This window comes from Vidua macroura, chromosome Z, assembly GCF_024509145.1.
Source record: "Vidua macroura isolate BioBank_ID:100142 chromosome Z, ASM2450914v1, whole genome shotgun sequence".
In the NCBI taxonomy this organism is placed as follows: Eukaryota; Metazoa; Chordata; class Aves; order Passeriformes; family Viduidae; genus Vidua; species Vidua macroura.
The window spans coordinates 11372046-11444134 of NC_071611.1; the positions used below are offsets into that span (position 1 = coordinate 11372046).

General features: G+C 37.1%; 1 protein-coding gene across 8 annotated transcripts; it reads right to left on the reverse strand.

Moving 5' to 3' along the window:
* Positions 1-2242: 2242 nt before the first annotated feature.
* On the reverse strand, positions 2243-56047 carry ERCC6L2 (ERCC excision repair 6 like 2). 8 transcript variants are annotated; one of them, XR_008441345.1, is made up of 20 exons: positions 55835-56047; positions 52917-53341; positions 48563-48682; positions 46937-47130; positions 43781-43942; positions 42400-42607; positions 40849-40989; positions 39195-39308; positions 37645-37764; positions 31490-31561; positions 30173-30318; positions 25165-25260; positions 23696-23795; positions 22576-22728; positions 21845-21925; positions 19387-20539; positions 18535-18689; positions 15569-15699; positions 5655-5824; positions 5210-5292 (listed from the first exon to the last, which is right to left on the reverse strand). XR_008441345.1 is itself a non-coding variant. In XM_054003575.1 (19 exons), exons 1-19 carry the CDS (start codon positions 55854-55856, stop codon positions 2566-2568), a joined length of 4584 nt encoding a protein of 1527 aa, XP_053859550.1. In that variant the 5' UTR covers positions 55857-56047; the 3' UTR covers positions 2243-2565. The 8 variants fall into 8 exon arrangements, 4 of the variants coding, with proteins under 4 accessions (XP_053859550.1, XP_053859553.1, XP_053859551.1 ...); XR_008441342.1 differs by having other exon boundaries at positions 15569-15705; XM_054003575.1 differs by lacking the exons at positions 5655-5824; positions 15569-15699 and adding an exon at positions 2243-3499 and having other exon boundaries at positions 5105-5292.
* Positions 56048-72089: the final 16042 nt, after the last annotated feature.

A 72089-nucleotide genomic window follows, 5' to 3' on the forward strand; every position in this document is an offset into this window, starting at 1 on the left:
ATTCTATTTGCCATCTGTGTGGCAGTTGTCTTGTGTTAAGTGGGCAGTTTTTCCTTATCTCTTCCACAGTCAATCCTCCCTCCGGGGAGACATCTGCTGATAATGGGCCATTGAATGTCACTGTGTGACTGATAAGAACTGTAACATCCCACTGAGAGATGCTCCACCCAGCGGGAGGAGCCAAGCATTCCTACCTGCATATAGTCTTGAGATTCTGGCCCACCAGCAGAGCTTTTTCTGTGCTGCATTTTCCCAGAGGAACAACTGCCTGTTCCACTGCCTCTTCAGAGGAAGACTACACCCTTTTTTTCTACAGGATCACTGCTCCAACAGAACCACACCTGACACTCCAGAAGGACTGCAGCCACAATTCCAACTGGACTGCTACCAACACCCTGTCCAACAGGGTGTCAGGTTGTATTCTGACTCTGTCAGTGTTGTTTTGGTTTACTGCATTGTTTTTCTTTTTATTTTCTTCCCTAATAAAGAACTGTTATTCCTACTCCCATATTTTTGCCTGAGAGCCCCCCTTAATTTCAATTTCATAATAATTCAGAGGGAAGGGGTTTACATTTTTCCATTTCAGGGGAGGCTCCTGCCTTCTTTAGCAGACACCTGTCTTTCCAAAGCTAGACATTACTTCAATTATCTTTGGCGCAATTTAAGCCACTTAATTCCTCTTTTTGCTCTACACACAAAGGGGTTATTCCCTTCCTCTTTTTTAACGTATTTGATGACCACAGTTTTTATTCCACCAAACTTTCTCTTTCTGACCTAAAAAGCAGTTTGCCTGTCTAAGCATAAGAACACTAACCTGTAAAGAAAATCAATACTGATGCCACGAGCAAAAGGCCTTAATTTATCTCGTATTTATTAACATCAGTGAGGGTGTAGATATTACCTAGCTTAGGCTGACTTCCTTTAGCTGTACATAATTCCAATGTACCAATGAAAAAGAGCTTACAGCTTCTTCTTTTACCTTCTTAGTTCATACTTCTTCTTGAAAAGTTGTTCTAAAAGCTGACCATTATACCATTTGGTAAAGTGGTAACAGCATATATTCAGAGTCAGAAAAAGTTAGGGAACATACTACTCTTAGTTATGTTAGCTAGCTGTAAAACCCAAAGCTTTTATTTCTTAACATTTATGTTAAATACTCAGCTCCTAGTTCAGGTAGTTGTCAGGTCACAATCAGTATTTTAGATGATTTCCACTTATTATAATATGTGCACAATGGTTACCAGAGAGTGTAGTCTACAACAGCTTCCCATGACCTAAAATAGAAGCTGCTCCAGATCAAATATAAGCTTATTTTCCAGTCTTATTTGTAGTCTTCCGAACTACAAAAACTACTACCATTCACAGACTGTTGCTGTGCAGGTTCAGTGTCCAGGGTTTTAAAATTTTGTAAATTTAACCTTCACATAAAACGATTTATACAGTATATTCAATGTAAATGCATATACTAATGCTTACAAAAATCATAAATTAGGGTTAAGGCTTCCAGAGCAACATGAAACCCTGGTCTCTTCTAGTTATGTGTTACAAGGTACTCTTCACGTGGTCCTGTAGCACTGAAAAATGTGACAGACTACTTGGTAAATGAGATATGACACTGAGTATCTTACTGAGTATTCTATGTGAAGAATAGTTTTCATCGGAAAGTTTTATTACATCCAGTATTCCACATGTAAGATAATAAATAACCTGTCAAGATGTTGAAATTCCTTATCACATATACACTGTACTGCTTATTTCCGATACATACACTACTGCGCTGCATATTCTCTGACAAAAACATGACAGAAGTCCATAGAAAAAGGGAGATGAAAGTGTAATGAGATGAAATTTGACACCTAACATAATTTAATGTTTTTTAATTTGAGAAAGATCAAATAAAAAAAGCCTGGTGGTTCTTCACATCAACCAAGCTGAGAAACTCACTTTTATAGGATACTATGAAGATTTCAAAGGTCCACAGCTTCAGAGACTGAGCAAATTCATGGAGGATGGGAATCCATCAAACGCTACTAGACACAAAGATATCATCCCTGTCTCAGGAAGTCCTACAGTCTATAGCACCTCAGAAAATAAATGCAGTATCATTGTCAAATCCTGTTTTTTCTAAATTGTGTTGAGATGACTGCTGGAGTCCAAATTTAAGTAAAGGGAAAAAATTGCTTAGTACTTCTGTTGAGCCTAGGAATATAATCAGAATTAAAGAAAGTAGAGTGCACTCAGAAAATTCTAAAAAAATTTAATATAAAATCATTATATATCATAGGTTACAACATATAGTACATATGCATGACTATGCATGTACTACACACTACATATGTAAATGCATACATATTCACTTGTAAATAATTACAAGTAAATAATTACTTGTAAAATGTAATTCTGTATTACTATAAATATGAATACATAATTTTACCTTTAATTTCATGGAATTACCATATATTGTGGCATAATGCTGTCAAAGTTCAAATACAATAGTTATACTGCAAGTTACATAGAAAACTTTTATTTTACTACATTACAATATTTAGCAGTGGATGATTCATCTCAATCATCTGCACTGTATTTTTTCCACAAAAAAGTTTCATTTTTTTTCCAAAGAGAACTTTCACACACTTCTCTCTCTTCTGTCACTGAGGAATGAGGAGCTCTTTCACAAAGCTTCTCTATGACTGCTATGTCTGTGAGCTTTCTGAGGCTGTCCTCATTCTGTTCATTCAGCATATCCCAGAAATCTTTTGATCTCCCCTTCAATTTTTCTGCTTGTCTTGAAGAGAATCTCCTTGGTGATCCTGTAGACCCATTTCCATCATTTCTGAAGATTTCATCAAGAATAGACGTATCTCCAAGTAAGTCCACAAAAGAATTTTTCTTCCAATTCTGAGCTTTTCTCTCTCCATTTTCCGACTGAGACATGGATCTTTCCTTTGGCAGCTGTGTTTTTCCTGACTCTTGCTGTCCTTCACAACTTTTTATAGGCAGCACCTCAATTATTTCTGATTTACTGCTTAATGAGCCAGATGCCATAAAATCCTTGAATGCCTGACTGTTTCTTCTTTGGATATGTTGAGTAGCAACAGCGGGTGATTGTTTATATTTTGCATCAACAAACATATCTTGCAAGTAGGAGTCCTTGTGAAGCTGTTCTGTTTCTTTTTTATGGCTCTCCTGGGTCTGTGTTTCTGTAGTTCCACTCAGAAGTAGTCCTTTAGCTGATGAAGGTCTAGACTCAGATCTCCCAAAATTAACAATGGATTTTCTTTTTCTGGAGTGTGTTGTACCCAGTACTCTTTCCTCACAGTTACGTGAAGCTTCTGCTGGTATTTCAAGTGAGAAGAAAGACTCCATCTCTGGATGCTTGGAAACATAGAATTCCTTCAACAGCTTCTGCCTGGTTTCTGATGTAGCTTTTGCAATATGTTCTGCAAGGTCCTTCACTGATCCCATATTAAAGTGAGATACCATTTCCTCAAATTGTCTCCTGTAATTATCAAGAAGGAAAAATGTGTTATGCTAACACCCTTAACAAGGAGGTGGGAAAAATGGGGAGGAAATAGTTGTTCTAAGTCCTTTTAAAGAAGACTTGCTAAACAAAAATTTGATAAATGCATGCACAGGAGAAACTGTCCACATCATCCTACCCAGTGAATTATGGAATATTTGTTTCTGCTAAGAAGCCAAGCTCTAATTAAAGTAGATCACTCTAGTTGACTTAGCCCTAGTCTGAGGTCAGGGAACCTTACTGGAAGGCTGGAAAGGTAGTTTTACAATCCCATGTTGGAGAAAAGATATGAAATATGTCGCCTTTCCTGTTATGAGGGCTCCAAAAGGCAGTAAGATTTAACCCTGTTTGCTTCAAATACCACTTGACTGGCTAGCTCCAATCACTTGGCTGTGGTGACTGCAGACAGCTTCCCACTCTGCCCTACAGTTACAACAAACTGAGGCACGTAATCAACATAATTCACTCCGTGGCACATCCACATGTACTACAAAGTCTAACTGCATGCCAGGTGCTAATAGATAACCTGCTCAATGCTCAAGAGTAAACTGTTTAAGCTTTTTGCTAGCTATGGCTTTAGGATCTTGGAATAACAGCCTTAGTCACTTCACTACCTTTGAAAACTTCAATAATTTTTTCATAACTTATTATGATTTTGAACATTTTCAGAATGAAGGGTTCTCCTTTACCTACTATTATACCACTGAAAATTATAAACACTTATTTATAAATAAATACTTATAATTTTCAGTGTCTATAATAGTAAAAAAAACCTGACAATTATTGGCACTTTAACAATAACATATGGACAACTGAAGCCAGCTAGCAGATATGACAGCTTCTGAATGCTTACAGGCATTACCTAGATACCAACTTTCACATAGTAATTTACTTGTCTCAAGGCAAATTGAAAATATATACCAAATACCTGTTCTGTAGGTTTGCTTAGCTAGCTACAGCTTTCCACTTTCTATTTCCACAAACCACCGGGCTATTTTCATTGAACTTCTATCTACATAACAACGGAAATTAATATTCATAACAGCAATCATTTGGAAAAACAGAAAACAAGGAAACAAAAAATTATTATCCCTCCAAAAATAACGGGGGGGGGGACAAAGCATTAAAAGAAATATCAAAAAATACTGAGGCCCATGCTAAAAAAGAAACATGAAGCTCAGTTTTTTAAAAAGCCATTAAATGCAAGTGATGAGATCTGGGCAAAATCAGTAGGCAGAAGCTAATGTTACAAAATGCCTCTTTTCTATACAATTTAAACACTGTTTTGTAGTAACCCATGATACACGTAATATGAACACTCATGGTGATGACATTTGCAGAATTATGTAATATATGACCATTGAATCAACACGTTCAAGTAATCTGTGGATTCAATTAATTTTATTAATCAATTACAGCACTCACAGAGTAGTGTGAATCAAAGTTTCCCACTAATTCCATTCTTGCCATAGAAAATAACAGTATTGCCTGAGATAGGGTTGAAACAAAGACAAATGCAACTACTCAAAAGGAAGTCTGTTTCAACCTTAGAATTTTACTTCCAACTCACCAAAACAGTCTCACCTGCGTATTCCTTTGGGTGTCCTTCCAATCATGAAGGTGGTTGAACCTACTCTGTGTATTTTTTTGCTTCTCTGGGTCACAGGATGTGTAACATAGAGATGACGTTGCTTACTGTTCTTCGACGTTTCTTGCCTTTCCTTAACAACTTTCTTCTCTGAAGTATTGTCTTCTGGAACTTCATAATTTTTCTAGTAAAATGAGACATTGAAATCATTAGAACAGCTGTGCCTGTGATGTAACAATGCACCCAACTGCACCCAACTCTTTCTCTTGTAAGTAGCATTACTAGACTGAACACTAGGATTGGTATTTAGAGCTAAAATGCAGACTTCCCTGCTCAGTCACAAAATTCCAGTGACACTGAAGGGAAGTCTTGGTTCTCTGACATCTTGCACAAAAATATGATCCTATTTAAACTTGAGTTATTTTTCTGAAATTCTCACAAATTCTCACCAAAACCTCCCCTTTGCCAAAACATAGCTGGTTAGTGATATCCTCAGTCTCCCTACAAACACTACTTTAGAGATTAAATCACAAATTGCATTCACACCTTGTCATCTGCTGTTCAAAATTTGGTTTCAGATCTACCCTGTTTCTTCTCAATGTTTTTCTACTTGATCCATGACCATTTCCTTTATTTTCATAGGCTGTTCACAGTGTTCTTGAGCTTTAGAAACTCACATGTGTTCTCACTCCACTACTTTGGTAAGTAACCTCACACTAGCATAGAGAGAGAGAGATGTTAATATTACAGAACCTACAGGCATAAATTTTCATTGTAAGACAAATCTATAGCTCCAAAGACCAGAATTTTACTACACTATTATGGTACTCTACACAACACTGAAACTCCACCCCAATTAAGAAATAAACCCTATTTTCCCAGTAATAGTATAATAGTAGAAACAAAATTAAGATTGAATTAGTAGATGTTACCTACAGCATAAATAAGTTCTCTTGCTCATTCTTTATACATTTGTTAACTTTTTTACTTGGAAAATATATTTTCAAAGAATAAAGCAACCATAGTTTTAAAAGATATTTATTTTTATGGATTTTTTGCATGAAAAATACAGTATTCTGATCTATGATAAGACAGCCTATTTTTCACACTGTTAGGAAATCAGGGCTGTATAATTTAATTCAAAAAACTAAAAACTGAATAGAAGACAAACCATGTAAATGTCTGTCTTAAAGTTATGTTAAAACCCCCATAAATGTGCATCAATCTACCTCTCATTAAACAAGACTGAAGTATATAAGGCAGTAATACTCTGGTTTACACATCTGTTCAAACACAAGAAGATTTTCAATATCTTTGGGAAAAAAGCCAAATGTTGTAAACACACTGAAAGTCATAAAATTGCTTGTCTTTGCAAAGAACCACATTTAATGTTGGAAGTATTATTAATTGCATATAAATGCACAAAAGGCAATATTTAATTCTGGAAGCATAAAATTTTAGGTACACTGCACCACCCAAAAGAACAATATCAAAATACCATCAAATACATACAAAGAGCATGTCTCCTTCTACTTAAATAAGTTGTTTAAAGGTGGCGTTTTTTTAACACAAGGCAAAAAAAATTACTGTAAAAAAAGTTACTGCAAGAACTGCAGGAGCATATTCCAGTGAAAGTCTGCAGCCATTATGAGTTACTCCTGAAAAACTTCCCAGCTCCCCAGAGCAAAGGCAATTGGTTACATGATACCCAGTTAGGCTGAAACACAACAACTGACTCTGCTGAACAGGCAAAAGTTTTAGAAAGCCCGACACCCAGCTCCTAAATCCAGGAACTTATTTTTTTAAAAAAATTAAAATTTTAAAAATAAACCTAAAACACTTAGCTTTTTCAGATGTCTCCATGTTTGTTAAAGGTAAAATCTGCTGCTTAATACTCAGAATGACACAATGGATGACAGGGTATATGTATAAGTAAGATTTCAAAAATGAGATGAAAATATTCTAACTTTCTATTAGCATTACTATCAAAAAGTGAAAACTTCAGTCAATATTCCAGTACTGTCAATATTCTACATTATTTTGCTTTCTTTTGAATTTGACTTCCTGTATTGTCCTCCTAAATTCATTCATTTCATGGCCAGTATCTTTTCAATTATCTTTCAATATTTGCCCTCTGAATCACTGATCTCATAATGAAAATTTCTCTTCAACAGCTTTCTGTATTTTTCTGTTCTTCAAGCCCTTTCACTGACAAATTACTGTGTCCACACTCCTTGCTTCTACATGAAATGCCATGTTGACTGTACAGTGCTGGTCATATTCACACGAATTATCACACTTATTACATGCATAAGACAATCTCACAAAGCAAGACTGAAATCAAGACAACTTGATGCAGCTGGAAGCCTCTGACTCTTGTTCTTCTACAGACACTAGCACATTTAATCTGTTTGTACTACTGAATGTCACACTCTGTATGATATTCAGTATCTTGTATTTGGATATTGCATGACGGAATAATAAAGGAAAAAAAATCCTTCTGTATGCTGTATGTTAAAAGAATATTGACAGAGAGAATGACAGCAATCAGGAAAGTCTTTACCAAACATTTAAATACATTAAACACAATATGCCTTTGCAGTGCATGTTATAAAATTTCTACGGATCAAAGTGGAAAATTTCACTTAAACTTGACCAATACTTGTTTGTCATCTGACAAATTATGTTTATCTATATTGAATTATCTCTAACCCCACTATACATTTATGTTTTCACAAATGTGAGGGGGAGGGGCAGAAGGGTGCAGCAAAATAATTATATTGACATCAAAGATAAAAAAATTTGACTGAACTACTGAATGCTGTATTTTTAATACTTTATTAAACTTTGTGCAGTTCCATTATGTCAAGAAAACCTTCACAGCAAGTTCAGAAGAAATGCACACTTTATTTACTTTTAGAGGCATACATCGAAGACAAAGACCATGCAAGTGGTTTAGTAGAAGGCAGTGTTTCTTAACTAAGAAAATTAAATGAGAAAAAGTTACACTCCAGAAATATCTAACTAAATGCAAAGAAAAAGTTAATGAACGTACAATAAAATGAAATTATGAAGTGCTATTGTGAACTATGGAAAACCCCACAAAATTGTAGCCAGTCCTTCCTGTCTTATTATCCTTGTTTTCTTCTCCTACTCCCCCTTGATCTACTACACTTAAGACACTTTTTATATATTGCAATGGGAAAGATGACAGATCAAGTAGTTGTTCAGGAAATTGTTTCTAAAGTACTCAGAAAACCTAGGGATTCTTAATACAACAGAAAAATACTTCAAAGAAAACATATATTAATCCCTTTCATGTTCCATTGAGTCTGTGATGGTTTCGATCCTGTCTTCTTTTGTTATGTAATTCTCTTACTCTTGAAAGTATATATTGAGTTTTGGATACCAATGATAGTTTTGATTTCTTTGAATTATATATTACCTAATGCAGCAATCAAGAGTGTAGCAAAAATGCTAGACTATCCGCATATTAAGTGTCACAAAACCCATTTAAGGGTAACACTCTTCAAGAAGAATGAGCACAGGCATCAAGCAAAAATTTAAGTGCTACAATGCAGCTGTAATACCTACTTCAAGTTTCCATCTTGAATCTACAACTCTTGGATCTGTTAGCTCCGTATGGCAATCTGTCTCCTGCTGCCTAGTTACAGCAGTTACTTAAAAACAGTATACACCTACCAAATCCAATTTTGGTTTATCTTTGACAATACAAAAATTCAGTATCTGTCCTTCTTGTAACAGGCATAAACAGGCAGCTCTATACTCTGGAGCAATGAATGCTACTCCACGTATATGCATCACCAGACATGACTGAGATGACTGGACACCTTAAGCCAGTAACTTCCTTTTCTTTAGTCCCTTCAAGCAAGGCAAAGGACAACAATGTTTCACTTTTTTAAATACAGCAATATGAAAAGGTATGGGAGAGTAAGTGGGCAGAAGCTGGGAGTAAGATTAAGTAGAGAAAAAAGAGAAACAGAGATACTTATTTTTTAAACTGTCTCTTGTCTGTGGCAATTTGTTAAGAAACCAGACTTGGAGGATAATGAACGTCCTTCAGAAGCCTGAATCTGAAAATGTTTGCATAATTATTCTTCAGCCATAGTTGCACTATGTCCAAGCACCTTCCCCTCTTTTAGAGCCTCATTACCCAAAGAATCCCTACAGTAACTATTTTGCAGGATACCAACTTCCAGTCATCAGTAATCCCTCTGACTTGCCCCCAATGTTACAAGACTTTTCTCCTTAGGTGTGCATGAAACCACTGCTGTCAGATATCCAGGATACGTATAATTGCAGTTTCATTGCTTAAATTTCTATAATAAACAAGAATAGCCTTCTAAAATGTCTAGCTGTCTTGCAGTCACCCAAAACCAGGAAAGAAACAGTAAATTCAGTATGACTAACCTCTTAAAATACATCTTACAACAAATAACAAACCATTATGCCATATCTTAATTTATATTTTCCTATTTCCCTCAAAACTTGAGAAAACACATGACTTTCCCAATACATTGTAAGTTGAAGTTGGTTTTGGATGATTGCTATTAATTTGATACTGTATTCCAGTGTCTTTATCTACATAAACTACAATTCTAAATTATTTCAACTAATCTTTTTCTCCTTTGCAGTTTTTCCTTGTGTTTTTTTGGTCTGGTTTGGAGGTTTTTGTTGGTTTAGGTCTTTTTTTTCCCCTGGCAGTTTTTCTGATTATATATATTAATTATTATGACTCTTCTATATGCTTTTCTTGAACATATGCTATTACTACATATTATTTTTATTTTACCAATGTTTCTCTGCTGTCGGGACATAAATGAAGTACCAAGAAATGTCTGATACCTGACTGTCCATTCTTGGTCTTGTTTCCTTCTTTCTTCTACACAGACTGATGGAGTAGTTTGAGTTGAAAGGGACCTTTTAAAGACAATCTTGTACATGTACATGTCACATAATTTCTTCCTAAATTATTCTGTATGTCAAGGAAGATAAATTGTAGTAGTGTCTACATAAAATTTCATGCAGTTTCTTTAAAAATGAGGTCCACATGTTGAAGATAAAAAACACAATCAGCAAAAAAAAAATCTGTATCTACTTTCACAAGATTGTTACATAAACTAGAATTACTTTTCTACTTGCCAAGAACACACTAGTGAACAAACTGTACTTCAGAGACTTATGGTGAGTTATAAATTCCAGTTTAAAATTAGTCTGAATCTTATAGTATTTCAGAATTATTTTTGATGTGGACATTAGTTTTTCCTTCGAATTTAGCTTTCTTAATGGAAAAGCAGTCTCTGAATGAATGCATCTGCTGTTGTAACAAAATAAGGTTGTTGACTGAGAATTACAAGTAATGTATAGTCAACAGTCAATACCTTAATTGTCTTAGAAAATAAAGCTAACCTAGCTTAAAATTTTAGAATACTTTAGGATAACTACATTTATATTAAGCTTTCTCAGTTAAACAAAATATGTTGGCTACAATTAGAAGTGTATCTAATATTTGAATGTATCCCAGCAGAGTAACAGCAGAAATATTTTTCAAGTTATAAAAACTGTTAGAATTTATTATAGATCCAAATTACTCCTCCAAAACATGTTGCCAACACCAAGAGACCAGTAGAATTAAAGCTGATAAAATTACACAAATTTTAGAGTAATACACAGTCATTTCTCCATGTATGTTTCAGGTAGCTTTACTGCATAATCAAACTGTAATCTTTTGCTTGGTACTGGAGAATTGACTACTATATCAATTGAGAACAGATTCTCTATTTCATATTTACTTGAGTCTGTTTCTTCTACAATCAGGCAACAGGGCAAGAACCTTTCATTAGGAGCAATCTTAAGTTTTTGAACCTTTACCTAAATTAACTCCTATAAGACATATAACTGTCTTTCACCAAAAAGCTGACCTTGAATCAATATAGTTATTATTGTTGAGAATGAGAGGAGATAGTCAGCCTGTCTCAGAATTCCAAGCTTAAGGTAATTGCTTATTCCAGCAGAAGCTGTGGACTTGCACCCATCTTCCTTCACCCTCTCATCCTTCCATCAAAGAGTAGCAAAACTAAAGGCCATGCACATACATCATAAAAAAAACTTCACTACAAGCTTCAAAGAATGCCACATATTAACTCACTGTATTATAAAAACACAACCAAAAGCAGAATAGTGGAATGGTTAATTCCTTTGCAAACTGACCCAGTAAACTCAATAAAGCAGCATTACAGGCCAATCATTTGGGAACAATTACTTTAAAGCTGAATATTTCTCCATCCTAGAAGAGCAAGGACAAAGGCATGTTATCTCCCAAAAGCCTACTCTTTGTAAACAACTATCTAAACTAACTTGTTGAATCTGAAAGCTGTACAAACACACTGCAATCAGAGTTCCTACAACTGATAGAAAGTCTTTGTTTAAATAATCTACAAAATGCCAGTGTAATACAAATAAGATAGAGTTCTTAATGACACAACTTTTGTATTTACAGTATTCTCAACAGTACTTAAATCTGCATTGGAGATACAAAGGGCATGTTTTTTCCTAGTCTGACAGCATGCTTAGTTTTCTCATTTACACCACATTGCAATAACATAAAGAGGGGTTTACCATTAATCCAGGTTTTACTACAAAGCATCTCGTTATTTCTCTGTCAAACACTGGCAATAGTGCCAAATGTCTGTCATCCAATCCAGGGGATTAAGGCTTCCTTTATAGTGCAATTCTTGTACAAATTTATAAAAATACAGATAAAGTTTCTTAGAGCTGGCCACAGTCTGTATTTTGGCCTGAATTCATGCTGCAGAGGTTGAATATGACAGCTGGCAGGAAGCTGAGGGGAGAATACATCCTCCCCCTTTTCAGTCACCACACTTCTATTGCCATAGTGATTAATCCTCAATTGAATGGCTGTCTTTGTACATTTCTTTTCAGTAAAACTTTAAGTAAACTTAAGTTGAAAACATGCAGTTGACAGAAAAAAGACTTCACATATTCAGGTACAGTACAAGTTCTTGTGACTAATACTTTTCCAAATATTAGTAAGTGCAAACTCGCTCTAACATGGGACATCATCAGTTTTTCAAATTAGTATATCCTGTTCCCATCTTCCATCTTTTTTGTGAAATCTCCAAGCCTTCTCCAAAGACTTCCCCATGCTCACACAATACCCCCCTCCACACCCCGGATTCCTACTGAAGAAATACTACACAAATTCACCTGTATAAGAACTAGAGAGAGCTTATCCCAGACTTCCATTCTATGCAAAACATTTAACGTAAGCTGTTTTTGCCAATTAACACAGAAATTAATTAGGAAATTCATTAGGAAATGCAGCCATTTCATTCAGAATAGAGTAGAAACATTAGAAGAAGATATTTAAATCTTGTCTCTGAGAAGTTTCTCTTTCTTATGGTAGCTAAGAAGTTTCACAAATAGAAGTTTCAGTGCAAGTTACCAAAAACCCAAGGACGTAAAAAGCTTCTGCACTGAAATCAGGTTACTTTGGAACCTGGAGCCCACCAAGAAAATAAAACCTCTAAAAATACTTAGTAGATGACTAAGGCCTTATAGAGTTTGTGAACACTTCTTTTCTTTCCTCAAAATTAATGTCAGAATAATTTTGAGCAAAGTATCACATGAATTACTCAAGACTTCTCTCTCTCTGAAAGGCTGAAGTAAATGTAGGTCTGCTCTGAAAATTACAGTCTGGCTTTGCAAGGCCACCATGTACAATCTACAAAGTTCATTCCACACGTTTGCTTTAAGAAGCTTTTGTTTTCCATATGATTCTTTCTGTGGTTACACAAGATAGTCCTTTTTGGTTTTCATCTATGTTCCTAACATACAGTGATGTGATAATAGACAGCAATCTTCAATTTGTTTAATGAAAACACAATGTTTAAAAAGTCTGTTTGCACAAGACTTGAATTTCAACTCAAGCACAGAACACAGAGTGTTCAATGTCATCAAAATAGACTAAACCAAACAAAATAATCCCAGAAAAAAACAAGTTATTTATTTCATTTCTTCCTCCTTCACACTTGTATATAATAGACTGGAAAACCCTTCCTATGAATAATCTTCAGTGAAGCAGCACACCAAGTGTGTTTTGTTGTCATGTAACAGCTCTTAGTAATCTTTACTGGAGTGGCCATGTGCCACAATGAATGACATGCATTTTCTACCTCAAGGTGTTTACTATAGCCTCATGTGATTCTCCCTGCATCATGGCATCACAAATAGAAACGAAACTCATGCCTTAGCACTCATGACTTCTTAGCACAGATTATGAGTAGCATGAGATCTCAAACTGCACAGAAACACACCTGTCTACTTTCTGTGACACTTAGGTTCTAGGACATGCAAACAAAGTTTATAACTATAAAGGAAGATGAGGTACTATTAACCTATTATACAGTGTAATCCATATCTCCAAATTTTCTTCAGAAACAGCTGTCTGCGACACTTCTGCATGGAACATAAATCCCCGACTTAATTTTGGTTACTGAGACTCTAAACACCTCCAAGTATTGAGTTCCAAGTATTTCAGTTCCTTCTGCATAAGCAGCAGTATCAGAAACAAAACACTTTGAAGGAGGATTGTCATACTGCTTTGTGTTGCATCAAAAGAAGTGTGGGCACAGGTCAAGGCAGGTGATTCTGTCCCTTTGCTCTTCATGCAGAGAAATATCACGAAATTGAGCAGAGGGATGGAACACCTCTCCTATCAGGAAAGGCTGAGAGACTTGGGGTTATTTAGCCTGGAGAAAAGAAGACTCTAGAGAGAACTTACCAAGACCCTTCAGTACTTAACGGGTCTATAAGAAAGATGGAAAAAGACTTTTTAGCAGAGCCTGGTTTTGATCTGGATAAGACATAAGGAAGAAGGCTTTAAGACTGTAAAATACTGCAGCTGGTTGTCCAGAGAGCCAGTGGATGCCCCATCCCTGGAAACATTCAAAGTCAGGTTGGATATGGCTCCAAGCAACCTTATCCAGTTGAAGATGTCCCTGCTGATTGCAGGGAGTTTGAACTAATTGAATTTTAAGGGTCATACTCTATAGGTCTTATGTATTTCCTTCTCAAAATCTGCATCAATCTTATACTGACAGTCATGGGCCATGGTCAGAATACAGATAATCTTCACACAAAGGATAATTACATTTAATACAGGAACTATTGGTATTAGAATATTTTTATTATAATTCTATTTCTAAGCATTCTGCATTTAAGAGATATCATGCCATGTCTGTCAAAAAATCCAGTAAATCTTAGTCTTTAAAGTACTTCGCTCATTATACTTGCAAAATAAACTACAAATGAATCTCCACTGCTGTAGATAACTATTTATGAAAACCATTCTGTAACAACTTGACAATGTCTTTCTTCACTGAGAATGCTGCTTCAATTCACCTAACAGCTAGAGCATCTTCTTCTATTCTTATGCAATCTCATGGACTTCTATGAAAAAAGAAACATGATAAAATACCTTTCCACATATGTTTGCTACTACTATTGTCATACACAGACTTTCTGTTATTCAGGTGCTAGACAGGATTTATTTTGACTAATGATATTCAATCAGATTACGGTTTATTCTCTTGCTTGTACAATTAATGCATAGTTTACACTGTTACATTTATTACTTCTGGATTTTATCTCACCTTTCACAGCTACTAAGTTGTGAGACAGCTATCATGATGTCTTGGGTTTTTTTTTCTTGATGGCATACTTTATATTCTGGTTGTTGCTACCAAACTGTGCTTTTCAGAGTCATGCAGTACTTATACAGACCAAACAAGCACTCAGTACCATAAATGTGAACATTCTAGCTAAACTGGTCAGTGGGGAAAATTCCGTTAAAAACCATATGTAGACAATATGACTACACTCCCCACCAGCTCTAGGGAAAAGTGTAAAAGGCTTTGCAGACTTGAATCCAGGACTGTTATAGAACCTGGAAAACAAAGAAAGCGAGAACAAAAAACAGCAGCGAGATTTATTTCTCATAAAAAGAATCAAAGTTTTGTCTCTTTAAGCCTTTAAAGGTACAGAGCAATAGGAGATTAAAATAATATATTTTAGCAATAGGAGATTAAAATAACAGCTACCTGTTCAGAGAAAAGGTAGCTAGGATGTACAAATACTAGGCCAGGTAAAATTAAGGAGAGACTGATAATAGACATATTACTGGATAAAAAAATTAGCTTAATTGAAGCCTACAGTTTAAAATGTTAAGAGAGACTTGACTAAGAACTACACTAGTGCCAACTGTGCAGATTTAACACTGGCCTTCTAAACTCAAGGAAAGAAATTATCACCAAGCTGAAATTTGAGGTAAGAAAAGGTGTTGAAGTCTTTCACTTTTTTTATAACCAATTTGAATACAAGCTTGTTAGTTACTCATGTTCTTAGGATGTTCTACATACCTTCAGTTATTTTCTGTGGAACAAGACTTGCTGCCTCCCATCCGTTCTAACTTGGATCTTCTTCCCATGCAACCTCTCTCACTTTCAAAGACCTCACAGGTTTTGCAGCCTGCTCCAGCTTTAAGCAGTTACTACAACTTAAGCAACTACATTAGTCTCCATGACTCAACAATAAATGAAGCACTAATAAACCTAATTTATACTTTCAGCTACAGGTAGGCAACCAGGAAGAAGACATTGTTTTATAGTGCTTTCTATCAACTTATTTTTTCTGTTACTTGCACTCACATAATTTCCAAAAATTGGCTACTGAAACTGAAGACCTTAACCCAGATTCTAAAAATTCAAGAGAAGTAGTGAACCCAAAATGTGATTAGATGGCTAGTCAATAGCAAGAAGACAACATGTCATTGTTCTTGCAATGGGTTTTCCTTATTAATTGCTTTAGCTTATTATAACATTGTTTATTATCCCTGTCATTCCAGATTTCTATGAAACATAAAACAAAAATGTCACTCTTCCACCAAGAATTGTAGGAATTTGTATTTCCCATCTCATACAATTCAACAGAATACTTCTAGTTTTTCAAAATTCTTGAACCCCTTTCACAGAGATGTTAGTCGTTCCTTGGAAAATGTACTTAAAATTTATTACATCAGAAATGTATTATTATAGACTGCTTACTGAGTGAAATTGTAAAGCAGGAAGACAGAGCTGGCATAGGTAAAATGAACACACATGACACAAATGAGCACAAAGGACATCATACTTTTTGGTCCTGAGCAGACTCGTCTGTGAAATTAAAATAAACTTTCTTGATTGCTTCTACTTAGAAATAAAACAATTAGGTTAGCTGTGCTAAGAAGGGACATAAATATTATCAGAACATAAATATTATTCAGATGCCTTCATGATGCTATCACATAAAGCTTCAGCCTAACTGTAAAAAAAAGCTTCTAATTAAGAATCTAATATCATTGATACCCACAGCCAACAGAAAGAGCTACACAACATTTTTCAGAAACTATTAGACCAATGACACTTGAAATCTTCATTAATAAGGAATTTCAAATATTTTCACAAAACTTTGTTTTTCCTTCAATAACTCAGTTTCCAATTAACATTCCAACATTCAAAACTGTAATTTTATTTACTTAAAACAAGTATGGAAATTTAAATGACTCAGCTGTATTTTTAATATAACACATGATGATACTTTAATCTACTGAAAAACATTTTTATTAAGTAGCATTATTTGTGATAAAACAGGTAGATGCTCAGAAAGTGAATGCCCTAACTTCAACTGATGGCAAATAAGTGAAAAATGATCAGCAAAGCCTGATGGCCAGAAGCACAACAGTGACCATGTTTTTTTCACAGAATGTCTTCTAAGGAAATACAAAGTAATGAAGAAAGAAAAACAGTAGCATTAAATTCTAAGTAGAGGACCTTTCAAAGTTGTCTACAAAGCTCTCTTTTAAGCAGACCACATAAAGCTCAAAATTCCACATTTAAGAATAGGAAGTCATCTGTATTTTGTTTCTACATTAGTGCCTTTACATAAATGAGTAACAGGAAGTGAAAAAAGAGGCAGCCTTCTCCATAATTTTTGAGTTCTTCTTGTTACTTAGATCTCCAAGAGAAGTGATACTACTGCTGCTTCTGAGTGAAAAGTGCGTACCTTAAAAAACTTCACAAGTTAATCAAGGTAAGTTAATTTGCAATACTTGCAGTGACGTAACTCTACATAATAAGCTTTAAGTTACATGAGCACCACAAACTAGTTTTGAACAGAGGTGGACCAACAGACATTTAGTCAAAATGCTCTCTTAAAAGTTTTCTTTCATTTTTATTTGGTTTTAATAACGTTGTTAGCCATTGCCAATTGAGAAGTACCTTCCTCCCGTACTCTTGAGTATTTTTGACCAGCTTTTCTGCTAATAAGGAACATTCTAATGCAAATGTGTTAGAATTGAAAAGGCCTTACTTTTACTGATTCGCCTGGTTTGATCTTCCCAGTGTAAAAATTCTTGGTAACTCTGCTAATGGCTTAATTAAATACAGTATAACAACAGCACTGGAAGAAACTCTTCTAGCCACTGAGGATGTTCAACACCCCAGAACAACACAGTCGTATGTCTACAATTTCTGTAAGGTTAGCTAATGTGTCTGTAAAGACTAAGCTGCACATTCATCAGTGACTTATTCTGTGCTTGTGGTTTATCTTAAAAATCAGTCTAGGAAATTGCAAATGTTTATTACAAAGCAAGCAACCAAATACCCAGATAATCAGAGCAGATTAAAAACATTATGTACTAAGAATAAAAAATATGAAAGATGTATCTGAATTTATTCCAGATTTGTGTGTATACTAAATGCAATTAAACAAGCTACAGGACCAACAAAAAACATTAAACATATCCGTTGCTGCAAATAAGAATTCCCAATAAACTCTACTTCTATGTTTAAGACATTAAAGATAGACAGTTTGACTTAATTATAGCAACTGCTTATGCTCACCTCCCCAAGAGAGTCTGCAAACTGATGTATGTTCAAATTCCTATGCTACAGTGTGTCCAGAATATACTCTGGCAACTGGATTTTTGTTAACCGAATCCAGGACAAACTGAAGATTTTTCAAGGCTCAAATCAGAAAAACATGGCACAGAATTTGATTTCAAAAACCCTATCTTTAATCTTAACATTTCTTCCACAGAAAAATCCCACAGAGGGTGCTGTGCTGTTTAATTCCCAACTCTTTCAAAGCTGGATAATGTAAAAGCCACCCCCAAAAAAATCAAAGTAATTTATTAGACTTCCAACTGAGCATTCTCTTCCTCTCATCCTCAGTGTCTTTGATCATTCATGGTGGCCAGTAATAGAAAAACAAGTTTTTTAGAGCTTTTTACGATGAAAAATGAGGATAAATAACAGTTAAAATGACATTTCCAAAAATATCTCTTTACCTTGGCACTACAGACAGCTACATTAGCAGGGAGCTGGGAAAACTGCTTCAACTCAAATACGTCGTGCACTGCCCATCGGCTCAAGTGATTTTCAGCCTTGCTGGATCCAACCACATTCTGATTCGAATGAATATATGCCACTTCTTGAACACCATCTGATACGTTATAAGAAAAATACAAGGATGTTAATTATACCAAAACTCTGAAGGTACACATTTGCACTGAAGGATACTGTAATTTAAAAAAAATTCTATTGAAGTTATAAAATTCATTACGATTTCATTCAGCACCAAGTTACTCAGTTCTATGAAATTAACAACAATCATTAGACTTATTTGGATTTATCCAGATAGTTTAATACTACTTCAATTTCAGTGTGGTTTTTTTCAGATGGACAAAGACGTTTCAAAGCATCTGTGGCTTAACAGCTGCAACGTCAATGGTTAAAATTAAGTCTTTAGGAATCAAGACTTCTACATGGTGTTTAAAACGCCCATATCACTTTTTTTTCTGTACATTTTATTTAACAGCCCTGTCAAGACTCATAAGATTTTACAGTTCAAATATTTAGGTTGTGAATTTTTAATAAATCTTCAATCTCAGCATATTTCAAGAGATGGTAAGAGTTTAAGCAAGAATTACAAAGCAGCCTGTCAGCCTATAAGACATAAAAGTAAGACTAATAAAGAGAAAGATACAGAAAGATATTACTGAATAATAACTTAGCAGAACATACTAGATCCTATGACAGAAAATAATGTACAGCAACAAGAACTTAAAACCTGCTGAGAATAGTAAATTAGACATATGACTTCAGTTGAAATAAAATTAACAAATTAACTTAATAGTTACCTAAATATTTGTCCATTGATTCAATATTTTTCACTTGATGCTCAAATACAGTTTTACTTCCAGAAGTTCTATGCATAGCATAATTGCTAGACTTCATTTGTGCAACAGAGGTATCTTGAATAGGACACAGCATTTTAGACCCAAACTGAATTCTGCTGCTCTGTTGTTTACTCCTATAGCTTTGCTTTCTGGCATGAATTTTCTCAAATGGAAAGTTATCTTCAGAGGATGAGAATTCATCTATATTCTGAGAACCACTTTCCTTTCCTTTTCTGTAGGGCTTCCTTACTTGTGGCAGAGATTCTTTCCACTTTGGAAAACTCCGAGTTCCTAGCTTTCTTGATTCAGAATTATGGGGAAGTTCAATATCATCAGATTCATCACTTACGTCACTCGCTCCTTCTAAATCTATGTCATTCTTGACATCTTCAACAGACATGGTGAAATTTGACTCAGTACTGTGGAATCCAAATTGTCTACTGTTTCCCTTAAACACAAACCCAGCTTTTTCTTTTGCTAACTCTTCACAATTTTCAGATGTTGACCTATGTATTTCATCTTCTTTAGTAAGCACTGGTTGCTGGCATACTTGAACTTGGGTAGGAAAGATGACATCATCATCTGCTTCAGAACTACTTTCAGTTTCCATGACTATGTCACATTGCTTTAAAATGCTGTGATCCTCATTTTTTCTGTCCCCTTCCTCCTCAGAGCCTGATAAACCAAGCCACTCTGTTCTATGCGTAACTTGTTTATCACTTCCATTTGGAGACAGAACAGCTTTCCCATGCTCCAAAACAGGCACACTGGTTTGACATTTCTGAAAACCACCATGCTTGCTATTTACATTTTTTCTTATAGTGTGATCATCAGAACTTGAATGATGAGAGTTGTAATTATGATCCCCTTCTTTGGTAGTCTCAATTTCCCTCTGCAACAACTTAGAGAATCCACACTGCATTAAGGAAAGCTGTCCCTTTGTTACCACAAAACTATTTTCATTGCATGGCTTCCTTCTGTCAGACTTTTTCACAGAACTCTCCAGAACATCATCATCATCACTCAAATCATCCCAAAAATCAGTTTCTTCTCTTTTTAATTGTGCCTGAATGCTTCGAGGATCTCCATCTTCTTGACAGTCTGGTTGTTCATACTAAAAAAAAAAAGAAAATACTGCAAAGTTATCTAAGATTTATAGTATACACAACATGCCTAATTCCAAAGCATGGAAGTCCAAAAAAAGTGCGCTTTCACTGTTACTCAAGCAAAAAATATGCAAAATAGTATTATAAAATGCAAAATAATTTATAATGAGAAATTATTGAAGTCTCTGGCAGAATTTCTTTAGCAGAAAAACACTGAAAATAACCAATAGTATTATGTATTTGAGACCATCTATGCTGTACACTGCTAAAACAACTTATACCTTCCCAATCCACATCCATATTTTTCAAGTTTATACTAATCTCACTGCTACTTTTCATCTTTCAAGGGTGCTTTGGAAGGTGACTTCATGATTCAGACCTTAATATTGTGTGTAATGACATTCATAACAAAAATAAATCTCTGTGCAGTGGTTTACTTCCTTGTATATGAGTGCTAACATTCCACTCTAAAATTCATCGAGGCCTACTGTAATCAAACAAAATTATGCCCAGGCAATCTTAAAACATTTTAAAGATACTAAAGTCCAGAACACCAGTCCAAAACTGCATACTACTGAGGTAAGAATTATGACAGCCTGTAAATGGAAGAACAGTAAATACCAAAATGCTGTACTCAGAGACATTTTAAAATTAATATATTAATCCTGATATCATTCTGCTCATCAAAAAGCATTTAACATAAGCTTAAAAAGTTGTTGTTTGTCAGCAAGTCATATGTGAGATCATGACCATCCAGTTATGTATTATGAATATCAGATCAATGTAAGGGCACATGAAATACTGACATATACTCACACAAATCTCCAACAGGCATAAGAGATAGTGGCTAATTTGTAGTATTACTGAGTGCAATCTAATCTAATGATAACCTTACTCAAAGTACCTGAACATGGCGCTCAGTCAAAACATTCCTACAAACGCAATGTTCCTATTAAAACTGACCTTTGTTGGGGAAAAAAAAAAAATCTTATTCCAGAAGGAAATAATTAGATAATTATATACATAAAAAATAAAAAAGACAGTATTGAACAGACCACTGGTTCGGTGGGAATCACTCTGATTGTCTGACTACAACAACTAAATAACCCAGGTCTTCTAGAGTCCCACAAAACCTGAAGCTTTCGATCATCTAAACCCCCTGTACTCCTTTCCACAACTCCTTAAACAAAATCTTCTTAACAACAGGGTAAAAGTATTATCAGCCTCTTGATATATTGCCCACATTTGCCACTGCAATACTGGGAACTAAAGGCATGTCATGCTCTGGTGTACAGTCCACAAAGACATCTCACCTTTTCTGAGCTGCATGAACGATTCTCTTCCTTCAGCCATGTAGTTGCTGTCATGACTCCTGCTTCTACCCGTCCTTCCCTCTAAGACAATCAAATATGTTAACATAAACAGATTACACACAGATTAAACAAAGACAAGCACAGGAAAAAGAAGTGTAGCACCAGAAGTAGAATAAGCAAAGTCCAGACTAAATTCCTAGAGAGGAAAAATAACAAAATAAAGGGAAAGAAAAAGAAACATGGAATAAAGCTGCAGTAAATTTGAAGATGTAAGCTAGCTGTAGCAAACTTTTTTTAACAATTATTGACATCTCAAAAAGCATGCTAAAGAGGTTAATGTGATCATAAAAAGTATTTTTATGATAAGAATTCTGGCTTAAAAGGTCAGTATGAGTTACTGATGAATAAAAGGTATCTGTGCACAAAGCTGCATGAAAGTATCAAAAAATAAGTTATGTAGTTTTCATACAAAAAAAATATATACTAGGAAATTTATGCAAATTATAAAACAAGCTTTTACCATTCTTGGATTTAGAGAAATTTATCTGGTCTGTATCAGAATGAGAAATTAGCATGCCTATTTCCATTCAAGTCATTGCACAGACAAGTACTGATTAAGTTTCATCATTCTGTTTTATAATGTTTCTATTCAAAACAATGACCAAAAAGCCTCATGAAGAAATGAAAAATGTAAAACTAATATCCAAAAGTAAAAGGGTAGTACTCCATACCTCCAGTATGTCTTTGGTAAGACAGGATCCATGAGTCCTAAGTTTGAAAAGGTTATGAATACCAAAAAGCTCTCCTTGATGCTCCTTTGATCCTTGCACTGCTTCAAAATACCGCCTGGCATTTTCAGTTCCAATCACTGCACAGTGAAGTTGCTAAAACAGAACAACACAAGAGATTTCAGAAGTGTTTGCTACAACAACACATTAGAATTTCCTGGCATCCACATTATATACACAGCTTTAGCTGGAACAAGCAGAAATTCCTAAGCAAGAATATTTTGTTTTAATTTCCCTGGCAGATGTTGGTATAATAGATTGTGGTATAATATGAACCTGCTTGGCTTTACTGAATTAAAAAAATAAAACATTCAAAGACTTTTACTGCATTGTTGCCTATTATCAGAGACCTACTATTCATGTTACTGGCACTCCTCTATCTTGACAGCTCAGCTTCCACTATGCTAAATTATTAGCATTTTTTTCACCTTCCTTTGCACTGTATATTTGCTCGCTAAGGGAAAGCAATCCAAGTGTAGCCAAAAAAACCCCAACCCTCAGACTTACAATTACTCTGTTTATTACTGCTTCTTCAACTAGAAAAATACAAGTCAATTTGAAAAAAAAAGAAAAAAAGATTTATACATCCTTTCAAGACTTAGACATGCTTTTTGGAAATCCAAGCAGATTGGACCAGAAATCCCACTCTTCTTTTTCTAAGAGATCACCAATTTTTCTTCTATAGCATCAGCAAGATTTCTGCTCTACTTTCTCCAGACTTTCATGAGAAAAAGTTGCGTGAATCAAACTGCTGCAGATACTTACTACAACTATCACAGTTGTACTTCATAAGTCCTCAAATAAAAGCATTTCTCTGTATAACCTGAATAATGTACACTGCATAATTAAACTGTCAATAGTTACAGAAAAACACTTCAATACAAATACAATTCTGTTCCATTCTTTAACAGCTGCTAAATTATGCACTTTGGCTTAGTACATTAAGGTAACATCATATACCATAAACACAAGGTAAACTACAATTTTACTACAGGCTAGATTAGCTTTCAGTCACTAAAACTGCTGGGAAGAACTCCCCATTTAAACAGTTTGTGAGCTTTACCTGTTTATAAACTTGTCGCAAGTACATAATCTCTTCCACAGTTCCCAATGATATCAATCTGAACACTTTAACAGCTCTGTGTTGGCCAATTCTATAAGCTCTGCAAGGACATGGCACATTAAAAACATTTTAAGAAATGAGAGCTCTTAGGGGTAGTAATAAACAGTAAACAAAGTAAATATATAAGGGCATTCTAATAAAACAGGACTATTTGAAATTATGCATATGTTGACTGGGTTGTTTTCCTTACTTTTCTGAATTTTCCTCAGTAATTGATTTCCTTTTCCTTCAGTATTTCATATTTCTCCCCAGGCCTGTCCAGTTTAAAAAGCTTTCTCCTCATTTTGTATCACAAGAACTGTCTCCCACCTCTCCACAAAACACATCCTCTCTGTTTATATCAGGTTTGTTGGTTTTTTTTTTTTCCTTTTGTGTCTCCACCTATTTTTGCTCAAAGTATTCTCCTCCTTACATTATACAGGAATTAACTCATCGATTACTTGGAGCAGTCGGTTCTTTCTTAACTTCATAAATTACAAGATACAACATCATAAAAACAGGTAATGAACTGACAGTGTTCTGTTCAAATGGTAAATTCTGAGACTTCTAATAGACTATATTCCACAAAATTCACAGGAGGCTAAAACAAATCATAGTAATGTGATCTTACAAAGATCGTTTAAAAACAGTCCTCAGTACATGTTTCTAATACACTTCCCTAGAACAGGTGCACATAAACACATCCTAGAAATCAGAAAGACCCTTAAAACAGAATTACGTAATTGCATGAGATAACAGGAACAAGTGTATTTCTGCTCATGAAAATATAGAAATCTACTGAATTTTTAATATTCTTTTATAGGTTTTTAGTATTCTTTATAGTTTTTTAATATTCTTTACTTCAGTTACTAAAAGGTCTGCCTTGGATTCCTAGGGAAATAGTCTACAGTCAAAAAGCCTTGAAAGAAAAATCTGCATTACTGGAAATACTCCAACACCATAATATCAGAGACAGATATGAGTGCTAAAAAGACACTAATCTCCACAATGGTGAAATAGAAGAGAACATAAAGAGCCCCTGTCTTTTAGGGTTTGGGAACTCAAAACACCATTTGAACTAGGGCCAACTGCAATGTATTCTTCATGAAGAACACAAGAAAAATGTCATCTACACACACATATTCTAGAAATCACAAAAAGTTATAGTAACCACAAGGAGGTTTTTTTGAGTTTTTGTTTGGCCCACTGCTGCAAAAAAAGAAATAAAGGAAAATATATTGTAAAATTTGGGTTAAAATAATCACATCAAAGCTAAAACCTAATTTAGTTGGATTTTTCCTATTGTCTTGTGGATTAATCAGACAATGTAAAAAATTTCTTACTTGAGAAAAAATTTTAGTTGGACAATCAGATTACAGAATGAATGGAAGAGTGCAACATCGATCAAGTTCTGTATTTGGAGAGTGTACCTGTCAATCGCTTGAAGATCATTTGCTGGATTCCATGTAGGATCAAACAGTATAACAACATTGGCACCAACAAAATTAAGACCCAGTCCACCAGCCCTGAAAACATAAAAATGAAAAACCAGAACTATATGATAGTAAGAAAAAAATTGCAACTAGATTTTTCTGTATTAGGTCCATACTTGCCTGCCCTTCCCCAATTAAAAAAAAAAAAAAAAAAGAACAAATGAAAGATATTGAAAACAGTGCAGTACAGCACTGTGTTACTGTTGTACTAACAACCACCAGGTACTCAAATAACCACTGCCATAAAATACCGTTTTCTCATGTAAATATCAAGATTGTTACAGACTGTATAAATAGTTGAGTCATAACATACTGCTATCAACTTACTTAATAAAAATCCCTGTTGCTATTTCATTCCCCTTAAGTCCTACACAGGGCAACACCCCTAAATACTATAATGAAATTCATAATCAGTTTTATGCCAGTTAAGATTATGGAAGCAGGAAAATTACAGATGAAATTTTATTTCATCTAATCCCAGTACATAATTTTTGACAATAATGCTATGCAACTTTCACTAAAGTAGTCACAATCTCAGGTAAGCCATACCTGTAAGCATTAACAACTAACAAGTGGATTTGTACAGTAAGTTACTCAGCTGTTGGCCACATAGCTGCATATGAGCAACATTCGTACCAGCCATTAAAAGGAAAAAAGTCACAGTCAGAAATTTGTCTGCTCTGTGGGTTAGGAGTCACAAGCGTACCACCTGCATCATCTTATAACACTCAACAGCTATAGAGTGATTCAAGTAAAACCAGCAATCCAGACAAGAAATTGAGCATACATCTAATCTGAGCCAGCTAAATGCTGAGCCCTGCAAAACTGCTCAGTTACTTGGAGTTTGGCATGTGCATAGATGAATGATTTGATAGGAGCAAAAGTGAGGAAAATACCACTTCTCATCCAGCTGCAAAGCAAGCAAATACTGAATTTTTTTTTTTACTGGCTCAACCAAATATCATACAAAAGACACAAGCTCCTACACAAGCACAAGCTAAATATTATTATTAAATAAACTATTAAAACAATTATTCACATTAGCATAGGCATCACTAATTCCAAGTGTGCTATTTTTCTGAAAGCGGTACTGCAAAATTTAAAAAGTCAATCCCATTTAACTTATCAAGCACCTGGTTTAACAGGTTACTTTAAATTTTGCTTCTTTGAAGCACACAAGAAATACAAGAAAGGTAAAAGTTTTCAGGTAGAAGAGTGAATGGTGACAGAAACCAAAAACTTATGGAGCCCCACCACTTTTTGGTTTTCATGGAGTCCATGTTAATGCAAATGCAGCTGTGGCCTTTCGCTTCTAAGTATGGTGTAGCTCTGGGTTAGTTATATCTGGAAAGGGAGGGGATATAGAAACTTGCCAGTATTAATGGATATTTCTAGAGAACTCACATTCTCAAACTGGGAACTACTGAGTAACAATATCTGGGTTGGGTTTTTCTTTCTTTTGAAAAATATGTTATGGTATTTTTCACATTTAGTGTGTTTCTTTTTAATGAAAAGAAATCTTTTTATTAGGAGTTCAGCCTCTCCTGTTTCTAAACCAGCCCTGCAGCTGGACTGAAACATATGTCAAGATGTAAAACTAACTGTCCATAAAAATTAAAAAAACAGGATATCTAGCTTTCTAATAATTTTACCTTTCGGTGTTTTTAGATATGACTCAAAAATTTAGTTAGTCCAAACAGAAAGGAATGGCTCCTATATCCTTCATAGACAGAACAAATGCAGAAGTTTGTGCATTGTGAGTTACATACTCCACTTTACCTTTAATTTTAACTAGCAGTTAGTTTACTGCAATTTGGTCCATGCAAATTACTATGATATGGCTTAAAGAGTTTTGTTAAAAAGAACAGTTTTCAGAAGACCATCTTACTTAAAACTGCACAACTTAGTACCTCAAAAGGTACAGAACAATAGTACATTAGGAAAGGGTCTATGAAAGTTTTGATTATGTAATTCTATTTACCAAGCTAGGTTTTCTATAGTTTCTATGCTCTTTGTTTCAGAGAGGTTTTTGTGGCTGCATGTTCTTTGGATGTAATCATATGCACACTAAAAGTTGTTCAAAACATTGCTGAAAGAATTAAAGCTAAATGAAGCCGTGTAAAAGTAAAAAGTAACTAACAGCAGGCCAGTAATGGACAGTAATAGAGAATGCTGCAGGTAGAATGGAAGTGGACCTTACATGATAAAAGCTACCTACGAATTTCTCTAGACACTTCTCTTTACATAAAAAGAAAGCTCAGAAGCAGAAATGGATTTTCATTAACAATTAATTTTGACAGAACCAACCTAGAGAAAGACTAGCACAAAAAAATCCAGAAATTTAAGTGATCCAGTGATTTAAGAAATCCAGTGATTTAAAGGCAGGCATACTTGCTGCTTTTATTTATTCCAGAAAACTAGGATGGAACAGAACTGTGCTGACTTTGGTACTGGTACATATACAGTTTCCCTTCTTTTGGCTAAGCAGCACCACTGGAACTGAAAGCTTTGACATTCTCCTATCAAGTTACAGCAACTCCACCAATTATTTTAATGTTTCTAAGCATGCCTAAAAATCCTCTTCTCTTTTTCTAAATAATCACATATTTTCCCAGCAACACCAGTGAAAGACTGAAGTATTCCCCAAGAGGTATTACTTCATAAGACTTAGAAGTTCCAACAGGTGTATACCTATTTTTCCCTAGTGCTCAACCTGAAATTGATGATCTAATGGTTTGATTGAATGTCTAAGCTCTGAAGAAATCAATTACATTTTCTCTCAACACCTATAAAATATATTTATCCATAAAGCTGTATTAGTCACAGCTGTCAATAAAAGCATTAGGAATAGCCATGCGACTATGCTTGGTACCAATATTAACTTCAACATTGAGGTCAAATCTACAGATAGACAAACTTTTATTTTTTTATTCTTTTTCCTTTTATTTTCTTTTTTAAGGTCCCATTTCTCAAAAAATGTCACTGATTAATTAAAACCAGGATTTTCAAATCTCTATGGACTATATATACATGATTTTGAAAAAAAAGGAATATAAAATACGAACATTGCAAATTTAATAGTTAAAGTTATCATCAGTGCTGCACTGTAGTTCTCTGATTGGTGTTTTATGTTTTCTAAGCTGCATATTAATTGTGCCAGTGAACATAATGGCAGTCTCAAGATTACTATGCAGAGAATTCATCCTTTTCAGAATGCACTTATACATCCAAAAGACCATGCAAGTATTTTCAGTGAAAATCAACATTTGGTTCTCTGAGCAATGAGACCTTCAGAACACACATGAATTGACTACACAGAGCAGTCAGCCAGAAATTTCGCAAGCAAGTATAGACAGAAGAGTATGAACCAATTCTGTCAATGTACTCTGTAATGAAAAATGTAGAATATACTCTAAAGCATAGAATTATTTCATGTATGTCTGAAATCTGAGTGAGAGGAAAGATCAATCTCTTGTACAGAAGAAATAGGATAAATCACTTTCTAATTTCCAAAGGATTACAAATGTAAAGATGCTTCCATTACTGTTCATCAAGCAAGGAAAAAGATCACTTCCTGTTATCTATAATAAACTAGGCAAACAATTGCACCCTCTGTTTTGCTTACAACACAGTAGTTATATTGACTATAATTCCATTACAGTTAGTTCCTTTCACTTGTTTCATAAGATAAGTAAAACTACAAACAACAGAATCAAGCCTTTTCTCCAGCACCATCAGCAGGCAGAGAAGGCTCACTAGTCTCTATACAGAAGCTCTCAAAACAGATAGGAGAAAGTCCATCTCTGTTTAGTTGACCTTCATTTATATTTTGATTTAAATTAATGAAAGAGAACTAACAGATCTATGATTACAGTACTGACTGAAGCAAAAATTAGTCCTATAGATTCTGAAATTTCCCTCTGTCTTCAGGGACAAGGGGTATAGACCTATGAAGGTCTTAGGGAAGCTCATGGCCAGATTTCACAGTTAACAGATTACAAACCAGTGTACATGATCAGTATCACAAATCTCTTCACAACCCTGTACATAAACACCAGAGTATGTGAAGACTGCTCTGATATCCACTTGCAACAGCCTTTAAGATAATGTCTGCTCTAGTTATATAGAGGTAGTTTGGATCCTCCTAATTCAAACACACCTACTTCCAGTAAAAACTACAGTGCCCAGATACTCAGATTTCATCAAGTTTCACTGAGTTTTCCCCTCTGGGTAGGAGGCAAAAGGAGCAAAGCTTCTCTTTGCTCCTTTTCTGCCCTTGCCCAGTAAAAAATTTCATCCAAGATGAAGCAAGGAAGTAACCTGAATAAAACAAATAAATAGTCATTATAGTAAAAATAACTTTAGTTGAACATAACAATCTATTTCAAAACAATTTGTTATCTATCATAAATTGATAAGCAAATCTGATAGGTAAACACATTTTAAAAAGACAATAAAAGACCTTGTTGAAATATTTTAAATAGACATGCTAACTAATTAACATGATTAATAAATTGCAGTAATAGTGAGAGAATTTTTCAGTTCAATATGGCACTTCATGTTCACACTCACTTGCTAGTTCTACTACTGTAAAACAAGAAACTGAGTCTGTCTACAATAAAATTAAAAGCCTTCTGTAGATAATGACATAATAAAGTTTTAATAGTAATGTTTAGAACTGCTTCTTCAATCCTACAACAACTTTAAACTAGGATCCAGAAGACCCACTTCCTTCTGATCTTAGAAATCCTCACGAAGCAGAAAGGAGGGAGGGAGAAGGTGTCCGTATATTTTAAGAAGCTTCAGACCAAAGCAGTAAGTCTATACTTATTCTCACCTTCTCAAAAAGTAATCCCTCACAAACTCAGCAAGAAAAATGCAGAGTAACCAATTTACTAACACTAGACAGACATATTGAAACAAACTACAAGTTAAATTTTCTTACATTGTAGATACAAGACATATGTTGATTTCCTGAAGGCTGTTGAACTCTCTTACAATTCTGATTCTATCTTCTGATTTTGTATTGCCATCAAGTCTTCGGTAATCTAGCCCAGATGCCATGCAGTACTGTTCTAGCACATCTAGCAACTGAGTGGAAAAATGAAGAAAAAAGGAAAATAAAAAGTTAAGTACTTATTAGTATCTTTTTAATTAAACATGATCACTGGGACCATGTTTATCAAATACAGTTTTAGTACACCACCATTGCTAATTATGATAAATATTTGCTATTTTGGTATCCACATCCATGATTCTCTTTAGCCATGATTCTACAGCACTCAAGGTGATTAATACTGGTATGCTGTGGTCTGACTCCATCATCCCACCCTGGCTGCCTGTTTCATCGCTACCTGTCACTCAGTCCAACCCAATCAGCAGGCAGTCCATTTAAGCAGCTTCCTCCCATCTTAGCAAGTTGCAATTACTTCAAATACAGTAAATGAGCATTACAGCCAGCACAGAATGCACAGTCAGAGTTCAGGGGGTATGGAGTGAAAGACACTGCAGCAACCAACAGTCAGTCTGGTCTTGGACACCATAAAACATAACCTAAGACACATGAGTACTCTACTACTGCATCTAAACATTAAGCAGTTGTTCTTAAAGTAAAAAAAAAAAAAAGAGGTATTTAAGACTCCTGAACTACTATTCAAATTACTATTTTTTTAAATATTTTTTAGTGCTATCATTACAAGTATTTAAATAAAAGCCACAATACAATAGAGTGCACTATTTCAGGAAACACATTATTCCCTAATAAGGAAACCAAGGAGCAAGTACCTTAAAAGTAAAATGTACATGTAAGTCTTGCTCCAATTAGAGAGTTTTAACTTCAAATCAACTAGTGTAGCAAGAATTGAAGTTTCATTGCTGATGATGATCAAAAGTCAGCAGAATGAGGAAACTTAACTTTCAGTGCTAACACAAAGGTTTTATGATATGGCAGTCATATTTAGCTATGACAGTGCCCTAACTCAAGACATACCAGCTGAACTTAGCTATCTGCACCTGAAGTAATACAACTATTTCAGAAAGCTCTAGGGAAAACAGAAGAGTGTTACACTTGTTTTGCTATCACCATTTTTATCATGATGTAACATAAGGTTTCAATATGCTTGTGGAGTATGGCACACTGTCCTCGTAATTACTCCTAACAGTAGAAGCAATAAGGAAATGTGGTTGACAAGGTGTCAACTTTCAGATTCATGCTTCAGAACTTACCGCTGCAGTTAATTGATAAAAATCACATGGAGCTCACCTTTGTGGAAAAGGAGAAAAGAAGAACTTTATCCTTATTTTTTCGGAAATGATTTAAAAGCTGCTGAAGGACCTGTAAATGAAGCACAGCAGAAAAATAAAGACATTTTTATCTAAAATCTAAATTATCTAATTTTTTATCAGGTTATCTTGCACACATTTAACTCATGTTTTGAACCTCCAAACACGCTACACTGAATTTAATTATTTGCAAAGCCAAGCAGAGCCATAACAAAAATCATTACTAACATAATAAATGGCCCAAAGGTAATGGAGATGCTGGAACTTTGCATTTTTCAATGACGCACATGGAAATCCTACTGTAAAAGTCATCAGACCACTAAGAGGTAGATTCAGAAGCTACTTGTGTCAGTGCATAGACTGCAACAAAACATTACTAATGTCACACACTAGCTCAGATTCTGAGTTTTTTCATTTGAAAAATGCACATATTTATCCTGAAAACTCCAAGGTCTGTTTGAACTTTCTGTCCTACATCTGAGTTCAGAGCTTCTTGGAACTTGTCTTCTTAAAATAATCAGTAAGATGTATGCCCCTCCCCACTCCAACTCTCATCTGTTGCTCTGTTTACAGTAGGATCCAGCTTCCCAGACTCTGCAGAGACCTTGAAATGCCAATAATCCGCCCACACACAATGCTCTTCTGGTGGGGAAGCAAATAATCCAGAGCCTTGTGTATAATAGTGATACTGTTATTTTCAAAAGAACCATGTCCACATCTGGCAATGGCAGCTCCAGAGCACTGTGCTGAAGCCATACACAATGGGAAAAGAGGAATTTTCTGTACCATGACTAGCTTTTTCCCACTGGGCAATAAATATTTTTGAAATTGTATTTATTCACGGATAAATAGATAAACTGTTAATCAAGAATTATTTCACTACAAGCCTAATAAATCTTTGACAATTAAATAATGATGAATGTTTGTATTATTGTTACAATTCTGGACAATATGTAGAACATAAAATGGTAATTATATGTCACTTATGAGCTCCTTAGTAAATGTTAGCCAGCTTGTTAAAAGTGAAAACAAGGTAAAAATGACAGATTTTTTTGGCCTCATTTCATTGTACATGAACATATAAACCAGGATTTATTTTACTGGGGAAAAATACACAACAGGCCATTTAGCAGGAGCTATACCACTCACATTTGCATTTTATTTAGTACATTAAGAAAAGAAACAGAAGTGACATTCTTTTAAACTAGAAGGAATTGGCTTCTGTGTTACTGTTGTTATTATTAAAGTACAGGTCAAATAGTGAATTTCCTATAGGAGAATACAAAAATAAATCCATGCAATTTGCTTAAATGAAATGGATCAATTTCATCCCCGTTGAGAATTTAGGTATTCTGGAGTAAGAAACAACTCTAACAGGGAAAAATAATGAATGTACTTGCACCAAAGAGAAGTAAATTCTACACTTGCAGACCAGAATATTATCCTGTATGTTTTTAGCCCAAAACAGAAACACTTGCTCACACTCAAGCAGAAGTCACATGTTCTTTGTAAGACTCCACATGGATTTAAACATATGTCTCCCCATTGCTACACATTGTGAGTCATCTGTATATGATGAAATTTTACCTCTTGCTTTTGAGAAGTTTTTCTATAGAGATGTTCAAGCTAGCCTACAGTATTTTTTAAGTCTTTAAAGCCAGCCCTGCCTGGGTCAGGGTTATGTCTAATGGTAGAGGTTACCATTTTGTGCAAAGTGCTCCAATAGACTTCCATTTTCCTACTGAATGATGATATCCCAAGCGAAACTAATTAAATCAATACAACAGTTATTCCTAATAGAATACTGTATTAAGAACAGTATTCCCAAACCCCACAAATGGCTCTCTGTGGAAATGTATGCAGTTGAAAAAAAAAGTAAATATTAAAAAAAAATATTTAAACTGCCCAGACAATTAAGAAACCTTTACACCTAGAAAGCTTATAGAATCTCTCTGAGACACAATTTTAACAAAACTGTAGAAATAATCAAACAAGGTAGTCTGAATGAGAATTACTGCAGGATTGTAAAGCTATCCTCACTTAACTTCTGTTCCAAGCAGTCCCCAATACTTCCGTGTGGACAATCTGAAATCATTGGGTTTCAGAAGCAATGAACCACTTGTCCTTAAACTTTGCAGGTCCCCACTATTTTACAACATCATAACAGAAAAATAGCGGTTTCCAAACAAAGCAAAACATTCCTTTCACTCAGTTCTCATATATTCAACTACTTCTATTTAAAAATCTAAGCATGAAATTTACTGTGTAATAAAACATGTCAGCAAAGCTTGCGAACTGTATGTTCTGCAGTACATGTGAAAAGGAGGGGATAATTCCACAAAAAAAGCTGAAGCTTTTAATCACTGTGTATTACCCATCTCCCACTGTAACACAGATATATTAGTGTCCTTCTTATACCGTATTAGGTACACCATCAATGATTATACATGTTGTACATTTGGATTGTAGGATTGTTTTTTCCAGGCTCTTGTAATCCAAAATTCAGAACAAAAAGCCTGGGGTGGCATGTTAATGCTACAGCTTACAAAACACAAAGAGATGACTCACAACAACAGGTAGGACACAAATACTCTTTAACCCTTGCGTACAAGCAAATCTAGTTTTGGAAGTAATTAATATCCCATAACAGAAGTTATGTTATGTTTCCCTGTGTGTTTTATCTCTGGTTGGTTGGAGAACAGATAGGCTGAAGATGGAACCTTTTCAACTCTGCAAAACAGTTACAGCTGCTCAACCAACAAACATTTAAAAAAATCACAGCCTTTCCCTGTTTCCTGAATAAATTTTTTTAAAATGCTGCAAACTATTCCTTTGCAACTATGCTTATATACAAAAGAATAATCACCTATACCAAAATTTCTGTGTAGTCTGTAATGAATTTTAAGTTAAAATATAAAATAATGCTTATTCAGTCTACACAACCAGATTAAAGTTACAAAAGAATGTCACTTAGTTTCTAGAATTTATTTATGAAATGAATGATGAATTTATTTATTTAGGGAATGCAAACTACTACAGTGCAACAAGGTTATTAAAAACATTTTACTATAATTTGTCTCAGTTATTTCCAAATAAACACATTAAAAATTTATAAAGCCATTTCCAAGCTCTAGTACCAGTTGACTCCTCTGTGATTACTTTCTTATGGTATGACAACTTTCTAAATTACATACTTCCTGAATTATTTTGCTTTCACAGTATAAAACGCAAAATCATCACAAATAGCTTCCATTCTATAATTTAGGGAAAAAAAAAAGAAAAAAGGCAAGTCACCATATCAAAAACGTATGAACCAGTTTTTGGCATCATGAAGTTAAAATTAATGGACCCAAAACCCAGTTTATTTTCAATGAAGCTATATATCCCATTATCCTCCTTCCAAGATCACTGAATCATATAATAGTTTGAGTTAAAGATCATTTCATTTCAAACCATGCCACCATGGGCAGAGATGCCACCTACTAGATTCAAAGTCCCATCCTAACTGGCCTTGAACACTTCCAGGGACAGGGCATCCACAGCTTCTACAGACAACATGCTCCAGTGCTTCGCTACCCTCACAGTGAAGAATTTCTTCCTATTATCCAATCTAAACTTACTCTGTTTCATTTTGAAGCCATTATCCCTTTCCCTACCACTGTAAAATGTCCCTTTCCAGATTTCTTTAGTCTTCCTTCATCAGTGAAAGGCAGCAATAAGATTACCCAAGAGCCTTCTCTTTTCCAGACTCAGCAACCTCAATTTCCTCAGCCTTTCCTCATAGAAGAGGTGTTCCACCCATCTAATAATCTTCATGGCCCCTTTGGACTTGTTCCAGCATTTCCATATACTTTTTGTGCTGAGAAAGCTGGATACAGTACACTGCATGAATGGAGCAGAAGAGGAAAATCACCTCTCTTGCCCTGCTGGCCACATCTTCTTTGCTGTTTTCCAGGACACCTGTGGCTTTCTCGGATGTACAGAATAACCCTTTGGCCACACCTGTACCACTTCAGGCACCATTCCCTCACAGCTACCGCATAAAATTAACTCTGGCCAGAATCAGGACAGCATCTTACCACAACCTCATTTCAGGCAGTTGTACACAGCAATAAGGAAGCTCAGGGGACACCTTTTCTCCAGGCTAAACAAATCCCAGCTGTCTCAGCTGCTCCTCATAAACCTGACACTCCAGACCCTGCACCAGCTCCTTTGCCCTTCTCTGAACATGCTCCAGGCAGCATCTCAGTGTCCTTCTTGTCCAGAGGGGCCCCGAAAAGGATAGAGTGCTCAAGGTGTGGCCTCACTAATGCCAAGTACAGGGGAAGAATCACCTCCCTGATCCTGCTGGACAAAAAATTTCTGATACAAGCCAAGATGCCACTGGATTTCCTGGCCACCTGGGCAAACTGCTGGCTCATGTCCAGCCACTGTTGACCAGCACCTCCATGTCCTTTCTCACCTGGCAGCTTTCCAGCCACTCTGCCCCAGCCTGTAGTACTGCATGGGGTTGCTGTGGCCAAATGCAAGACCTGGCACTGGGTCTTGCTGAACCTCATACCATTGGTCTCAGCCCACTGATCCCTCTGCAGAGCCTTCTTAACCTCCAGCACACCAATAATCCCACCCATTTTAAGATTACAAACCTACTGAGAGAGCACTTGATCCCCTCATCCAGATCATCAGTAAAGACGTTGAACAGGACTGGCCTCAAAAGTGAACCCTGGAAGACACCACTAGTGCCTGGATGTCAACTGGATATGGCACCATCCATCACCACTCTCTGGGCTCAGCTACCCAGACAGTTTTTAATCTGGCAAAGGGTGTACAAGTCCAAGCCATGGGCTGCCAGCTTTTCCAGGAGAATGTAATGGAAAAAAAATATAATAAAATAATAATAAAAATGTCAAATAGTAATGTGAATAATGTCATGGTAAAATAATCAGTAACAGAATTGCTTCGTAAGTAATTCTTCAGCTTCTGAAGATGATGGATTTGGTTTTTAAAGCTATGCATTAATTTAACAGATAAATTCACCTTCTCAAAATAATCAAGTGTATATAACAAAGTTAATATGCAGGCATTTCACACATACGTATTAACAGTAAAGAAAGATGTTGCTTACATAGTAACAAATCAGTAAAGTGATAACAGCCATTCCTGCTACAGCAACATAGTCCTCCCACTACCACCGGTCCCATGAGGAAAATGTTAATATCCAGGCTTACGGAGAGCCAAAATTCTGCACAGCTCCTACTCTCAGCTCCAGAGTACTACTAAAACTAGTAAAACTAGTATGGTTTTCTTTTTAATTAGTTATATTAGACATACTTTTCATCTACATTAAACAACATCATCCTCAGATACACTATATGTCATCGCGTCATCTTTTGTTCCTCTCTGAAACCAAAGACAGACAGTTTCTGACATGAGGAGTTTTGCAGAATTATACTAGAGACATTTATTTTGGTTATCTTCAGCACAACAACTATTATTTTCATTTAATGTCCAAAGGGTTCAAGAAATCAGTAAGCACTCAGTACATTTTCACCAGTTCCATGCCATTCATGACTGTGTAGGTCCCACTCACATTTACCCTAAGACATTCTTTACAGTCTGGAGGGTCCCAGCCTCCTTGGCTGCTTCTGACACAGCTACTAACCACACTTGTGGCCCTTCTCTGAACTGTCCTCTGAATCTTTTCAAATCTAACATCTGCTTTTTGAGAGGAGAGATTGGAACTACACACAAAATTGAAGCTGTGCACAAACCATTAAGAGCAAAAAAATTTTGTTTTGCTTCCTTTTCTTTGCCAGATATTTCTGACTGTCACCAGAATCCATGGTTTCAAGAAACAATAGTTCTGTTGACTATAAGGGTCATTTCCATGCCCACCATCAAACATGTGAAGCTAAAATCTTAGAAAATTTTAGCATCACAGATTATTCTTATCCAGTCTTTGCCCAGATAAATACTGATCCATGACAGGAGATTCCTGCTGTTGTATGATGAACAGTAAACAGAATAATTGAAACCCCTAAAACTATTAGGTGTATATTTTCTTCTATCTATACAATATAGGCCAAATCTATTCCTCTTAATAAAATTTATATTTCTTCTAAGGAAGGGGTTTACCTTCATTTTTCCACTATATTTTGGATCTGAAATAGTTTCAAAGGCTGCATCTTTGCTTAACTGCACAAAATCTGGAAAACTGGAAAATACCTGGCTGCAAACTCGTTTGATATGCGCTTCCTGGAAGAAAAGCAGAAAGATTGAACAGGTGTTAAAAATCAGAGTTATATTAAGCAATGCAAGGAGTTAAACAGGTTGAAATACGATCTGCTAAAGTATCTCAAGAGTTATGTGGTTTTTAATTTAGTCCACTACAAAACTGCTGGATAAAACATATCCTGTGTGTTTTGCTTTGTTTCATTTAAAACCAAAAGATTTCTTAATCTGAAATCATGGATCGTATTCAAATTTCTTCTCCTGGCCAGAATTGTCAGTTTCAAAAAATTCTGCTGCCTTGAGATTTGCATTACCCAAGGGTTGTGCACCAACATTTCTCTTGACTTTCTCAGGTAACAAGCCAGTATGGGAATTACATATTGTTCCACAACAAAAACTGTATGTGTAATGGACTTAAGGTGTTCAAAAGCCACATAAAGCTCCATTGCTAAATTTAGCTCTGCACTTAAACACAACCTCACACTTTAAGTCCACTTTTCCAGAGAGAAAGAAAAGATCGCATCTCTCACCTAAGAATAACATACGTAAGCGCCTTCAATGCTCAAGGTAAGACACACTACGAAGTATTAGTTTCTTTAGTAGATTTTGGTAAAATCAGTAATCATGCATGATGCAGAAGACTGTAAGTCACAAAATGCTTGTATTCCATGATTTCAGAGGTTATTTAAATATCAGACATTATAACAAGAAAAACTACATATGCAATACACAAAAAAGCCCACTGAAAACATCTGGGAATATGCTGTGTGTAATGTGCTGGACACTCAAAGTAACATTTATGAAAAAGCAAACATGTTTTAATGGAACAAACTTGCAAAATTAGCTAGGACATTCTGATTTCTCTTCCTTGATAGATTCTAAGAAAAAGTTGTAACATCTCTACATCCCTTTCCTCATTCCTGGATCTTAAGGTTCACAAACAAGCATTTCTGAAACTGCCCTTTGTGGGTCTTGTTACTTGCCATAGTAACAAGATAAGGTGATACTGATCTTTCATTGAGCAATTTTTTCTAAAACCTGTTTCTCATTATTTAAACAAACTCAGCTCTTAACATAAAGTACTAGAGGAAAAAACCCATTCTAATTATCTATTATTTGTTTATTTGCACCAAGACATTCTCTTATAGGCACCTCTTCATAAATGTAACAAAAATGGCACTATTAGAAATCATTAAAAATTACTCTCTCTCCTAAGCTCTTCAATGTTTTATAACCCTTACTTTCAGATATGAATCAACTAAATGAACATATTGTTTTATATAACATCTTAACAAGGTATGCTTTCTGTATGACTGAATGGAATAGGAATTTTACAAAATATCTTAAATGCAGTTAGTTAAGACTTAAAAGGAGGCCAGCAGCAATTTTCATTCAAGAGTTTTCATCCCATTCATTTTACAAAAGTCTATTTTTTAGATACTTCTGAAACTAACCTGCAGCTTGCTAGTGTTGTCTGTCTGCAGCAGTGCAGCATGATTTGCAACCTTCTGTAGGATCATTAGGTAACTGAAGCGCAAGGACTTAATCGTTTCACCATGTGCATTTACCTACAAAAAAAAAAAAAAGCCCAGCTTATGCAAACAAATACTACTGAAAATAAGTAATAATGTCAAATAAGTGCTATTCTTACCAGGTTTAATTCTTAACAGCTTTAACAATTCTTAGTACTATAACTGATCCCCAAGAGATGAATACTGCATTTCTCACAAAAACAAATCAAGTTTTGTTTTTCCTTCAGCTTTGTCACCCTGTTAATAGAAACATCTTCTCAATAAGAAAATAACCCTACAGCTATGTTCACTGCTTGCTAAACATTTCAGACAGTTACTTCTACAGACATCCCATGGAGATAACCAAGAATTCTTCAGTAAACAAGAAGATGGTAACTTTATAGCTAATTAAATCCAGCAAGAGCAGTCTGAATAACTTCTTACCTTTCAACAGCTAACTTTACTTTTCTCTCCAGCAAAAGCCCATAAAGCTTTACAAATGTCTCAAATAGCATAATTCAAGCTTCAAAACATTCTACAGTGCAACAGCAACTGTACAACAGCATCAGCTATCTTCCTAGTTATGGCTGGCTGGCTTGATCAATATTTGTTTTCCTTTGCCTTCTCAAGTTTCTAAATTTTACAGTTAACTTTGGAATAAAACAGTCCGTAAGAGCACTCAACTATCTGCAGCCCTGCCTACTGCCCTTTTGTGAATCAAGTCCACCAGCATTTCTTTTTTTCTACAAAACATCACTAGAAACAAAAGCCTGTAAAGAGGGCTACTATCCATGGAATATTGAACAAAACTGATAAGGGGATTGCTCATAAAGAAAGATGCAGGAGACTGAAGAAGCTACATGATTTGGAAAAAAACTCAAAACACTACACAAGAATCAGAGCAGGCCAGAGAGATAAAAGGGAGAAACAGGCATGTGACGTATGCTTCTAAATGTTTAAAAGATGGGCTTAATCTGAGCCTACTGAGTGAGGTAAGCAAAACAAATACAAAGGTAGACTGATCAAGGTTTAAATAGGTCCAGAGAAGATTGAAGAAATCTGCAAAGCTGTTACTCATGGACAAAGTTCGGCTGGTGCTCTGTGGCTGCTGTTACAGTTCTCCCCTCATGAAGCAAGGCAAAGTGAATGTTTAAGGGCACAGAAAGGCACGACAGCAGTTAGAACACAAGGAACTATCCCGGCAACTTGCTGAGTTCAGCGTGCCTCCCATTCACAGCTCCTGAAATAACCGCCTGAGGCACCTGGGAGCAGCATGCCTGACACGTACTGAACATCTCAATGCAGTACCCTTGCCAGTATCAACTAAATCACAGATGCATTTATTAATACAAAAGATCCAGAATTTACTACATAGGGAACAATCACCTGCTCAGGGCATGCAAAGCAGCTTTGCAGTAACCCCAAAGTGTTTAACTCTATGATGCTTGTGATGCAGCTCTCCATGTTTCCAGCCAGGATTTCCCAAACAGATGAGCTACAACTAGACGAACATTTAAATCAGCTCTTCCTCAGGAGAGAGTCTCTTGAGAAATTCAGAAGACCATGCTCTAAAATCCAAACAGTGCCAAGTTCTTACTTTGTAACAACAGTTCTTCCTCTTCCGGCCACTATTGCAGCTACAGGGCTCTCCTGCTCTTAACACCAAGGTTACATCATCTGTCTCTAGCACAGCCTGGTACACAGCTTTCTGGAATTCAGTTAGTGAACAAAACACCATCTGCCAAAGAGAAAACACAAGAAGCACTATCATGTGCAGCATACAATGAAAGGCAAAAAAACACTGCATCCAAAAACACAAATCACAGATCGCTGAAAATAAAGTAGAAATAAATCGTGTACTTGCTCAAATAGTTACAGGAAATTATTCTACCACCAAATGCAAAAAAAGGGTGCATCTTGACACCAAAAGAGCATGAAACTGTAGCAAAAATATATGCATATTTTATTCCACACCAAAATTCTACAAAGAGTACCAGTGTCATTCTACAAGAACCTGCTGTTATTTTGCTCAAAACTTTTAAACATGGCTTTTGTGAAGGAACAGGAGGAGGAATGAAAAGTGAGAGAAGTAAATGCATAATGTTAATTACAGATTTCTCTCTGTTTTGCAAGGCGCTTAATTTGCCCTTTCTTTCCCCTTTTTAGGCATTAGCTGTTGCAGGGCACTACCACAGGCAGGACAAACAGAATAAACAATGAGAAGGCAAGGAACTACACAGTGCTATGGTGAAAACTCTGATCCCTCTTCTGAAAGACCATGGGTGGCATCTCCATGACATCTTTAGTCTTAAGCAGCAGGCGACAGAAATCCCAAGATCATTCCTTAACCTACACTATCCACATAGCAGCAGCACCATGCTGAGCTATAATAATACAGCAGTAACTTGAACATATACTCACATTAACAAGATAATGCAAGAATAAAACCTGCTAGATTCAGAAAGGAGACTGACTGATGTTTGTGTTAATCTTTCCTTCAGAAGACTGCCTAGATGACATTATTATAAACTAAGGATGAAGAAAAAACACCAAATTTTGAAAATAAAACCAGATGCAAAGTTACATATTTGTCAACTCCGAAGAAAAGATTTAGCAGAACTCTTAGCTGTATCAATAAAGTATTATCACTTCATGTAATATTTACAATTGCATCAGATGAACAGGATTACAGACCTATCACACAATCAGTTTGTCTGATATTTTTCTTTTATTTCGGGATCTAAAAACAAGGGAGTTAAAAGCATACTGTTCCATACACAAAGTGTCAAGATGCAAATTCAGAAGTTCTGCATAGAATTTCAAGACATTTATATACATTGCTTTGGGCTTGCAGAGGTAAGGACAAAAACGTACATAAAACAGATGTGTAAATCACTAATCAGAAGACTAGCTGAGCATTTTCATGCTTGATTAACTCCATTTCAATGTGCAATCATAGTAATTACGTGAACAAAGCAAACTACTTCAAGTGCACTTTTTCCAAGGCTATGGATTCTTCTTAAGTTAAAAAGATGAAGAGAGAACCATAAATTACAGACATGATGCAAGAGACAAAATACAACAAGAAAACAAAAAAAGAAGAGATACATTTATTAGCATTGTATCTGAAATGTGAAGGCACTCTTACCCTATCTTCCTTTTTTGGCAACTGATCACTGATAAGCGCTTTGGTACGTCTCAGAAACCAGCCAGACATTATTCTTGCCAGCTTCACCATGGCCTTACGACCTGTTGCTAGCTCCCTTTTAGTTGCAGTGTGCCTCTGGCCATGCTCCACTGGATCAGAAAATTTCTTCTTGAAATGTACTCTGCTACCTAAAAGTCCTGGTACAGCCCTATTAAAAATGAAAGGGGATGGGGGATTTATTCCTTGATTTAAAGCATACCATGAATTTTTTTTTCTGACTAACAGCAAGATATCTTAAAGTAGCAGTCACTAGAGAAACTATTAAAAATTTTAAGTGCAAACAGAAACATATACTATTTTAAGACATGCCGTTTTTCCTTTGTTTTCTGTGATCCTCAAATGCTAAGACATACCCCTCAGGAAAAGGGTTCCAATATCAAAACAAAAACGGTTTAGCAGAACAACAGAAATCACAATTATATAGAAGTTCTAAACTACAAGGCTGCAAGTGTTGAAGCGCCTAAACTGGAAGCTAAGCAGTCATGTTTTCAATTTTTACTGGTTTTATGAAATCAGAATATGCAGATATTACAATTAACAAAATAAAATCTTGAGAAACCCAATAGTAGAAAGAATTTAGTAATTGTTGGCAGTATTACACATTGGAACAATTTACTAACAACATCAGCATAGTTTTAATGAACTAGATTCAACATTAAGCTTAAAATATTCTTCCTGATAATTCTGTTCTGTATGTCCTTATATTTAAAGTATGTTTGCTTTGTTCTTTCTCTGCAAAGCATTCCCAGGAGATTTAGATTTGTATCTGTGGTCAGTTGCACCTCTCCTTGACCATTGAAGTTTTTCTGGACAAGACTGTTACTTTTCAAATATGTGCACTTGTGCATTTTGGAGAAAAAAAAAAAAAAGGCAAAATATTACTTTCATCCTCCAAATAGGTCAGAATGACCTGCACATACTAGAGCAAAGGCACTATGTTGGTCAAGGTTGTGTAATGATTCCCTATCTACTGGGTGAAGGATAGAAGGAAAAAAGAGTGTCCCTCGGGAAAAAAAAAAAAAAAAAAAAGAAACAAAAAAAGGTAATATGGGAGGTGGAGGAAGAATAATTTTAACGACTTCCCAAGATCCCCAAAGAAGCCATCTGGGATGAACTCCAAATGTATTAAGTAACTGCAAAATACCAGGAGCTTACCTCCCCAGTAAGTTATATTCTCAAAAAAAAGTAGGTGTTTTGAGGTTGTGTTTTGTTGTTGTTTTTTTATAACACAGATGGGTACATATCATCCAGTCTTGCCCCAACCCCACTGCACAGTCAACACACAGAGGTGTTTAAACATAAAAGAAAGTATTTTATTTACCAGTCCATAACACACCAAAGTTCCTTCATATTATTTTGAAGAATGGTTCCAGTAAGACCTATGCGAACACTGCATTTTAATGACTTCATGGTTTGAGTTATTTGAGCCTTTGGATTCTTGATTCTATGTGCTTCATCTACTATTACAGCAGACCACTCTATACTGCAGATCAAAAAAAGATTTAATACATTGACATTAATTGTCCCATTATCCTACATACATACAAAAAGTGAAGCAAGTCACACAAATAGCTATGATTATATTATAACACATTATTACTTTTTGATTTACCTGTTTTTTTTATATTATATCACTCCATTTCCTTATATTGTTTGTTTAGTAAATTCAATTAACAGAGTCAAACATAATGGCTAAACTACATTGTCAAATAAATGAACTACTGTTACTTGTATCAAATGTTTTCTGTGAACAAAGCAGCTTTCAATCTGTGGACCCACGAATCCAGCGTATCTCACTAAAATTAACTCCATTTATAATTAAGACTTACAAAAAATAAGTAAGTCTCTGAAGGTAAATTACTGAAATACACTTAACATAGGTATGCTTCATTTTACCAACAAAAATTATCCAAGGCAAACTGAAAACATTTCAATCTGCATGGTTTTCTACAATAAAGTATCACTCAAGAATATATATATACAGTATCAATACAGCAGACGAATTTTAATATTTTGGGATTGTGATGAGAAGGAACATAGCTATAAGCAGTGACCAAAAGATATTTTGCAGCCAGTTCAAGAATAAAACTTAGGGGTAGAATGACCTGTATATTGAGATAATAACAAAGAAAGTCTTCAAGTCCCTAGGATAAACTTATGAGTTCATTTTATATATATGAATGCTTCAGAACACAACCATATCCAAATTGATATGCTGCAAAAAGCTGAAACAGACATGTTTAGAGATGTGTGTCTCCTGAGCAAGCTGCATTTAGTTCACTAATGAAGGCTGATCTTGTGGCATTTTTGCTAATCACTAAATACATTCATTCATATTCAAGTTCCTACATTCCCAAAATATGCTAAAAAATTTGAGTTTCTGAAAAGTCTAATATATGTTCATATCCTCGCTCCTTCCACTTAAATCTCTCCTACAGATTTACATGCATAACTGAGCATACGTATTCTTATTCCTAACAAGTAATTACTTAAGAGCAGCTTTTGAGGCCAATCCATCACTGTAATGAAGCAAGACACAAAGCTTCTCCTGGTGTTGAGATCACAGGCCCAACCAGTCATATCCTCTGCAGAAACAGTTTGATAAATCTGCATGCTGAAGAAATGTATTTGCAGAGAGTCACAAATTAGATCTGCTCCGCACATGCACCTATTTCCTGACCAGTCTATTCCAAGCATGAAGAATTCCTCAGAAAGAACACGAACAGTTAGGGGGCTGATAACAAAACTACTTTACTCTTCTATCTGTACTTCTCAACTCTCTGTACTTCAGACCTGAGCACAGAAACAAAGATCTGATCATTCTGATGATGGATCTCCAGACAACTAAGGTACTCTCTGGGGCCTGGACCTTTCCTAACACCTGAAATGCCAAGATCTGCAGATCCACTTATATCAGCTGCTGAGGGCAGGCTGCTACCACCATCCATTGACACAACTCGGACACTACTTCTAAGATGACATAGGGGAAAAGGACCTTTAGGATTGGATGAAAAATGTGTGTGCTTAAATCTCAAAGCTTTTAGGGCTCAATAATCTCGTCAAGCTGGTGAAAAGAGCAAATAACAAGGAAAATACCTTTTTGAGCATTTGGTAAAAATTCCAGGTGATTATTCTCCTTACACTGTACTGAAAGATATAAATACTTTCTATGTATCTTTCAGCAGTCATCAGGTTTCAGGCAGGCAATTCCTACATCTTTCAGAAAGCATTTCATAACTGTGTTACCAGCAAAGACTGGTATTGTAAAATGCAGGCAAACTCAGTGGGAAGAAATGATGATGTTCAACTCCAGTTCAGAAGGCTGAATGACTGCTTTATTATAACTATGCTATAATACATTAATATACTATATAAAGGAAGATGCTAAAACTACAAACCTGCTTGTTCTAACTACCATATCTAACTAACTCACAACTCGTGACCCTCTTCTTGAGAGTCCAGACACAGGTGGATTTGATTTACCACCAGGCTCAAACAATCCTCACTAGAATCCAATCAAACAATCACCCCAAGGAAACAATTCTCCAAGCACATTCCACATAGGAAAAACAAGGAGCAGAAATAGAAATTGTTTTCTCTTTCTTTCTCTCTGTGCAGCTCTATGAAAAATCCTGAGAGAGAGAAATGTGCTTGCCACAGACTGGTTTTATGGGGACTATTCAAACACTTACTGCTACCAAGTGTCTCATTACAAAGACAGTTGTATTGAGTCTGGCTGAGATGGAGTTAATTTTCCCACAGCAGCTCTCACTAGTCTGTGGGTAGTTGGAAAGGTGTTGTTAACACACCAGTGCTTTGGCTACTGCTGAGCAGCACTGGCAGAGCATCAGCACTGTCTCTCAACATTCCCCCCACAGTAAATTGGGAATGGGTAAGATCCTGGGAGGGGACAAAACTTGGCCAGCTGACCCAAACTGACCAAAGGGGTAACTCATCCCATATGGTATTAGTTCAGATTTAAAAGCTGAGGAAAGGAGGAGGAATAGGCTATTTGTTATTTATGTTTACCTTTCAGAGCAACTGCTATGTATGCAGAAGCACCATTTCCTGGGAAGTGGCTCAACACTGCTAGTTCACAGGAAGCAGAAAATAAACCTTTTCTTCCCCCTCTGTGTTTGTGCATGCCTAAACTTTCGCTTTTGCTTTAGTAAACTGCCTAATCTCAACTAAAGAGCTTGTTTTTATTTTAATTTCTCTTCCCTGTCCAGCTGGGAAGGGGACTGATAGAGTGGCTTGGTGGGCACCTGGTGTACAGCCAAGGTCAACCCACCAGAACTGTACAGGTTAAATTCAGTAGTGCAGGATAAATTCTATAGTACAGGGATTCTTCTCTGCAGCACAGTGAGTCAATGGATTTAACAGCAAATATATTGTAGAGAAAAAAGTCCTCGAAAAGAACAATGCACAATTAGACAGTTAAAATTCAGTGTGTACAAAAACATATTAAAACTATTACCTGTTAAATTCATCCAAATACAGGCGAAGTATCTCATATGTTGTAAGAGCAACTTCACATTTCCCTTGCTTGATGCGACTCATGTCATCATCTTTTTTACTGCCATGTAAGACAGAGACTTTAAAGTACCCCCACGTGTCTAACTCATCCTTCCAGTTGTACAGCACTGAAAGAGGGGCCACTATGAGGAAAGTCTGAAATCAAGTATATATTATAGTATCACTTGAAAAACTAAAACATAGCAACTTCTCAATAACAGAAGTCAAGATCTTGACTATTTTACTGCTCTGAGCAGTCTGACTGCTTAATTCTGCCATTTCAAAGGATGTATGGAACATATCTAAAGTTAATATAAATTCAAAAGTAATCAGTTTACCCTGAGTATGTATATAATACAGCAGAAAAATATTGTCATACTAAAATTAAATACTACATAGCACTACTTACTTAAATTATACTCTTAAATGCAGTAAGATGTGAAACACTATCATTTTGCGTTGTCATAGCATCTGTATACCATAACATGTTTTACAAATTGAGAAAATAAAAGGAAGAGGTTAAGCAGCTTCCTCAAATCTGTAAGTCATGTGACTTGAAAACAGATAGTCCTGAAAAGAGTTTAAATAATTATGACAGCTCATACAATTCACTTAGTATCATAGGATAATAAAATCAAAGAGGTAGGAAGTGACCTTAGGACATTTTCAGCCCAACTTTGTAGTCAAAGCAGTGGCAACACTGACATCAAACCCAGGCTTAGCCAGATAAAGTCTTCAAAACCCTGTAAGGATGGATGGGGTCTATAACCTCTGTGTGACCTCTTTCAACATTAAATGTCCTCCAAGTGACATTCTTCTCTCACTCATAGTCAGAGTCAGAACCATTCCTGTTTCTTTGCACATTAAGTGCTATCCCTTTACCCCTTCTTTTCAGCCTGTTATTTCCTGAGGAGCATGTAACCATTATTCACAAATCTAAAGTCATATGACTCATTATGCCAGTCAAATTCTCTAACTATTGCAGCAAAATAAAAATAACAATGGAAAACAGAAATCACATGGTTTCTGTAATGGGTAAAATTAAAATGATCTTCAGATTTATTCACACAGAACTTTTACATGTATGTTTTATTTGCTGTCACTGTATTTGATTACCTAGATTATCAGCCAGATTTACTTCCAATGTTATGACAGCCAGGACATCACAAGGATATTAGCAATACACTTTCCAAACATATGGATTTGTCTTAATTAAATATCCTGTTGTTATAGATATATATGCTTTTTTACTTTAAAAATATCATCATAAAACACTAATTTTCTACTCACAGACATTTACTTTTCAATGTTCTCTAGCCACAAATTTAACCCAGACACTTCCAAATGTTTTCCATTAGTGCATATGAACAGTAGTAACAGATTAGACAATAACAACTAGAGAAAGAGGGCACTATGGCAGTCAGGAAAACTGAAGGCTTCCCAAACACTATTAGGAAAGGCATGAAATCCTACTTCAGTGGCTGAATTTTAAAAGTTAATGTACATAAATGCCTAGAAGAGACAAACAAACAAATTCAAGTATTGCCTTTTATCAAAATCTTTAAACTAGTATCTCTAAAAGTTGTACCTTCTTGGGGTTACAATCTGAGCCCTTTTTCATTGTCCTCAGTAAAAACTCCGGCATATTATTTTCAATATCTTCGCGTGTTCCCTTTTTGTGCAACACTGCAGCCAAAAATGAAATTACCTTGAGAAAGAAAACAATTCTCAGTGACTATGTACAATTGAATGAATTCCACAAAAAATAAACATTTAAGACAAAATCCTGGACAGGATTCTGGTTTGGTTTGGTAGGGGGGAGATTTTTTTTCTGGGGGGTGCAGGCACGAAGTGTTTGTTGGCTTTAAATAAATCTGTTTTTAAAATGGGACCCCTCCCTCCTTTGGATTCCTAAGGTCTCCTTCAACTAATGCTAAGAACAAGTAATTGCTCTATCTCACTCTTTTATTCTTGAAGTGGAAATGTCACAAAAATACACAAAAGAAAAGAGTATGAATGATCCAGGAAAAAATACAGATGAGGCTTGTCTTGCAACTCTCCTCCTTTTCAGGGTACTTGAATTTCAGATGAGAAAACAGAAGGAACATATATCCTCTAACTATCCTCTCAATGTTACTTCTGCAAAAGGAAGAAGAGGCTTATTCTACAGGTTAGTTTTTTACTAATACACTTTTTCCTATATGTTCCATTCCTTCAAATTCCAGTTGCTGACATCAAAACCTTTTTTTTTTCGTTTTGTGCTATATTCTCCCATCTGCCTCAAACCAGTCAAGGTGATTATGAGAACACATTTATTACAATACACCACAGCAAGGACAAACATCCCAGCACAGGCTATTCCAAACTGCTCCTATTGTAATCCAAAACAGGAAGAAGGCAGAGAAAGATCTAGCCAGACCATGCAAATTTAAAATTCACTTGGGATAAATGGTATCCATGGACTAAGCAGCAGCAAGGACCAGACGCATCATCAGAGAGGTGCCCTTCTTTTGAAAACTCAACAGGCCCCTTTTATTCCGAACAGCCAGCTCCAGCCACTTCCTCTGTGCAGCTGCTACACAGCTGCTCATAGCAGGACAGAGGTAAAGTTGATGTCCAAAAAAAAAAGAACTTTCTCCCTCTAATGATGGGGAGAAAGAGCTAGTCAGGAGAGCAGAGTGCAGAAAAAATACCTCCCTGAAAAGAATAGTTGGATGGACAGAAGAAAGAAGAAATCCATCATAGGTATGGCCACAGAATGAAAGAAAGGTATGTAGAATAAAAGCAACCCAAACATTTTTATACATAATATCTCATAAACTGAGGTTGAGATGAACTGCCAGTTTGCACATGTTGTTTAACTAACGACTTTTAAATCCTTTGAGAATTAGAATCAAATTCAACTGAACAATAAATCTCTATGTCTTTTCCACATTCTCCATTCTTGGAAGAATTTGCATCTAGGAGTAGCAAAGGCAGCAAAACAGCAACTCATTAAAAAAAACCTTTGGCTCTTCTAGATCAAGCAAGAAGCAATCTAAATTCCTTGATAGCAAACTAGTTTACTGTAATCACACTAAGAAACAACATTATTCTATTTGCCTTCACCTAAACTTCAGCTTGATATGACTGAAACATATGGTCGGGACATTGAAAGCAAAAATCAGTTCAGAAATACAAAGAACATTAAAATTCAAAGGATTTCCAGAATTGTTTTTATCTCATGAACCATCCTGTAATTCAGAAATAGTAAGCTTCAGCCAACTGACAATCTTAAGACAATTTTTTCTAAGACTATATCAGTTATTCAATGAAGTTTAGATTTATTTTTTTGTGTGTACTAACCTTTCCTAAACAAGTGAATTCTACCATTTTACTTCCTATCCACTGAACTGCCTTTCCCATGCTGAACTTAAACACAAACACTGTGTTTAATAAAAAATACACAAAATCACAGAATCATAAAATGGTAAGGGTTGGAAGGAACCTTAAAGATCACCTAGTTCAAATCCCTGGGGCAAGGATGCCATTCACTACACCAGACTCCTCAGGCCCCCAGCCAACCTGGCCTTGAACACAAAGGTTACTGGAAGGCTGCAATGAGGTCCTCCAAGAGTCTTCTCTTTTCCAGGCAGAACTGCCCCAAATTTCTCCACCTCGCAGGAGAGGTGCTTGATCCCTCAGAACACCTCGTGGCTTCCTCTGGACCTACCTTAACAGGTCCACATCCCTCCTGTGCTGGGGACCCCAGAGTTGGATGCAGTGCTCCAAGTGGGGTCTCAGAAGAGTGGAGCAGAGGGGCAGAACCACCTCCCTTGACCTGCTGGACATGCTGCTTCAGATGCACCCCTAGGCTGCAAGCACACACTGCTGGCTAATATCCAGCTCTTCATCCACAAGAATCCCCCAGTCCCCCTTCTCAGGGCTGCTCCGTACAACTTCTCTCAGTTTGTGTTCATGTCTGGGATTGCCCCAGCCCACATGCAGCACCTTGCACATGGACTAGTTGAGCTTCATAAGGTTCTCATGGGCCCTATTCTCAAGCATGTCCAGGTCCCTTTGGATGGCATCCCATCCTTCTGTTGTGTCAACTGCACTGCTCAATTTGTGACATTTGCAGACTTGCTGAGATTGCACTCAATCCCACTGTCTGTGTCATTGAGGTAAACACTGCAGAGCAGTGGTCCCAAAACAGAACATGAGAGACATCACTCATCACCAGCCTCCACCTCAACACGGAGGAATCGACCACAACTCTCTGCACCCAGCCAGCCAGCCAGCCAGCTCTTTATCCATTGAACTGTCCATCAATCAAATCCATCCATCTCCAGTTTGGAGTTGAGGATGTCATGTGGAACCAGGCCCTACAGGAAGCAGAGACATCTGTCCATCTTCCCATATTGACCATTACCCCAATTTCATCATGTAACATCACCAGACCAGTCAGGTACAAGTTTGCCACTGCCTCAGATCAGTCACCTCAACCTTTCTTTTCTGACCTATGTACTTAGATAATCCCTTCTTGTTATTCCTCATATATGATAGTCTTCACATAAGATATTCTTTGAAATTTCTACCTTTCTTCTGAAAACTTGACACAGATTAAAAGAAATAACCATCAGATGTGAATTCCACATAGGAACACACTGTCACTGTGATAAATGTGCCTAGAGAATCAGCTCCGAGATTCAAAAATGCAAGATGCAATCAAGACAACTAAACTTAGTTTCCCCCTCCTCAAGTTTACTATTACCTTTCACATACATATAGATATTTCTTACTACATGAAATCAGATTATTTGCAGTTCTGACTAGAAACAGTCTTCCATAACTACTGACTTTTTCAACTACCATGGACAAGAAACATGGCCAGGCTTAAAATGAATGCAGTTTAGTTTTAACATGCATCTGTTAACAGAGCATCATCAGCTATTTATACAAATCCATGATACATGTCTAAATGCTCTATGCAGAGTTTTGACCATTTAGTTTACCCATTCCTCTTGTTAAGTTTGCTAGAGGACAACACTTTTTTGTGCTGAAAAGCATCTGTCAACATTCTCCTAAATGGAAGGGCAATAGATACCACAACCAGTACTTGTCTCAGTGAAGGAATGAGCTTGCATTAGACATATGGACCAAGACAAAAGAGAGTGGGACAAAGACTATCTCCCACAGAACTCAAACTGCTAACTTTAAATCAGACAGACTATAGAGAATTTCCACACATAAAATCATCTTAATTACAGAAAAGTAAGTAAGTAAAAAGTAAGCAAGCAAGTAAAAAGCAAGTACGCAAGCAAGTAAAAAGCAAGTAAGCAAGCAAGTAAGCAAGTAAAATACAAGTAAAATTCAAGTAAGTAAAAAATAAGAAATTTAGGTCACACAGATTCAAAGCATAATGAAAAAATCCAGCTACACTTTGTCCTCTCATCAATCAAGCTGCATTACCAAAAGTGATAGAAGTAGCATGGAATACCAAAGCACTATTTCCAGAGATGGGAGTGAAAGTGTCAGTTCTTTTGCGTTCCCAGAACAGTGAAACTATTTGTTTCCAGAAAAAAAAAGGAAAAGGGTATTTTAAAAGCAAGAGTCAGATAAGGGTCTCAAGTTCTTTTACTGTAGTCCAGTGCAAATTGCTTTCATGATGAACAGGTAGCAATCCTCAAAGTAAATTCACCACACTAACATTTTAACTATCATAATGACTCATGCTTATACTAAAAAAAGTCCCATCCCAGTTTTATGGCCTGTAAGGAGCGAGTCTTAAAACAGCAATGGGTTCCTGGATCTGAGTGCTGTCCTGGACATCATGTCTTGCCTCACCCACCTCTGTAACAGCAGAGGGAGGTTTAAACTTCAAAAATACAAAGCTTTTTAAAATAGATTTACAGATGCCAGAAAATACTACATTCTCCCACTGTAACAAACAAAAAGAATACCTGTATTGTCTTTCCAAGGCCCATATCATCTCCAAGAATACACCCTCTTTTATTAGCATAGTGTCTATACAGAAACTGGGCTCCTTCCCTTTGATAATCACGCAGGTATCTGTTAATTGTATATGGGATAAAATTGCCATTGTCAGATAATTTAAAAGCAACTCCAGGAGATGGAACATTTTGGTCAGGAAAATATGGCTTTTCCAGATCACCCTCATCAAATATTAAGCTCTTCAAGGGTCCTCTACTGTCTTTGATTTTACAAAGTTTTGTTATTAGTATTTTTCTTTCTTCAGACTCCAAGAATGATACAACAGCAAATGATTTTCCATTCTTGTCCTTTCCAAGAGAAGTTATTGTTCCTTTGTGAAGTTTTCCATTTTCAAAACAAGGTGCGAGGCATTTCTCCCCAATACGCCAATGGTCTATAAAAAAACCAAACACATATAGTGATAAACTGGCCTGATGTACAAAGTATTTAATTTCTTCACTATTAAAACAATGGATATAAATTTAGTTGACAAAATGCATACAACTTCATACAAACACTTTATTGAAGGTAGCACTGGAATCAAAATAGCAGTCACTGTTTATAGCTAGACATAAAATTACAGTTTGCTCTAACACCACTATTTTAGAAATAACAGAAGGTGTATAGGAAAATAAAGCAAAATCCAGATTGTGATGCATTAAGTTAACACACTGGCTTCACACAGCCAAACACAGCAGTATGTATCAAAGTGGAAAGACCTCACATCACACTGACAATGAATAATAATACAAAATACCTCTACTAAAAAAAACAAGGTCTTCACTCTTCACAGTAAAAAGATCTCGCAAGTAATGGCTGCGCACAAAGTTTTCTTTTCAAATTTGAACTGAGAGAAAAAGGGGTGCTCTTTCAAGTTTGCAGAAACAATTTTTAATCTTTCCCTTCCCAAAACAAAGGGATATATGATTCATTTCAGAACCTTTATTGTTTCTTATCTATTTGCTGGAGTAAGTTTTGATACTTACAAGAAAGTCATTATCAATTACCATGAGGTGCACCTTTTTTACAGGAAGGAGCGAGCCAGGAAGAATCTTGCACCAGAACAAGTATTCATCATTCTATGACCAGTGGTGGCATATATTCCTGGACGCATCAACCCAGACATTTTTCAGAGGTAAGGAAAAAAGTTCTGAAGGCAAGAAACTCCACCCATTTTAACGTCTTTGTGTAAAAACTGCAAGAAAACTGGTTCTCCTCACCAAGTTCTGAGCACCTGGAAGCATACGCTTACAGAACTAATGTCCACAATGTATTAGTTAAATCAATGATAACCATAATTCATTTACTAAATTGATTTAATTATATACACTTAGAGAAAACAAAAGCATCCATGTAGCCAAGCCTTCCACAGCCAGCGTTGGCCCTAAGCTGACATGCAGTTAACAATAGAAATAGTACAAGCCTACAGAACACCATTATTTCAAAATTCTTTGGCCGCTAAAGTATTCTTTTAGTTACAGAGGTTTCATGGGCCACAGGTGATTTATCTGTTTAGCAAATACCAGTAGACTGCTCTCTTTCAAGTAGCTCCATTCCCCTTTCAACATATGCAGATTCCTAGAATTTGGTGACTTCTGACTAAAAATATTGTTACATGTCACACTTTTGCCTGATATGAACTTCAATCCAAAGACCTAAACTGATGGCCCACTAATTCTTACACTAACAAGGTCATAAACCACAGCCTTCCCATTCGATTCACCATTCTGCAGATCTCTTTAATAATGGCCCGATTATCCTTATTTGAGGTCAGCCCCATACCTTGTGACCTGCTACATAAGCTGCTCCAAGACCCTCAGCCATTCCCTCACACCTTCTCAAAGACTAAAAGCTCAAACGTAACTTTCTGAGGCAAAGGGTGAAGCACAGGCTGCATGTTCAACAAATCATACATAACTAATCCTTAAAGTTCATGGCATTTGTACATGTCTCTTATCTCAATGCAAAAAGATGAGTACATTAACTTCTTCCAGTAGCATCTCATTCTTTCTGCAATTTCATGAGAACAGGAACCAAAACTGAAAAACTGAAACGAGCTATGTACAGCACGCTGTTATACATGCAAATCAAAATTAAAATAGCAGAGCACTTCTGTAATTCCATTTTTTTTACAGTAGTGAAGGGACATGCAACACGTTCAGAAACTCTCAAGTTAAAACCATTATTTAAGACAACAGAGTTTTTGCTTTTAGTGAAGCTTTTACTTGAGGCTAAGGAGCTGCGTATGGGTCATCACAACTACAGTTCAGGTGCAAAGTGGAATAAATTACACCGGGCAATAGTACTAGTGTTACTAAACTCCAAACTTAGTGAGAAGCAGGGAACAGAATGAGAAAAAGGCTGAGACAAAAAATGGTATTAAGGACACCATTGCTACAAAAGGCCGGAAGATAATGCTGTTAAAGCCAAAGCATGAACTGCTTAGTTTAACTAGCCTGATACCCCAACTTCTTGGCTTTTGAATTAAAACAGTATTTCACATGGACCAATCTTTAAAAACAAAGAAAATTATCTCACACGGCTTCTCAGAATGGGTATAGTACACTTACCACCAATGATGAAAGCTGGTATTTAAAATGCTTACCTGTATTACACCTTTTACTACAGGTAGAAAAAATGTGCCTGTCAACATTAACTGTACTAAATCATGGTGATAATGGCATCTTGTCACACACTAGCTCCTTTCAACCACTACTCCTCTAGGAAATTATGTCGAATGCTTTCTAACTAGTGAGGGCTGACCACTTAATTTAGAGTGTAAGGTTTCGTTTTCCTTCGGTTTTTTTTTTATTTTACACTCTTAACAAATGACTGTAAAAACAGAATTCGAGGATATTGTAGAGCAAGAGACACGGAAGACGCTTACCTGGGACACCATCATCACACATTTTAACTTTTGGCCGTGCAAAGCCCGACGGGGCCCGCGGGCGGAAGCACCGGGAGCGGACGGGCACCGGCGCGCTGGGGACCCACCGCCGCCCTTCCACCGGGCGGGTCACGGCGGTGCGGGCGCCGAGGGAGCCACCGGAGCGCCTCAGGGAAGGTCCCCGCGGCCGCCCCGGGACAGCCGCAGCCGCGGAGAACCAGCCCGCAGCCGCACGTCGGCCTCGCCCCGCCCGGCACAGGCAGCGGCCGCGCGGGTATCGCGAGAAGTGCGTTGCCATGGTGCTCCGTGCTCACCGGCGCCGGCTGGCCGGCGGGAAATATCGCGAGGTGTCCCGGCGGAGCGGCATGGGGCGCGGCGGGGCCGGTGCGGCGTGTGGGCCCGATGAGGCCCGTGCTGCCCAGTAATGCTGCGTCCAGTTCTGGCCTCCTCAGGAGAAGAGAGGCTTGGAGCTCTTGGAGTGGGGCCAGCACAGGGCTAGGAGGATGATTAGGGGCCTTGGGAGCATTTCTCTTGTGAGGACAGGCTGAGGGAGCTGGGCCTGTTCAATGTCGAGATGACTGAGAGGGGACCATATCAATGTGTATAAATACCTGAAGGGAAGGTGTCAGAGGATGGAGCCAGGCTCTCCTCAGTTTGCCAAGCAAAAGGACAAGAGGCAGTGGTCACAAACTGATGCACAGAAGTTCCACCTTAATGTGATGAAGAACTTCTTTACTGTGGGCAGGTGACCATGCACTGGAACAGGTTGTCCAGAGAGGTTGTGGGGTCTCCTTTGCTGGAGATACTCAAGAACTGAGTGGACACAATCCTGTGGAATGTGCTCAAGGATGACCCTGCTTGAACAAGGAAGTTAGACTAAGCTAGACCCTGTGGTCCCATCTAACCTTACCTGTTCTGTGATTCTGGGCAGCAAGAGGAAGGAGATCTAAAGTTATTCTCTGTGAAAAAAAATTGGAGAGGTGAAGAAGCAAGGCAAAGAGCTGCAATGGAAGGCACAGCTGGCACAGTACAGAGCAGCCAGCTGCACAGATGTGATGGGTGCAGAGAGCCAAGGATCTGACTTTTGGGAAGATGAAAAATCAAGAGAGACCCATTTATTTACAGCCATTCCACCTCCATCCATGAAAACCTCTCTCCTTTGAGGAGAGCTGAAGTGGACACAGTTAAATTTTGCAGATTACAAAGACAGTCAGTAGCCATTATGCTCTTCTTGCTTAAAAGAAATTTGGCCCCACCAAGAAATCTAACCAGGTGGACTCATATCTCAGTAGCAATGCAATGCAGTATTACATGAAGGGTATGGCTTCCCAGATCCTTGCTATTACTTTGACAAAATGCCTTCACATGCATTTAATTGTGCTATACTAATTTCACGTCTGAAAGTTAAATGCATATGTGTGAGGAGCATGCAAGATTGTTTTTAAATCAGCTTTGAGTTTTAATGCAGAAGACAACAAATTTGGGACAATTTCTCCATTCCTTTTAATTGTCTTTCAGCTTATATAATTTTGTTGAATTTTTAGAAGGGATTGAGCATTAGCAGTAAAAAACCTGGATTCTTCTGGCATATGCCACAAAATTCTGTACAATGAAGATGGGTAATTAGACTATCAAAATTTTGCACCCTACAGTGTTTTCAGTAGCAAGGCAAAGCAGTAGATATGGGTCTCCATGCTGTTTCTGCTTACAGCAAACATGCAAGCAGGCTGCCTATCTGCTCTAAGAGTAATATAGACTTGTGCAGCGTAGATCAGCATTAAGTTGTTTTTTTAAGTTGTCTGCTATTAGCCAGAATTTTGTTCTAAAAGAGGTTAATAAAAGCTGGGTGGTGGGTGCTCAGCCAATTAAACTAGAACTAATAGGAAAACAGCAAGCATGAAAGCACTAGCTATGTTAGTGCTGTGTTCAAAAATTCAACTATGAACTACATGAATATTGAGCACCACGTATATTGTAGGAGGTTGCTCAGCAATAGAACATAATATAGTACCAATGGTACATTATTTTTAAAAAGTATATAGTCATGCATTCATTCCAAAGGAAGATGAAAGGAACTATGCCAACCACAAAAATGAAAGGAGTGGCATGCCAGATTCTATAATTCACACTGAAGAAACACATGTAAACTGTACAAGATCTTAGGTACCTAACAGACCTTGTTCCTGAGAGCATCTTTGAAAAAGGAGCAAGAATATAGTTTCTGATTCTAAGGAAGCTTTTAAAATGTGTCATGTTTGAAGATAAATGTGTGTTTATTCTACAAGGTTGCATTTGATTCTTATAAAAGTGTTTGTGCTTAACAAGGACTCTGATGCAGGCTTGAGCTGCTGTTTTACAGTGACAAATTTGATATTGCTTGACAATATAAAAACCAAGAAGCATTAAATTCTTCCTTAAGCACTTCAATTTCTTTGATCTAAAAGGCAGAAAAATTCTGCATACAGTTCAAGGATTCATTGTGCTTTTATGTCAGTGGTAAGACCTCAGTCTTAGCTGGAAACAGAATTTCACCTGATAATCCTGATGAAGTCATGAGGATGAGTCTCCATTACATTTAGGGAGACTCTTGAAGCTTTTCCAGTGAGGAGGGAGAGCAAAGGAAGGAAAGCATCCTTAACAGAAACAGTTGCAAAATGGTAGGCTCAGGGTCTTGTGGCAGTGCTCTCAATATCTTTTTTGCTTCTGTGTTCGCATTTGACATGGCCATCTTTCGAAGGAGTTCATCTCTGGCCTCAACATTTTCTATTTGTCTGTCAATGGCCTCCTTTAATTTGTCCACAAATTTAATAAATGTCTCCTCCAGGCTTTGTAGGACAGATGAAAAGTTCTGGAGAAGGGTTGTGCCGTCCGGTATTTTCAACAATGCCACTTTGCTGGCATCGCGGATTTCATCTAATAAGTCATTGGGCAGCAAAATCTGATCCTCCGGCTTATTAAATTCTCCTCCACCAGCAAGAGCTTCAAGGCCCTCAGTGCTGTCTCCTAGTACTTCCTATAAACCATATTTTTTGAGGAATGGCTTTAATAGTTTTTTCCAGTGAATCTCCCACAGGAGAAGCTCCGTGAGAAAGAACAAAGCCTTAGCTATGTATTGTCAGTCATGCTGTACTAAAATGTGCCCCAAGAAAGTCAAGTCCAAAACATTTTTAAAGAATGGCGAATTTCGCCCATAATCCTTGGCGGCCTTCCTCAGCTCGTTCACCTCAGCATAAGGTAATTATTCCCATTTTGGTTCCTTCCCCCTCCTATGAATGACAGGTGCCACAAACGATCCTAGATCTCTTGTGAGATCTAGGTCCCCGTCCTTAATGGCCTATGCCTGTATCTGGGCCCAGCCTCCCCCTGACGTGGTGGTAGTTCAGGGGTCATCACTGTCCTCATCCTCAGATGAGGATGAGGCAGGACGGGCTAGGGCACGGAGCCTCTCCTTGACTAGCGGGTCCTGGTGACGAGAGACCTTGCAGGCCAAGATGGCCTGCTTCCGGCCAGGCCTACTTCTGGTTCCAGTAGTGTGGGAACTGGAAGTGGCAGGAGAGGGGGTGTGGCCTGACCCACCCACTGGGGCGTGGCCTTCTAGCAGGCCTGTCCCACCCAGAAGAGGTCCACCCAGGGGTGTGGTCAGAGGGGCGGAGGGGGTGGAACCTGATGCTGACATAGTCGACGCAGAAGGGGAGGGGACCAACGCAGGGCAGAACGTGACGGAGCGGGGCACACCTCCGTGGAGGTGGGAACAACCAAGGAGGGAACAGCTGAGGGAATTGAGGGGGAAGGGGAGGCACCATTTTGTGGATTGGCGCCATTTTTGGTGCCATCCTGGGGGCCATTTTGAGTGACAACCCTTCCCTCATGGTCTTTACATGTGCATGAACAACTACACAAACATGAACAACTGGGGTAGAACTGGGATCTGGAGATTTTGGAGAGAGGGAGCGGAGAAGGTCCAAGCCAGGGTGGCCAGTCCCGGTCGGAAGAAGGGACTGAGTGGAGCAGGAGGCAGCAGGGAACAGACGGCAACCCTGTGCCCGTGGGTGACATCTGGCTCCTATTCCACTCATAGAGGAGTTAGGGTTAGGAATGGGGGGGGCGGAACACGGGGAAACTGGGGTCCTGTTGCAGCGCGCTGTTGCAGGGCATGCTGGGCAGCGAGAGCAGGGGCGCAACCGTCCCCTTGCGAGTTCTGCAATCCCAGTTATCGGCAGGTTCGGCGCAAGGACAGATAAAGAAGACACGGGTCTTGGGGTAAACCAGAGTGTATTTATGGGATGGACAAGATGGAGCCCCAAGACAAGACTCGGGTGGTGAACAGAAATTTTATACAGTAACTCAGGAGGAGGGGTGCAGGAACATTAACCAATGAGGGTAAATCTGGAGAGTGGTCTAAGGTGGGACTAAACTATTGTAAACCTATCAGGAGAAATAGGGGAGTGGAATAACACAAAGTAACAAATAGGGTGCCAAGTATAACAAAATAGACAGGGAACACTCTGGAAGGAGGGGTAGGGATAGGGAGGATTGACAAGGAACATTCTGGAGAAAGGGGTGGGGAAAGGGAGGACTGACAACTTGGAATGGAGGGGGTTAGGGAAGACCTTGGGAAGATTGGCAGCTTGGGAGAGGAGGGGATTAAGGAGGAAAACGGGGCAGACATGAATTTTAAACAAAACACACTACAACAGGGTCCACAACTTTCTCCCCTTTTTCTTTTAATAACTTGAAAATTGAATAAAATAAAGAATAAAATTTCCCCACTTTAACATCTCCCCTTACTTGAACATCATATATATAAACATCTTCCCACTCTGCCCCAAAAGGAAACAGAATGAACATCTTCCCAGGTGATCCCAGGGAAATGGACAAACAGAAAATAAACGAAAGCTTTTAAATCCCTTTTTGAAAAAGAAATATCTCCCAAAACAAAGGTTGCTTTAAATTGGAGATAAATCTCCCGTTGGGCCAGGGACAGGTGGTTGCCCATGTGGTTACCCATGGTTTCCCCCAAAGCCCTTAGAATTCCCCCCACGAAGTAAACGAAGAACAGAAAAGAGAAGAGCCCACGCTGGTGCCTACCTCTAAGGCACAAGTGACTCACCCAAGTGACTCACCCAGTAGAAGGCGAAGGCAAAAGGAAGAACTTTGTGGAGGCTGGTGGGACTCTGTCCGTCCTCCGGGTCCCAGGAGCTTCCCCCCGAAGCTGAAGAGTGGGGAACCCCAGAGGGTTGTGGACAGGCAAGGAGTGAACAGTCCTTCCAGCAACAAAGGTGCAGATCCTCCTTGAGCTGGCAGCGAACGGCTCTTTTTCCTCGATGAAAGCAGCTCACAGAGCTGTTGATCTTTAAGGGTTGCTCTTCGACTGGACAGGGCAGGTGTCCAGTCTGTTCGGGCACCAACTGCAGGCCGCCCCGGACCATGTCCTGTAGGGTGACCCACAGGGTTGGCGACATTACCGTAACAGGACCCACGAACCAATCCCCCTGTCAACCAGTCGACGGTGCGCAGATGAAGTAATCTTCCTCACCACAAACAAATGGGAGTGCACTCCGTGTAGAGTTACAAATGGGTTCTATTTGAGGGTTGAATAGAAGGTCCACAGGGGTAGGGTGAAGGTAGGCTGGGAGGGAGGCAGGTGAAGCAGGAGGGAGACAAACCACAGGAGGAGGGATCCAGGGAGGGAGCACAGGCTGACAGCAGAAACTGGAGCTGGAGCTGAGAGCTGACAGCTGAGAGTCTGCTCAGAGCCCCCACACAGCATGGGTACAAAGTATATAAACTGGGGGAAGGTAGGAGGGGACAGGGTACAATTAACCAATGGGGATAGGGGCAGAAGGAGGAGTTGAGGTGGGGGTGATATACATTTAACCAATGGTGTAACATGAGGGGAGTGACTGTAACACAGGAGCCAATGGAGAAACGGGGAGAATAGAACTTTCTGGGCTGTGGGAGTGAGTCCCGGGTGACTGGCTGGTAGCTACCAACATAGGGGAACGGGGAGCCTCGTTAAACAAAAGTATCCTCCCAGGGCATCCCAGGCCTGTTACCCTGAACACGGACTCCCATGCAGTTGGGTGGCTGTGTGTCAACAGTAGTTTTCTTTTTACCTTTAAAGTTTCTCTAGCCACCTACAAGCAGTTTCTGTGTCTTCACTTTAAAGAAGAAGCTAGAAAACAAGCTGTCCCACTGAGATAAGAACTTCTTTCATGCAATGCTGTGTTTGGACTGGGCCCATAATGAAAATGTTTCCCAAGGCCAAAGAATGTTTAGCTCTGTCACATATCTTTAAAAGTTTTTGGAATATGTAAGTCCTTTCAGGAATCTTTCTAGCACAAGTTAGAGGTTATTTTCTGGGATGTCAAAAATATCTCACATCATGTTTCTTCAGGAAAAGATTTGTAAGATTTTATTTTGAAAAGCTGTTGCCATTACTGAAAAGTTGAATATATCCAAACTCCATATTAAAATTTGAACTCTGTTCATATCTGACTTAGTTTAGATTTCATAAGAGAAGTGTTAGGCTCAGATAACAACCAAAGCGAATACCATAATGGGGATAAGCACTTTTTAAATATGTGCTATATCCCTGAAAGCATTTCACATGTAACATTGTGGCCTTCCTGTTCACTCTTCTTTGTCAGAGAGAGGAGACAAATTAACTGATGTGCATCTAAAAAGGGCTGCTTAGTTACATTTACAGCATCCACCACATCAGTGTGTCTGAAAACAAAGCAAGACTGATTCTCAGATACACTCAGCATTTGAAAGCCACAGAAAGTACAGGCACCTAGAATTCTTTTAAATGTTAGTCATTTAATTCTATATTAGGAGAAAGAAGAGGTGGTTCGATTAATTGGTATCAATTAAGCAGGACAGCGTTAAAAGTGCCACAAAGAGGAACTTCACAATGTGATATTCACCAAATTAACGTATTGGAAAGCCTTTTGTATCTTCAACAGTTTATTTGCCAAAGTGTTTTAAAAATTACCCATTAACAGTATTCAAGAAGCTCTTAGAGTTTTTCATGAAAATGAGCCTGACTGGGTGCTCTGAATCACATCCATACAGAACAAAGAGAAGACTTTAGAGCCCTGGTGTGCAGCTGCAGGGCCACAGTTCCTCCTTGGGATCACAGAGTTGTGGAAGGATAGCTCACACAGCTGAATGTCACAGTGGGCAGATGTGGGCAGGATATAGAAAGGACAGGTCAGGACAGTAGGGAGCAGATTTGTTTTTTTATGTCAGACAGCAGCAGGGATACGTGGAGCTCTGCCTGGTCTGTAGAGACCACGAGATATTGGAGTCCAGTATGTTGAGAGAAGGGAACAAGGCAAATCTAGTAGTAGGTTCATGACCCTGAACTTCAGGAGTTTGCTGGCTTAGGGATTAGGGGAAAGAAGTATATGTTGTTTGTCTTGATTTCAGCAATGCCTTCACTGTTTTCTCCTGTAACATCCTCAATATACGGGCTGATGAAAAATGGACTGGGTAAATGAGCAGTGTGGTGATTGAAAACAGGCTGATCTTCTGGACTTAAATTAGTGTCGTCAGCAGCACAAAGTTCAGCTGCAGTCCCGTTACTAGTGGATTATTTTGGAGTATGGTACTGAGCCTAGTACTGGCCATTAATGACTTGGATGGTGGGACAGAGCATCCTCAACAAGCCAACAGATGATAGATATTCAGTCAGGAACAGTGGTTAACAAACCAAATACTCATGGTCCCACGCAAGGGGGGTAGTGACATGCTGGAAAATGGGTAAGTAGTAATCTCATGAAGTTCAACAAAGTCCTACACCAGCAGTCGAATAACCCTGTGCAGCACTATAGACTAGAGGTCAACTAGTTGGAAAGCAGCTTTGCAGAAAAGGGCTTAAGGGTCCTCGTGCACATCAAATTGTCCATGAACCAGCAGTGCATCCAGCAGCATGAAAGGCCAACAGTGTCTTGGGCTATGTCAGGAAGAGCACTGCTCAGCAGCCCAAGGGAGGTGAGCCTTCTGCTCTGTTCAGCCCAGGTTAGACCACATCTGAAGTGCTGTATACAGTTCTTGGCTCCACACAAGAAGAAAGACATGAAGAGAGTGGAGAAAATCCAAGGCCAGAGATTGTATTTGGAATTGTGTAGCCTTGAGAAAAGTCTTGTGAGATCTTGTCTGTGCAGAAACACTTGAGAGGGTTTTAAAAGGATACTTTGCTCAGTGGTCCCCATGGCAAGAGGCAACAGGTGCAAACTGAAACAGGAAATTCCATTTAAAGATAAGGAAAAGCTTTTCTGCTGTGGAAGTGGCCAAACACTGCCACAGTTTGCTGAGAGAGATAGAATCCACATCCTTGAAGAGAGTCAAAACTCATCTGTACACAAGCCTGAGCAACCTACTTAAGGTAACCCTACTTGGAGTAGGCATAGTTGGGCTTGATGTTCTCTAGGGCTTTCCACCCTTGGTCATTCTGTGAATGAGGAATTGTCTAGGTCAAACTGAGTTCTGGCTAACTGCTTGTACTGTTTAAAAACTAAGAGCTGTAGATACCAGGCAGATTGCTTAGACAGAATCCAGTTGTCCTGTTGCCCAGTGTTGTAAGATACGACACCATTTCTAACCTATTTGTATACATATTTCTCATATTATCTTCTGGTTATTTTTAATAACTTTAAGATATTCAAGCTATTCCTCTCTTTTGAACTCTCAATTATAAAATAAAAGCCTGAAAATGCTAACTAAGGATATTTGGAAATGCTGCCCACTTAAACATGGGCACAACCCATAAAATAGATAACACCTTGAGAGTTTAATTCAGTGAGTCAGATATTCCTTGTATTGTTAACTCATTCTCCCTCAAATTATACTCTGGCTAGTCCTAAGTCTTAGGATTTACTAACTCTTAGAATAATACTAACTCTTATAAGCCAAGGTAGTATAATTCTTATAACTGGTGCAAAGTTGTCCTTTAAAGTTTGTCTGCCAGATGATGTGTTACTCAGCTTGAATAAACCTGAGAGACTGCTTCCACAAGTGTTATGAAGTATTGATTCATTTCCTTTGAGTGTCTGGCTAAAGGGTGACTTGAGGAAAATGTCAAGTTTTGTTCTTAAATAAATATTGTATATAAATGGATCATGTCAGCAACACTCAGATTTCATGATTGCCTGGAGTGGGAACTGGATAATGAGACTTGTCAGCTCCACTGGATTTGTAGCAAGTGTTTGTATAGAGCAGTTTTGAATGTTTTGGAAAAAGCTGGGAACATTTGAAAGGCTTGTGGACCAGTCTCAGTTACGCTCTGGGTATGATTAAATGAAATCAGCATAATTGTTCTTCAGAGGATCTTTTATTATGTGTTACACATTTCACTTTACAAATAAAAATTATTTTAGAAAGGGAACAGATCTTTCCATTAGGTCTAGTACTTATAGAAATACTTTATGCTTAATTACAATTGAGTTTGGTTCTTGTAATCTCCTTTTTCCCCGAGGAAAAAATAAAAAGTACTTGCTTCCTCAGGTTTAATTTCACTATTTTTTGAGGTCTGATTGACAGCAAAGCATGAAGGGAATGATTTAAAAGCAGTGCACACAGAAAGAAAGCAAAAAAGACTAAATGGGAGGGGTCAGATAGGGTGATATAGCAAACTATTCTCAAGAGATAAGAAAATCTTCATTGAAAGCCTCCTAAGAAGATGAAATGAAAATGTCATCTGGTGGGAGATTTAAAAATGCATCTTAGGTAACTAAAATCATAAAACCTTCTAAGCAGCTATCTGACTCAATTGTAAGGTCAAACCTAGCCAAAATATCTCTAACAAAATCAAAGTATAGGACATGTGAATGCCAGCTGTAAATTGCTAGGCTGCTGTGAGGATCCAAAAATAAAGAAAAACTGTATAGTGATTTTCTTAAAGATAAAACTTGTTTTCTTTCTGACCTGTTTTCAGCAGTTTACATCATTAATTTTATGAACCATAACCTGATGTGTTATACTTTTGAGGAAACAAGCAGAGACACACAAATACAATACGCACAAAGAAGTGTATTAGGAAGCAACTCTGGAGCTCCATTAAGTATAGGACTCCTGTTTAAACACAAAAAATTGCATTCCAATACAAAGAGTAGAATCCAGTGCTTTTTACAAGTTATTTCCTGTGTTTCTTCTTTGTGCTGTCTATACATCTAGCAAAGTAGGGTAGCTTGATGAAGTGGCAGTTTTTAGGGGAATATTATAGCTGTGTACAAATATGCTAGAGATGTAAACTAGAGACAGGCTAAACTGGGGTCTTGTCAAACAATTCATCAGTCAGCTCCCCTAAAGCATGTAAGAATGCTGGGGGTTTATGTGGAAGGCAAGGATATTTTTACTGTATCCCTGAGGGTATTTTTCTCTAACTCTGGAGTCAGTTAACCTCTTTTACTAGGGGAATCAGACTGCTGGTGGTGCCAGAAACCACAAACGTCTGGGACCAGTATGTCAGAGATTATTTCTGCTGAATCAGCTCTCAATATAGCAAATGTATTGTCAGTAACCTAAGCACATTTTATAATACAATGGTAACTACACTGCAACGTATATTTAGACAGATTTTCAGCCTCTGTCCAATGATTTACAAAAGTAAATGTGTTACAAAAGTATGAAACCTTTTGTGACACTGGCAAGAGATTATAATACGAGTAAAATTGTAGTAGATTTCTTCAAGTATTTGCTTACAAACAAAATGGAAGATAAAATAGGAGAAATATCATGATATGATTTCTAAAGCATCAAAGGACTTACCAAGCCAGCTATCTTAAAAATTACTTTAATTGAAAGGAATCATGAGAAATACATTCTATATTAAAAATTAAGTTGCCTTGCATACATTTCAATGTATAGGTGTAACTTAAAATTGTTGCTAGGTATCTGATCATTCTAATAGGTAATATCTCTGTTGAGACTATTCAAAGCAATCTGTTGGCCTGTACATATAAGTGCATATGCAGATTTGTTGTAGATGTTGGCGAACCCAATGGGAAGAATGATGATGTCTAACTCTATTTCAGAAGGGTGAATGATTTCTTTATTATAATTATGTTATAATACATTAATATGCTATATAAAAGAGGATACTAAATACTACATGCTACTTTCTCTAATTATCATATCTCACTAACTCACAACTCGTGACCCTGTTCTCCAGAGCCCAGACACAGGTGGATGCGATTGGCTGTCAGGCCCAAACAATCCACCATGGTCCAACCAAGCGCTCACTCTGGGTAAACAATTCTCCAAACACATTCCACAAGAGAAAAACAAGGAGCAGAAATAGAAATTGTTGTCTCTCTCATTTCTCTCTGTGCACCTCAATAAAAAATCCTGAGAGAGAGAGAAATGTGCTTGCCACACAGATTGTGTGTTCCTGGCCCAAAACCAGACTGAAACCCTTTCCTAGTTTGAAATTAAGGCTGTTCAAATGCAAGTATCAGTAATTAAAATGTAATAAAATCACAAAATAGCAAACTTTACCCCTATGCCATAATAGCTAAGTCATAATGTCCAAACCAAAGAAATGTAACCAGAAAAAAAAGCCTAAAATATACAGCATTCTCTTGCTTCTGCTTTCTGAACATGCCCACCAGGGACTTCTCACAACATTCAAGATTATTCCCAGTCCAGCCCTTACCAGCCTTTCTTCAAATTCAGCTGTCTGTTGTGGTTGAACCTGGGGGCTGGTTCTCTCCATGTGGGTCTTTGGGTAAAATGAACTAGGAACTGACTACCTAGGCTAAATGTAAAAGGAGATCCATTGACTTTGACCAAAAAAGGATGTGATAAAACTCCCGACTTGCAGTCATAGGTTTAATTAACTGGAAAAAAAATAGCAGAATATGTTCTCAAGAACCAGTCACTCATTACATGCCTTTTTTCTTCTTTTTCTTAAAGAAGATATTAACCTAGCTTTGTATGTGTAGATCTGAGGGAATAATTCTGGTTTAAGAAAAATTTGTTGTTATTACGATTTCTTTGATATCTATCACCTAACTACTACAACTACTGGAGCATAAAAATAAATGGAGTAGCAGTTGTTACCATAGATACTGAGGCAAAGAAGTCACCTTCTAAGCCAGATAGTTGAGGTTACATTTCATCTACATGATACAAAAAATATTTTAATTCAGTTGCATTCATGTAAATGTTTTCTTAGAATACTTTAGGTAAAATATCAGAAGATTAAAATATCTCAATTGGTATGTGGCCATGTTCATTACACTTGTGTGCATATTAGGTTTATGTAACTAGTACAAACTATCACAATTCAAGTAAATTTTCTACAGAATGTGGGGTGTACCTTTACAGCACAAAATTTGTATAAATATACCAAAGATAAAAAGTGTTTAAAACTTCCACTTAATGCAAATTTTTGGATCACTACCATCCTTTCACAATGAAGACAGAACATCAGATTCTTTTAGCTGAGTGATGCTCCAATTATTTTCTAAACAGAATGAGGTTAGTCAGTACTTAGTTGTAGAACAGATGAGACCCTTGGTTATGTCTTCTCAGAAAGAAAACAGAATCCAGAAAGAATTTCACCTTATTTCTAAGAAACCATGTAATCTTGATTGCTTAAAAAAAAAGGCAAGCTACTATTAACTCTTGTGGGGTAATAGGTTGTTTTGACAATGATGTCATTATGCAGATTTATGGATGTATCTTTCAGCTTCACTCAAGATTTAATTTGCCTCAATAACTCCCAAGGTTTGAGAATTCAAAGGCTGCTGGAACCCTTCATGAATTGCCCCTGATCCTCAAGAACATTACAGCAATTACAAAGTAACTTCCAAACGCATTTTTTTAAACTGCATATCCCACCTTGGAAAGAATAATCTACAACATTTGCACATTTACATGTACACAGAACCTTTAAACATGCAACAGATGTTTCATTTTTTGAAAAGCTCTTGAATTCATTGACAGGCCTTTGGCTAAACTGATGAATTAATTTGTTCGGGGCAGATTTCATAAGTCCTCTAATAATTCATACCCTTACACATCTTGACTTGATTTCTGAGGTCTACAGCATGTGTTTTAAATGTTTTAACCTTTACTACTTTAATCAGGTAACATTTATTTCAGGGCTGGATGATGATCAGTCATTGAAAGATACAGTTGACTAGGAAATAAAATTCAGTTTGTCAGTTAAACAAACCTCTGCATCTGAAATAAGAAATAATCCGTCTGTATTATTGGATCTCTGAAATGCTTAGTGGTGTTGATGTCATTCTCCCTTTCAAGAATATATAGTGCTGGATTGCTAAGTATAGCTGGATGCAATGCTCGTATGCAGAAACCACAGTTGCTATGCTTATTTATAACCAATTTCTCAGCGTGATTTTAATGTAAGCCTCTAACTCTAAAATGAGATTTATTTCTATAATTTTAAGCTATTTTTCTTTAATACTTAGAGGCTAGATACCAATTTAAACAAAAACAAAATCAGTCTGGAAAACAAATTTTGCCTAAGCTGTTTGCTTTGCAGACATTTTCAAATTTGTTGCTGCCTCTGATGTAATGTACAAAATTATGTAAAATCATTTAGGAGGGTTTTTATTGGAGTGTCTGATCAAATGCAATAAAATTTTCAAGCAAAACTACATAAAAAAGGCTTTTGTCTTCAATTGCTGGACAACTGACAGAACAGCCACCCACCCTATAAAACATATATTTTCTTCTTCTTATATTGGGTCATTAAAAGATCCAGAAGTCTAAAATCACTCAGTTATTATAATAATATATTATATTTAGAATGTTTTTTATTTCAGATGAAAACCAAAAACAGTACAAATGGCCATTTTTTGCTGTTCATCTTCCATGGTGTTGACTCATAAACTGAGGTTTTGAATATTGAAGTCTGAGTACACATCAGTGTTGACTGTATATTTTTAGTTCCCTTCTGTAGAAATGTGCAGAATTACAAGTGTTAATGGGACACTGATATTCATTCTGTAATGTTTGATACTTTTTTACCCTTGCACATTTCTAAAAAAATTTTGTTACATCAAGTACATTCTTGGACTTGTGAAAGAAGCTCAGGATAAGACAGTAGATAACAGACCTGCCAATCTGATTTCAGGCTCCAAAACAAACTGAATACTGCTTAAAATGCATCTAAGTGGTTTACATTTATTTGAAACAGGTCTTCAAATAAGATTTCTTAATCTGGGCTAGTTATGTATATCTGCTTTTTAAAGCTCTAATGTAAAATGCTGTTCAGGAAGTGGAACTACATTACATAGATGAAAAAAATAGTTGAAAATGAAAATTCTGCTTACCATCATGTGTTTATTAATTTTGCAATAACAGGAGAGTTAACAAAGTTTATTTTTTATCCTTGATGTGTTCACTAGTTTCCTTCTTGACAGTTTCTCTGTCTCCATAAAAAGCCTCATCCATGAGCTAAGCTAACTAGAGAAAGTCAAGCAAAATGTGGATTGCTTTCTATGTGCCTTTTCTTGGACAATGATACTTTTATTGACCTCTCTACCCAGAAGACAGGTTTTACTAAATTTTAGAAATGTAATTATAACAAGAGATTTTTTGAGGAAATGGATAATCACTTTTTTAGATATTTTTAAAACTTGACTGGACAAAATACCAAGCTTCTAACCTGAAAGTAGTCTTCTAGCTTGAATTTAGGTTTCAAGCTTGAAATTAGGCTTTGAGCTTGAAGTTCTTCAAGCTTCTTTGTTGAAATTCTAATGGGAAATTAGTCCTGTTTTTAGCAAGAGGGTGAATGTATAATCACCCATCTTCTGACAAGACTTGTCAAAGATTCTCCTCCTTTTTGCTGAAATTGGCTCAAAAATTTAAGAATTACAAGAGGAGTAAATAATAGTAGATAATATAATAGTAGATAATATAATCATACCTGGTTTGCCAAATTACTTGGAAGATTGCAATATGTATGATCCAGTATCCCATAAAAGATCCAAAGTGCAGAGTGCACATAGCCGAATAACAATTCATCCTGTGAACCACCATGCAGCTCTCATTGGATCTTTCAGAATTCATTGTTACCAGAATTCTTTAAATAATACATTCTGTAGAAGACATTCTGTCAAAATCTCCTGGTTAACAATTTGTTAAATGCGTCACATTTGACAATCTGATCATACTTCAGAGAATGTGAGAAGTTACTGTATTTGAGAAATTAATTGCTTTCATCTTGTTCACTAGATGGAGTTTTCTGCAGGATAAATGTAGATCACTATATTTTCAGGGATCAGGTTTGATATCAATGTGCTATTCAGATTACAGTCAGAAAGCAAACAGATTCTATGCCTTTGTGTTGCTCACTAGAAACAAACCAAGCCACTGGGGAAAATGCTAGAAGCATTTTAAAATTGTTGTCAGACACTGTAGCTTGCAAATGCAAAACTACAGTATGTTATAGAAACAACTGTGTGATAACATACTAGTGGAAAACAGGTGTCAGGATAAACCTGTATCTGAAGAACAAATATACTATAAACTGTGTGAAGCTGTTGCTAATTAATTTTCTTCAAATATTTTATTTAACAGGAACAATACCTTCTGTCACGGCATCTCTGCTACCTAACCAGTAACATATTGTGGCATATACAGAAGACAGCAAAGTATTTCACAGCTAAGCAATCAAATGTGAGGAGGTTGAGTGAAAGACTTAACACAGAGAAAAAAAGAATTCTTACAGTATTCAGGGGAAAAGTACCCTTTGATTTTTAGTTTCTCATTTCTACACTATAGATCTGCACTGCTAAACTCAAATTCTGAGGTCAACTTTTACTGGTAGTATATTGTTTTCCACTTTAAAAAAAGGCAGTAAACTCACCTTCACGTTTAGCTGCAAAAATACAAAATATACAAATCTGCAGTGAAACAGCATTGTTCATGCCAAGAAAACAATCTTATATAAACACTGATTAACTTGTACATCAACTAAAGTGGGTGAGGCCATTTTCTCAGGGTAGCCAGAAAATACTACATTGCTCCATGCTTGACTTCACACTCTTTACTGAAGTCCAAGCAGAAAGCACCCAAAGTCCTTCTCATCCACCAAGTGGGCCACCTTGTCTTAGAAAGAGATCACGTTGGTCAAGCAGGACCTGCGTCTCTTAGCCAACAAACCTTTGTTGGCTAAGCCTGGTACCCTTGCTGTCCAGCATGTGCCATGTGATGGTACTCCAGAAAATCTGCTCCATGACCTTCCTCAGCAGCAAGATCTAGCTGACAGGTATGC

Excerpts from the sequence above, each read along its gene's own strand:
- ERCC6L2 (XM_054003575.1), bottom strand. The coding sequence starts at position 55,856 with ATGTGTGATGATGGTGTCCCAG. Across the intron at positions 31,562-37,644 it reads AATATAGTGGAAAAATGAAG|GTCCTTCAGCAGCTTTTAAA; the intron begins GTAAACCCCTTC and ends CTTCATTTACAG. Across the intron at positions 25,261-30,172 it reads ATATGTCTTGTATCTACAAT|GGCTGGTGGACTGGGTCTTA; the intron begins GTAAGAAAATTT and ends TTATGTTTTCAG.